This window comes from Pleurodeles waltl, chromosome 8, assembly GCF_031143425.1.
Source record: "Pleurodeles waltl isolate 20211129_DDA chromosome 8, aPleWal1.hap1.20221129, whole genome shotgun sequence".
NCBI lineage: Eukaryota > Metazoa > Chordata > Amphibia > Caudata > Salamandridae > Pleurodeles > Pleurodeles waltl.
This window is the reverse complement of record NC_090447.1, coordinates 55,064,948-55,137,036: the sequence shown is the minus strand read 5'-3', so window position 1 is coordinate 55,137,036 and position 72,089 is coordinate 55,064,948. Positions and strand designations below refer to the sequence as shown.

Below are 72,089 nucleotides of genomic sequence, written 5' to 3'. Positions count from 1 at the left end.
TCCTGGCGGTGGCGTACCCGGAGTTGGATGGGCACTTGAGGGCATCACAGCAGCCACAAGGGGGTGAGTACACTCTCATCCTGCCGAATTTGCGTGCAGTGGAGGTGTCTGGGTGGGGGAGGTGGGCTGTGGGTTTCACTAGGCCAGGGCGAGTTTAGTAGGAAAGGTCCCTCCGTAAGGCAGGCCATGTGGCACCCCACCCCACCTCTGTAGAGTGCCAAGTACACCTAGTCATGCCCCTGTGTCATCCATGTGTGCAGATGTCGTCCATAGCCTAGTAGGCCATTTCCCAGGGATTGAACAGTGGAGCCCAAGAGTGCGGCGTAGTGCAGGGGGATTCTGTGTCTGTTGTGTCCGCCAACAATAGCGTTAATGCATGCACTGAACATGTCTTTCTTCTGTCGTCCCCCACCTTTTTGTGGTCTCCCTGTTCTTGTGTGCATTGGCATCATCAGGCAGAGGAGCAGTGGCACCGGAGCATGAGGGAGCTGCATCGCACATGGCCCTGGAGGGCGACAGTACAGAGTCTGAATTCACCAGTGGGACGGAGGGTAAGGGGAGTTCCACGGCAGGGACAGGAGCTGAGACTAGCGACACGGACTAATCCTCTGATGGGAGCTCCCTTGTGGTGGCGGCAACATCTGTGCCCCCTGCATCTACAGGTACAGCTACTACCCCCGCTACCAGCACCGCCCTCCCAGCAGCCCCTCAGCCTTTGCCACATGCCCACTCACCCAGGAGGGTGGGCATCACCTTCACCCCAGGCACCTCATCCCCTGTCCCAGTCACCCCTGCTGCCTTCAGTGAGGAGCCATTGACCTCCTCAGGTCCCTCACTGTTGGGCAGTCTACCATTTTGAATGCCATGCAGGGTGTCGAAAGGCAGTTGCAACAAACCAATGCATTCCTGGAGGGCATTCATTCTGGTCAGGCGGCCCTTCAGCGAGCTTTTCAGACTCTGGCCTCAGCACTGATGGCAGCCATTGTCCCTATCTCTAGCCTCCCCCCTCCAACTTCCTCCACCCAGACCCAATCCCGTGTACCCCAGCCTATCCCAAGCACACCTTCAGACCAGCATGCACACACGTCAACACACAAGGGAAGCTCAGGCAAACATAAGCACCACACATCCCACAGGCACTCACGCAAGCATCACACACATGCAGACACACCAACATCCACTGCCTCCACTTTGTCCCCCTCCTCCTCGTCTCCCTCCTCCCTCCCAGTCTTGTCTACACTCACACCTGCATGCACTACATCTACAGCCACTACTGCCATCACCAGCACACCCACCACCACATCCCGATCACGTTCAGTTACCACACCCACTGCCATTCACACGTCCCCTGTGTCCTCTCCCAGTGTGTCTGTGACGCCACCTCCCAAGATACACAAACACAGGCACACACACACCCAACAGCCATCCACCTCATGACTCCAGCTAATGCACCTTCATCCAAAGTCACCAAACAAACACCTTCTACAACCACAACCTCCACTCCCAAACCCCCTCCAGCTACCTGTCCCAGTGTCTCCCAAAAACTTTTCCTGTCCAACCTTGACCTCTTTCCCACACCTCCCCCACCCTGTCCGTCTCCTAGGGCCCGACTCTCCAGGTCCCAACCTTGCACCTCTGCCACAACATCTCCGGGACTAGTGGTGCCTGTAGTCACCGGAATCTGGAGTGCACCAGCCACCAGGGCAGCCAGTGTGGAACGGAGCCACAGCACGGACAGTCCCCCACCTGTCAAGCATCAAGAGTTGGCCAGTGCCCGGCGGAAGAGGGAGCAGGCTCCAGCCACCAAAGCCGCTCCCAGGGGTCCCGGTGGGAGTGTGGAGTCAGCTGCGACACCTTCCAAGGTGGGAAAGGGCCACAAGAATCCCAGAAAGTCTGGGAAGAGCAGCACAGCGGAGGAGACCGCCATCATCCCCGCTGCCCAAGAGGCCACCGCCATCATCCCTGCTGCTCAGATCCATCTTCCCCGCTGCCCAGGAGGCCACCGCCAGCACCTGCCCTGCTGCCCAAGAGGCCACTGCCAGCACAAGCCCCGCTGGGCTAGAGAGGACTGCCAGCACAAGCCCCGCTGGGACAGAGAGGACCGCCAGCACAAGCCTCGCGGGGACAGAGAGGACTGCCAGCACAAGCCCCACTGGGACAGAGAGGACCGCCAGCAGCTGAGTCGCTGCAAAGGAGCCTCCTCAAGCACTGCTGAACAGGGCACCACCGCCTCATGCACCGCTGAACAGGGCACCACCGCCTCAAGCACCGCTGAACAGGGCACGCCGCTACAAGCACCGCTTGCACTCCCCAGGATTGAACAGTGGGCAAACCACCCACTGTATAGACTTGAGAGACTGTGGCTTTGCACTTCCCAGGATAGAAGAGTGGGCAACCCACCCACTGTATAGACTTGGGGGACTGTGACTTTGCACTCCCCACGATTGCACAGTGGGCAAACCACCCACTGTAGAGACTTGAGAGACTGTGGCTTTGCACTCCCCAGGATTGAACAGTGGGCAACCCACCCACTGTAGAGACTTGAGAGACTGTGGCTTTGCACTCCCCAGGATTGCACAGTGGGCAAACCACCCACTGTATAGACTTGAGAGACTGTGGCTTTACACTCCCCAGGATGGAACAGTGGGCATGTGGCCCCCTTGTGGATTTGGCGTTGTGCACTCAACCGGCTGAGGTGCCCCCCCTTTCCCTTCCCCTGAGGTGCCTGTTTTCTTGCTGTCTGATTTCCCTGCAGTGTTCTCTCAGTCATGGTCAGGGATCTTGTGTGGGCCTCGCCCATACCATGTGGCCCAGTGTTCCACAGACTTCATTGAAGCACTACCTGGACTACTAAGCTTGGTGTATATTTTGTTTATGGTGTATATATATATTTTTGCTTACTTGATTTGAATATATTACAATGGTTACACTCATTTCCTTTTGTCTTTGCATTCTTCCGGTGGGCTTCGGGGGTGTAACTATAATGTATAAATATGTATTAGTGTGTGTGTTGTAGTGGGTGAGGGTGAGGGTGGGGGTGGGGGTGGGGATGTTGCGTGTGTGTGTCCCTGTTTTTTCCCTCCCCCCTCCCCTATGTCGTAGGGGCAGTACTCACCATTGTCTTCGCTGCCGGCATTCGTGCTTCTGGTAGAGGAGCAAGAAGATGAGGGCTGGCAGGATGTGCAGCTCGGGTTCCATGGTGTCCGAATTCCTCGTGGGGTATTTAGAGGTGAGCGTTTTCCCTTCGAAGTCCTGTTTCTGCCATGTTTTTGTCTGCGGGGAATCCGCCCTGGAAAAGGTGGCGGATTGGTAGGTTGTGATACTGTGGGCGGTACTTTGTCTTCTGCCAGTTTGTTGGCGGTGACCGCTAAGCTGTTTTAAAGTGTTAAAGTGTCTGTCTTTGTTGGCGGTTTCCGCCACGGTCGTAATTCCAATTTTTTTTACCGCCGGCCTGTTGGCTGTCTTACCGCCGCTTTAACACCGTCCACCAGGGTTGTAATGACTTTGTGTGATACATTCGTAACATCCTTTCTAGGTAATTACAGTGATATGTATTTTAGTGTTCTTTCCATTCTACTTACATCTTCATTGAGCTATTAAACAACATATATTATTGGTGATGGGGCATTTTCTCTCCAGTTTTCTGTTTGCTTCATATAGATTTACATATCACAAATTGATAATCATATAAAATACCACCACAAGCTCTGTTTCATGGGAGTTTGTCAGATAGTTTATGGCAATATATGCTCTTACTTTCTAATTGATTGGAGACAGATGCCAATTATACATATATCTTTGCAGAGCTCACAAAATGTAGTATGGGCTCTTAACTGATGCAGAGAACACACTGCCAGTGCTCTACTGACTTTGATTCATGCTAATGACGTTGGTGTTTCTACCAACCCTCACGGCTACTGTGGGTTATCGGTTTAACTTTACATGATTATGGGGTCCGTCCCTGAAGCATACATCAGCATTCTTACTATACTGTTTTATCCAAATAAATACATTCATGATTTAGTAGTTGGTTCAAGTGGTTCTAAGTCCAGGTTTGCTACCTCTGTGTCAGTTTTCTCATTCTGAGCCAAGAAAGACAATATGCTGTAAAATGGGAGAGAGAGAGATATGCATCCATTGGCTGAATGTTAAACTTTGAAACTAGATAACCTGGATTCAGTACTGTCTACCTCACTTATACAATTTGTGTGATCCCAAATACATATTTTATTTCACAGTGTCCGTTTTCTTTATTATTATGAGAAATGAGTGCACTTCTAAATAGTTTAGTTCAGGATATACACTGTACATTCAGCTCTTCCATTTGATTTAATAAATTCTCATGTTATTCCATAGATAATTAAAACAATCTAGGCCAATTTTAGAGGTTTATATTATTTCTGCTGTGCCTCTTAATTTAATATTGATGTTGTCCTTGGGGGCGAGCCATGAATGTTTCCAGAAACTATCACTATTCATACATGTCTTTCTATGCAGTAATAAAATCTGATGTACTGAGAAGAAAGAGTTCAGCAAGTTAAAGAAATACACTTTTTTGTATGTTAAAATTACATTTTATTTTTATATTACATTTGTTGCATGATATGCATACCACAAATGTTCATAGCTTGGCTCAAGCACGAACTCTTAGAGCTAAGCCAAACCAATAGCTAGACTTTGGTTCTGCCAGCCCCAATTATTTGCTTGGGTTCTCTCCTGTATTTGAGACTCAGGCTTATTACATGGGGATGACAGTCAAACAATAAAATGGTTTGTAAAAGGCAAGGACTAGAAACATTTATTACTGCCAGCATAAACCAATTTAGCAACTCTACCATCTGGGGTTACTGTGCATGAGACAAGGAAGACTCCATGCAGTGAAAATACATTTAACTGAAGGGCAGGACTCCAGGCCATCAAATTGTATATGACCATAGTCATGAGTTCTCAGGAAGAAATAGCAAGCCCTGGCGGGACAGGCAGAAGTGTAGCTTCAGCAGGGATGTTTGGGTTGTGACACTCTTCAAATTAATGTTTGGTTTGATATTTGGGTCTGGGGGTCCTAAGTCAGTTCTGCTATGTCTGTATCGATTTCCCTCATCATTTTTTTTCACTAAGGGGTTTTAACTTGTTCATTATTTTGTAATGTGATCTTAAATATATATATTGATCGCTTTACCAAAAAAGTAGTAAATCTGGACCCATGGAAGTACTCCTTGATTGGGTGAAAATTTACTTGGAATTAACAAACATTTGGAGTACTAGGTTTAGGAAGCTGCATCAGTCTCAGATTTCCAAGCATACTACTGGCAATCAAACTCCCAAAAAGTGATGGAATTAATGCTTGCATTCAGTCAGTAGCAATTGGTGGGCTAACATTGTAATCCAAAAATTTTCACTAACTGTGCCACTCCATAGCGGGACCCATCTAATGCAAATCATAACTTATCCATTTGTTCATGGAAACAGTCATTCCCGAACCTTGGTCATCTCACTTCTCCATTCTGCAGCCCACTTTTTTTAGTTGAGAACTTGAAGATTCACTGACTAAGCTTTGCCCCTCCATATATTTCCATGCCAGGGTACCCCATTCTAGTTAATAAAGACAGCATGTACCTACCTGTCTGTAACTTCTAACTCAGTTTGTTTGAGAGAAATAGGCAGTAAGCTGCTGTGACTGATAATAATACAATGTGTTCCTTGCACTATGCCACTCGCTATCATCCATATTGGCTCAGTGTCATCATAAAGTTAAAGTTCCACAACTCTGATAATTAAATACCCAACAGTAAACCCCCACAATTTGTGGCAATTGAAACAAAGATAATTATGTTGAGCATCAATACATAGAAAGTGCTTTCTTCAGGAACAATAGCACATACATATTGGAAGAGAGCCTGGAATGAGTTGTATTAATATGTATTACCAACACATGGATAACACAGTGATCACTCTCCATGTGCCACATCACATATAAAGAGTGAATGACGGCCTAAAACGTAGGATTCATACATCATGTTAAAACATTTATTGTAGTACAGTGCCTACACCATATTTTATGGTGGAGTGGTTGTGTGACATCCCCCCGTGTCCTGACAGACAAGAATAAAAAAGTTTAGGTGAGCTAAATGATTGAGCACACCATGCCACAAGTGTCATTACTGTGACCACAGATGTGAGATGTTGTTATGGTAGCCAAGTATGTACATCTACGAGTCAGTGTGAGACAAATATGCCTACAGTGTTTGTGTGTTTTGTCTCATAGGAACCCTGGCCTTTCTCCAGCTTATTATATTTAAGGAGTTTTCTTAATTCCTTCACTGGATAAAGGTAACTTTGGAAGAGGTGTTCAAAAAGCATTTACCATACTGCAAAAGCCTGAGGATAAGTTGTGCACCAATTGATGGGCTGAAACATATCAACCTTATCATAATAGTGAGGAAGGTAGAATAATAATACAGTTTCTCCTTTTCCAATGCTAAGTTTTTGATCTTGCACACAATAGGTTTCTTACTAAATAAAACTGATGCTGAGCGTTTTTATCTGAATGCAATTATAACAGTTACTTTTGAGATCCATCAATTTGTCACACACATCTTCAATAAGTGATAGTATTTCAAAAGACCCCAAGAGTTAAGGATGACCAGATCTAGCACTCACAAATTGCTGATGAAAAAGAACCCCCAATGATGAAGTAGCAAAATGTCCTGGATTCGAGACTGCATCCATCTAGACTTTTGATTGGTCTATATAATGACCATTGTATAGCATATGCCATTATCCACACATAAACAAAGTCCTGGGCACACTACTAGTGATCCTCCTACCCACACAGAGCCATTGGTCTTGTTTTATGTTCAGGTAACCATGTAGGGTGGTGGTACTAGGTTAGATTCTTCAAATAAGTTGTTACCTCAATTTAGTGTTATAGGTATACTTCCATTGCCTGGCGGCCAAGAGAAATCTACTGGTTGAGAGTGAAACCCTTCATATCTTAGGTTATGTTATTTGGCATTTATAGTTCAAACTATCACCAGGGACCTCTAAGCTCAGTAATGGGAATAGAAAGAGTTAGGACATATAGATTCCAACTGTTATGCTAATCATTGGATTTCAAATGCTTGATGACAAAGGGGTTTCTAAAACTCTCAATTAATGTGGGAAAATGGATTATTGGTAAGAGCAGGTAAGTGCCTACACTTAGCAATAGGCCACTAACCTCCACTTAGGTCCAGTTACGTCTCAAAAAATTAAACCCAGCTCAACCCTTGGTAGCTTGGCAACGAGCGACAAGGCTTAACTTAGGACACAATTGTGTAAAGCATTTAAAAATCACAAAAAATAAATAAGTGAAACACAAAACACAAAAAGTTCCAACACCAATTTATAAAACATAGATTATATTTTTATCTTTAAAATTACACCAAAATGCTTAAAGTCGGATAGCAGGAACTGGAGATATGAACTTTTAAAGAATTAATGCTTTCTAGTGCTTAGGAGCAACTAGCGCTAAAAGTGTTAAAAAACGGTCACAGTGGAAATGAACACAGTCCAGTTCAGGCCACCCACGAGGTAACACTTTCACACTTACTTTCAGAAGTGTTTCTTGATTCAGGAAAGTGGCCACAGCACCAGCCAAGGGTTCAGAGGCTCTGCTTTGCCTCCTGGGGTCTGGAACTCCCACAATGCACCTCTTCAACTTATGGAGTTGCTCCAAACGTCTCCAAACTTCTGGATCTTCTTCTAGAGGTCCTTTTGGGGTTCTTGAAGTGTCCACAACGTGATCCAACGTTCCAGAAGCTCTGAGTTGCTCCTTGGGAGTTAGGACTACAATTTCCAGAATGCACCTGGTCAGAATCGTCAAATGGTCACTGGACGCTGATCAGCTGGGCTCTGCTTGCAGGACTTGATGCAGGGGTCTCTGGGCAGCTCCTTTGAACCTGTAGCAAACAAGGAGTTCCTTTTTGAAGCAGTAGAAGACAGGCAAAGTCCTTTTAGTGGTGAAGCCCAAGTGTGCAGCTGGTGCAGTCCTTCAGAGTGCAGTATCCAAGTGCAGGTCAGGGGTCCAGCAGGGCATTCCTTTTTCTTCTGATGTTTTACCTCACCAGGGCTTATAAAACTATTTTTATAAGGTATGTGCGTATAGTTACATGGCACCCAACCCTAGGGGCACATAGGGTACACCTAAGGGGGGACCTATATGTAAAAATAAGGTAGGTTAAGCCTTTGGAAGTCCTTCTAATTCCAAAGTCGAATTTGCATATAACTTTAATTTAAAAGCATCCACCAAGGCAGACCTGCCTTTAAAATGACACTGGGCACCTACGCAGTGCACCTTCGGGTGCACTACCTATGCTGTTGTCCCTAACCCTAAATGTCCTACCATATAATAGGGACTTATAGGTAGGATGACATAGCCAATTATAATTAGCCTAATTTGCATACTTATTTTATACAAAACAAAAGCCCTGGGACTGGTTCGCAGTACCCAGGGCACCATCAGAGTCAGGAAAACACCAGATAAAAGTGAAAGATGGTTGCAAAAAGTTAGGGGGCCTCTGCAATCAATCCTGTTTTCTCACACAATTGAAGAAATGTTGGTTATATCTAGGTACTAAGAAACCATGGTAATTATTGATTGTACAGTTAACTTCAGAAAAACCCCTTTCATGAAAGGGTACATCACCCCCATTTAATAGTTGTAAAAATCCCTAATGCTCCTCTGCACTGGCGAATTTTAGATCTCCCTAATCGTGGGATTTAAAGTTTTTTTTTGTATTTAAAGCAGTATAAAGGTTATAGAAAAAATGCAGCAAAGATTGTAGAGAGTTACCATTCCATGGGCAAGGACACAGAAAACCATCTTTATGATACCCCAGTGGTAAATAGTATTCTAAATCAAGGGTAAGCCCAATCTACGAAGTCAGGAACCTGGAACAAAGATTATATCAGACAATAATGGTTCTCTGTAGTCTTATTTTTTAATATAATTCTTCTTGTGGACACCAATGAGTACACAAATCACAAAAATAATGATAAAAAAAATATGATGGAATCAATCTTTGTTGGAATACCTCCCTTTTTAGCCTGTAGCTAACAAGGGTATTAGCAGAAAAATGACAGAAACAAATGTACTAGGTGGCAATTAACATACATACCTTTCGTGTTTAGTTATTTTGTGGCATTGCCTCTGTAAAGAAGGTGAATCTCTGTCATTGTTATGCCTTATTGTTGCTGTTACAAACAGAGTTAGCACCAGCCACACCAGTGTGTGACAAAAAGACTAAGGCCCTTTTATACTCCTTCGAAATGTTGAAGCTTCTCTTTCTGGTAAAATGCCCATATATGAATTTTAGGATCATTGACACAATATAATGGTAAACAATATCGTTAACAAAACTATTGTGTAAAAATATTGTTTACCATAATATTGTGATGATATACTTCTAATGGTAATTATAAAAAAATCAGAAAAAATATGGTAGATACTAATCTCATAAAAAATAGACAAATCATTGATTTCCTTAAAATAAATAGAGTTTAAAGTAGTGAATGTTAAATATTGTAATATATAATTTTAATATAATGCGCAATATATACTACACTAATACTTAATACTATATATAACTACATACTTATATAAACACACAAGCACACATGCAAACATATAAAATGCATATTTATAGTAATACTAATAAATGTCAATATTAGGACTATTCTAATGTAAAATAAATCCAAAGGAGTTGACAAAGGTGTGAGTGCCGAAACGCGTTCTGGTGTTTCCATGCATTCAATAAAAATAATTCACTAGTACACTGACTGCCGGAGGTTCCTTTGGAGAGAAGCGAGAAGTAGCATATGTGGAGGCGCTTGTGGCCCAGCACCATCCCGGCACCGTTGGTGCTTAGGAAGCGGACCGGCAATGCTGTAATTTAGAAGAAGGAGATATATATACATATATATACATATTTATATATTCACTGACAAAAACAAAGGTTACAGGGATGTTGTAGTGAGGAAATAGAATTTTTAAAAACATAGAAATTCACTTAAAAAAACAAAGGTTAAAGAGGCATTATAGTTAGGCTCCCATTTTAAATGCACCAAACCATAGAAGTTGACATGGTATTGTTAGAGTTAACTCAAGTAACTATAACTCGTGCACTAAGGTAATTATAACTTGCTCCCTTGCCATGCACAGTTTTCTCAACAATAATGTTACTGCAAATGTTACAGTGATATTATCAATAATGTCCTGAATGCTGTAATTTATGGGGTAATTAGCTGTGCATGGCTAGGGCATGAGTTATAGTTACCTTAGTGCACAAGTTACAGTTACTTGAGATAACGTTAACTATACCAGGTGAATTTCTATGATTAGTATGTTTAAAATGAAAGCCTAACTATAGTGTTCCTGTAACCTTTGGCTTTTTCAGTAGATTTCTAATTTCTTAATTCTTTTTCCTAATTATAACATCCCAGTAACCTTTGTTTTTTCAATGAATTTCGATATTGTTTTACACAGAGTAATTTTCATTACTATGGCCCTCATTTTGACTTTGGCGGGCGGCGGTTGCCGCCCGCCACAATCTGGCTGCCGAATGACCGCTCCGCGGTCAAAAGACCGCTTCGGCCATTCCAACTTTCCCGCTGGGCCAGCGGGCGCCCTCCAAAAGAGCGCCCGCCGGCCCAGCGGGAAAGCCCCTGCAACATTGAAGCCTGCTCTGAATGGAGCCGGCGGTGTTGCAGGGGTGCGACGGGTGGCCCCATGACACCCGTTCCCGCCATCCTGTTCCTGGCGGGTTTTACCGCCAGGAACAGGATGGCGGGAAGCGGGTCAGAATCTCCATGGTGGCGCTGCTTGCAGCGCCACCATGGAGATTCAGCCCATGCAGGGGAAATCCGGTGGGAAACCGCCGGATTCCCTTTTCTGACCGCGGCTTTAACGCCACGGTCAGAATGGGCTGGGAAGCACCGCCAGCCTGTTGGCGGTGCTTCCGTGGTCCCCGGCCGCCAGGGTCGGAATGAGGCCCTATATGTTAATCCAACTACCATGGTGTACAGCCTTCAGTGGTGAGTGGCAGCGATTGGCACGCAGGGCCTGGCCTGTGGCCACACCCTGCGGCCAACTCCCCTAACCTCCCAACCATGAGAGAGAGAGAAGAAAAGTGAGAGATTGAGAGAGAGAAGGCATTTAGGCTTTGATGAATGATATACTTAGAATGAGATGTTTCCGGACAAATTGAAAATAAAAATGTTTTTGTCAAATAAAAAGAGTGAGATCACTTTTCAGTATGAACCTTAAACTTTTAAAGTTTAAAAGAAATTAAAGAAGGAAAATGACCATGAACATGCCTGGAGTAGAACACTCAACTTTCAGGCTGAGGTTCTGTGACCTTAACCTTTGGGGTATAGGTGACTTATTACTGTGATGCTTCCAGATATACCTGACAGTCAACTGGCGCATGTGATTGGAAGGAAACATGAATGTTCAATTATTAGGAAGTTTTAACAGTCAAAACACTAGTAAATGAACAAACACACTGCCAAGCAATACTAGGATTTGACCCTTCAGCTTACTGAGTGATAGCACAAGACTATGACCATTAGCCCAGAAGTGACTCTGTTCCACTCTGCATCCAAATGTTGCTATAACATCCGTACCACAAATCTTGTTAGTCTGACTCTGAAAGTCATTACATGGAGATCCCATTCCAATAACAATCTCTCTCTCTCGCTCTCTCTTCCATCCCAGTGGCAGGACCAAGGGGAAGCCTCAAGGTTCCTGCGATTGTAGCCATACTCACCATATCCTGCAGGAACTGGCAATGCTCCCGCACACCGGGAGCTGCTTTAAATTTAAATAGTAGCTCCCCACATGTGGGAGCAATGTTTTCATCTGTTTTCCTCCAAGCATATTTGTGTGCAGGGAAACAGATGAAAACTTCACTTTCTGCAAGTGAGAGATGTTTGACAGCGGGAGCTGTCCTGGGGGCTGGTGGTCCCCAGGGCCATTATTGGCTCCACGAGGAGGCTGCATGGCCTCCTCCAATGCAATCTAGCCCCGGAGAGGTGGTAGTCCTTGGGGCTTGAGCAAACCCCCTTCACGCTTTCATTGTATCCCCGGGTAGATTGTGGCCTTGAGGTCTCTGGGGTGCTGGGTCACCCTCCCAATCAATTACTTAGATGTCCCAGGGAGGTGCTGGTCCCCAGGGCTGCGAGGGGGCCATGTGGACACCTGTATTATATTTTTTTTAAGGCCCCAGGAAGGTGGTGGTCCATGGAGATGCGGGGACAAGGTGGCCCTTGCATTCATTTACTTAGATGCCCTGAAGAGGTGCCAGTCCCCAGGGCTGTGGGGTGGCCGTGTGGTCCCTGCATCCATTTTCTTTAAAGTCTCGGGGAGGTGGCAGGTCCCGGGGCTGTGTGGGGGCAGGGTGGCCCCCCTTCATTATATTTGTTTAAAGCCATGGGGAGGTGGTGGTCTCTGGGACTCTAGGGGAGATGGGTGGCACCCCTCACTCATTTACTTAGATGCCCCAGAGAGGTGATGGCCCCTGGTGATGCGAGGAGTTTGTGGCCTCCTATATCCATTTTCTTTAAAGCCCAGGGGAGATGTTGGTCTCTGGGGCTGTGGGTGGGGGCGGGAAGCCCCCCTCATTCATTTACTTAGATTCCCAGTGGAGGTGGTAGTCCTTGGGGCTGTGTGGTGGCTCTGCAGCCTCCCCGAATCTCTTTGGTTCTCGGGAGGTGGCAGTATTCCCCCCCCCAAATTCAGTGTCATTGAAGCCCGGTAGAGGTGGTCCAAAAGTTGAGCTTCCCATATTATTTATCAAATGACCTTTGAACACGACTACAGTCTGAACCACTGGAAGGAATGACACCAAATGTGGCAGAAAGGTATCTTTCAGTATGCAGATTGTGCTTTCACTTATTTATTGTAAATCTGTTCAGTAGTTTTTGAGAAATTAAAGGGAACATAAATTTGTATATCTGAAGTTGTGAACTCCTAGCAATGACTTTGTGGAGAAGAAGAGCTCATGCACAGAGCTGCACAGCTCTGATTGGCCTCCAACACTTCAAATCAAGAAGTGTTGGTAGCCATCTTGGGACTCAGCTTCAGCCGAGTCCCAGGAAATAGTAAAAAAAGAAGAAAAGGGGCCAGGGTAGAGACACCATGGCCCCTTAGCTCTTGTGCTGGAGTCTGTTAGAAATGTGGTCCTTGGTTGGCACAGGTTGCCCCGTGTCCAAGAAAGGACCCTCACTCTAGTGAGGGTAAAGTAGAATCAAACCCAGTTAACCCCCACTCACCCCCTTGTTAGCTTGGCATGAGCAGGTATGCTTAACTCAAAGACAATGAGTTAAATATTTGTACCAACACACACAGTAATAGAGTAAACCACTACAAAAGGACACAACACAGGTATAGAAAACTAGTAAATATTTTATCTAAATAAACAAGACCAAATATGATAAGAGTCCACAATACATCATTAAAAATATGATTTTAGCACTTAAAAACACAAAAATAGTACCTAGAAGCACAAATGCTGTAATTTGATGTTAAGCGGCATCATGACAGAGTCGTCTACAATGCAACCCCTCTGGTGCCGTTTACGGAGTCGTAGGACCCCCAGGTATAGTACCTTTGTAAACCAAGTAGAAAACAGGCCGGTGCATGAAGTCGGGTATTTTGGGACAGAGGAGCAGAGGCATCACGCAGAGGCATTGGTTCGCATTGGTTCCTTTCTGCAGAGCGGTGGAGGTGAGGCGGCGTCGGTTGCGAGGTATCGGTCCCTTGGTTCTGGTAGATACGCAGTCTGGCAAAGTCCTGATGCTGCAGGGGGACCTCACAGGGTCGGGATGACATCACAGGGCCGCAGGCACTGTAATGGCATCGTGTGTCACGGACACCAGACTTATTACACTCCGATCTCTGCAAATTAGTTCAGGGTCACAGGCTGCAGCGACACGAAGCCTGCAAAGTCGTTGGGGTCATTGCGCTTCTGCAAGTTCAACGGCTTCGGGGCAGGTGGTGTCGCGGTTTCCATGCAGTGGCGTCATTAGCGAAGTCACATTGCGTTGTCTGGCATCATTAGACAGTTTTACTCCAGAAATTCACTTCCAGGGTCCCAGGACCTGGAATGGCACCATCTGGCAAGCTAGACTCCGCAGCATACAGACTCAGAACTGGATGGTGAAGCCTTTGCTGTCAAACCAGGAGGAGCTCTACTCCAAGCCCTTGGAGATACCTCTCAAGCAGGAGTGAACAACAGCGTCCAGTTTCTGTCTCTTGGACAGGTAGAAGCAGCAACTGCAGGATAGCCCAACAAAGCACAGTCACAGACAGGGAAGCACTTCTCCTCAGCTCTTCAGCTCCTCTACAGGCAGAGGTTCCTCTTGAATCTTTGAATTAATCTAAAGTCTGGGCTTTTGGTCCAATACTTATACCCCTGTCTGACTTTGAAGCTCCCCAACATGAAAGAAAAAGCCTCTTTTGTACACAAGATCCTGCCTTGCCCAGGCCAGGCATCAGACACCCACCAGGGGGTTGGAGACTGCATTGTGTGAGGGCAGCCACAGCCCTTTCAGGTGTGAGTGACCACTCCTCCCTCCACTCTAGCACAGAAGGCGCATCAGGAAATGCAAGCTACACCCCAGCACCCTTTATGTCGCTTTCTAAAGGAGATGCACAAACAGCTCAATTGTCAAACTGACCCAGAAAGTGAATCCACAAACTGGAAGTCACAGACTGGTTTAAGCAAGAAAATGTCCCCTTTCAAAAAGTAGCATTTTAAACCTAACAATCAAAAAAACGTCTTCACTAAAAGATGTATTTTTTAATTGTAAGTTCAGAGACCCCAAATTCCATATTCCTATCTGTTCTCAAAGGGAATCTGCACTTTGATAATATTTAAAAGCAAACCCCATGTTAACCTATGAGAAAGATAGGCCTTGCACTGTGAAAAACAAATTTGGCAGTATTTCAGTGTTAGGACATGTAACACACATCAGTACATGCCCCACCTTTAACACCCTGCCCTTGGGGCTACATAGGCCCTACCTTAGGGGTGCCGTACATGTATAACAAGGGAAGGTTTAGGCCTGGCAAGCAGGTACACTTGCCATGTTGAACTGGCAGTTTAAAATTGCACACACAGATACTGCAATGAAATATCTGAGACATGTGGGTGGCACAGCCAGTGCTGCAGGCCCACTGTAGCATTTGATTTACAGGCCCTGGGCCCCTCTAATGCGCGTTACTAGGGACTTACTAGTAAATCAAATATGCCAATCATGGATAAACCAATCACCAATACAATTTCAAATAGGGAGCTCTGGCACTTTAGTATTGGTCAGCATTGGTAAAGTGCCCAGAGTAACAAAAACAGCAAAAACAGAGCCCAGCACACAGAAACAACCTCAGAAGTAGAGGCAAAAAGTTAGGGGAGGCCATGCCAAAGATGCCAAGTCTAACAGGGTCCCAGATGGAACCCCCCGCCCCCTGAGTAAAAAAAAAAAAAAAATTGGCATGGAATCATGGAAATACCGTGTCGCCGCAAATTTGTGGCAACAGTTTAAAAAATAAAAAAAAGCTCATTTCTCCTCTATTCGTTTTTTTAAAGCCCCTGTGTGGACCAGTTCCTGGGTGCATAAAGAAAATCAGGGGGTGCACGGGGTCTGTCACCACCACAGGCTTATTATTTCTAATATGCTGGGGGGCCACCCTCACCATGCCCTGTTTATTACCCCAGATATTATAGCAGTCATGAAAACTCCTATAATGTCCTTAAAGGTATAATTGAAGTATTAGCAGTCACATTTATTAAGAAAAAGCCGTGCATGGTTGTGCATGTGCATGGTGGGGGTGCAAGTTATGATGCCTTAGGGTGCGAGTTATAGTTATGTGAAAAACTCTAACTATAACTGCAGAATTTCTATGGTTTTGTACGACTAAATTCAGAACCTAACGAAAACTTCCCTGTAACCTTTGTTTTTTTAGTAAATTCCTAAGGGTTTTTAAATTCTATTTCCTAACTATAGCATCTATGTAATCTTTGGATTTTTCAGTGAATAGATGGATAGATAGATAGATAGATAGATAGATAGATAGATAGATAGATAGATAGATAGATAGATAGATAGATAGATAGATAGATAGATAGATAGATCAATGGCTAGATTATAAAAAACTGAAAAGTCAAAAAAACAAATTCATAAAAAACATTTAAACACATTTAAAAGTAAAATAAATAATTTAAACTATAAAAAATAAAACTACTAATGCTATAAACTACATTTAACCAGCATTATGAAAACTGTTGAACTAACTATTCCCACTGCAAACAGTGCAACAGTAGAGGAAGTATTGGACGTTGGATCACAAGCATTTAAACACCTATTCATGACACTCAAACACTCAGGGGGTCATTCTGACCCCGGCGGTCAAAGACCGCCGGGGCCAGGGTCGGCGGGAGCACCGCCGACAGGCCGGCGGTGCCCCGCAGGGCATTCTGACCGCGGCGGTTCGGCCGCGGTCAGAAGTGGAAAACCGGCGGTCTCCCGCCGGTTTTCCGCTGCCCTTTTGAATGCGCCATGGCGGCGCAGCGCGCTGCGCCACCATGTGGATTCTGACAGCCCATACCGCCATCCTGTTCCTGGCGGGTCGCCCGCCAGGAACAGGATGGCGGTATGTGTTGTCGTGGGGCCCCTGGGGGCCCCTGCAGTGCCCATGCCAATGGCATGGGCACTGCAGGGCCCCCGTAAGAGGGCCCCACTTTGTATTTCAGTGTCTGCTTTGCAGACACTGAAATACGCGACGGGTGCCACTGCACCCGTCGCAACTTCCCACACCGCCGGCTCAATTCTGAGCCGGCGTCCTCGTGGGAAGGGTGTTTTGCACTGGGCTGGCGGGCGGCCTTTTGGCGGTCACCCGCCAGCCCAGTGCAAAACCCAAAATACCCTCAGCGGTCTTTCGACCGCAGAGCGGTATTTTGGAGGGGGGAACTCTGGCGGGCGCCTCCGCCGCCCGCCAGAGTTAGAATCAGGGCCTCAGTGCTTTCATATCTGCAAAACTATTTTATTTTGAATGAAACATTCTAAACCACTTGTGAGTAGACTTCAAACATGCCCCTTCATTTGCTGGAGCAGAAACATATAATGTGGCAAACTTGTTTTTCCCACATTGTAAATGAGGTAAACTATTGATGCTGTCACATTATGGGCCCGATTTACAAAGGGAGCTATGTCCCACAAAAACAAGGTGCAGTAGCTAATAATGTGTAGCAGACTGGTTCTAACATTTTTATAAATTCTACAGAAGTGCAACAAATAAACATGTTTCCATAATAAGCTCTGTTATCCTTGTCACTATACACTCAAAAAAGAGAGCAGAAGAAATAAAAGCAACATTTTGTTTTGCTCCTTATACAGCTGCTTTAAATTTGCTCCGTGACCTGACCTGCCTTTCTCCTCAGCTGCTGGCTCTGGAAGCAGACATTGTGATTTCAGAACTCATGAGTAATAAGTTATTAGTAGGCAACGGGGTGCATCACAAGTCGTCTATAATAAAGATAATCTATCATATAGAGATGTATAGAGAGGTAACAGTGAATTATAGGCAGTGAACAACTGCAGTGAAGTTTGAGTTTTCTATGATGACCCTATGATGACACTTTGAACCCCGAGGCGAAAAACATCCCCATAATTCACATTTTTCCCATCTATAATTTTATGTTATGTATTGACCGCAAAATCACATGCCCATGCTTTTGGCTGCCACGGTAAAAGAGTAATGTGAGAGTCCTACATAGTCATACATAGCACTGTTTCTGTTATTTAGCTCTGTCCCAAAAGTAAAAAAAAACCTTACTTGACATCCTTGACCACACTGACTCTAGAACTTTCTCTGCCTTCCTTTTCCCCTACTACAACTGTGCTTTCTGCTGTCTGTAAAGGCAGACTGGCAGTGCTGGGCAGACAGGTTCTCAGAGGGCTCTATCAACATGGCAGAGAAGGCCATTATGACATAGCAACAGTGGTTAACAAGTTTTGGGATCAAATGTTGCTACATCATACAGTGGGCTATGAGATTTAGAAACTGAAATAATCAATAAAGGCTCTGTATGAATAAAAGCAGAAAGCACAGCTGTGGGGAGTGGAGGAAGGCAAGGAAAGTCATTGAGGTTGGTTAAGGATTGCAGGTAAGGTTTACTTTTAAATTCAGGACAGGGAGGCAAGGCTGTGTTATGTATGGCTCTCCCATTAATCGTTTGCTGCTGGTTAGCAGTTGAAACCAGGGGGAAATGATTTTGAGAGCATACATAACATGACATTAGCAATTATGACATGTAAACATTTACTCCAATAGACGGAACTAACCAGGAAAATCCTGAGACACAGTGGGCCTGATTCACAAAGCTAAACTTAGACTTTTGGTCTAAGTTTAGACCAAAAGTCTAAGTTTACAACTTCTTGGTATTCACAAAGGTAAGTTGCCAGTAGTATCTTTACATCCACACTCGGGCGGAATCTCCACACTCAGGGCGCAAACTTTTCACTCGGGCAGAGATCTGCACCAAGGGCTGAGATTCTACCCCAGGTGCAGAGAGTACACTCCAGGTGCGGAGATTACACTCTGGGTATGGAGTGGAATCTCCGCTCTCGTACCGGAGATGACCCCCACCACCCGAGTGCAGACATTCCTCTTCGAGGACAGACCTATAGTTACTACTTGTAACTTACCTGTGTGAATACCAAAAGGTCTCAAACTTGGACTTTTGGTCTAAACTTAGACCCAAAGACTAAATTTACCTTTGTGAATCGGGCCCAGCGATTTCTGTAGCAGTGAATCTAAGGTTTGGGAGAGAGCTTTTCTTTTTCAAGGAAGTGTTAGGGATTAGGGACCTTGGTAAAGGTGCCTTCCATTATTTTCAATTGCCCTTCTACACATACAAATGTTCTTAGTGTGAATTAATGTTTTGCTATGAATACATTCACCAGGTTTGAGTTAATTGTACCAATTAATATTTCTACCACGTCACCCACATAGAATCTGAAAGGTTGTATGGAATGGGAACAAACATGAAATTCTACAAGTTCTATATATTTTCAGTTTTAATCTTGGAGATTTTAATCAGTCTGTAAAAAGATAGAAAATGTATTGAAATTTATGGAGAAAAATTCTGCTTGTTACATTTAGCATTGCTAATATGCTGCAAGTAGTCGAAACCCCAGAGACATGTATGCCATCACTGGGTCATGTTGAACCCATTTGTAACTAGAATTCCCCACTAGCTATGTTACAAATAGGTGGAAGGTAAGCTGTAACTATACCCACTGGTTATACACCTTGCAAAAATGTGATGTTTGCCCTTTGGAACAATTGCATTGCACCACGTTGAATCTCCTTCATTTTCACCCCATAGATCAAGGGATTTATAATAGGAGGGATGAGGTGGTAAATGTTGACTATAAGAATGTGAACATAAAGAGGTATGTTATGCTGGAACCTGTGCATGAGAAGGGAACATAGAATAGGAAGATAGAATACAGTCATGACACAGATGTGGGCACCACACATGCTGAAGGCTTTGATACGGTCTTTGTGCAACAGATGTAGAACAGCCCTGAAGATCAAAACATAACTAAAGGCAATACAGACGATATCCACTGCCCCAGTTAAAAGCAAAGTAGCCAAACCATATAGATTGTTGACAGTGATGTCATCGCAGGAGAGCTTGGCCACAGCTATGTGCTCACAGAAGGTATGGGCGATGTACCTTTTACAGAATGGCAGCCTCATTGCCAACAGTGGCAATGGAATCAGCAGGGCTATGGCTCGAGACAGTGAAGCCACAACCAGTTTAACAATAAGTGAATTAGTTACAAGAGAGGAATATCTCAGGGGGTTGCAGATAGCAACGTAGCGATCGAAGGCCATGGATGCAAGAATTGCAGACTCCATTGATGCAAAGATATGGATCAGTAACATCTGAATGAGGCAAGAAAAGAAATTGATCTCACCGCTTTTGGTCCAAAAAATGCTCAGCAGTTTTGGAAGAATGCTAGAAGATAGACACAGGTCCGAGCAGGATAGAAAAGCAATTAATAAATACATAGGCTTGTGCAGGCTCAGAACTGTGAGGATAATCAGTAGAAGAGTCAGGTTTCCGAGAAGGGTGGTGGTGTACATGCCACATAATGGAGCAACAAACCAGATGTGGAAATCCTCCAGCCCAGGGAGACCCATCAGGATGAATGTCAGAGGTCTGCATCTGGTACAGTTTGTAGATGCCAGGGTGGTCCCTTCCTTGTGATCTGACAAGTTTCTTCACTCCTGTAAAAGGAAGAACTATATCTGTGGTTACAGTTTGCTGTTATTCTTTTGGCTATGTTCATGACATCACGCAAGATGTGATCTGCACACAAGAAAAGTCATATATTGAGGTGAGCAATCGTTCCCTGATACAAACAGATTTGGTTATGTTATGCAAATATATAGCATATATTAAAACGTTTGTACTTGAATAATTAATGTTTTCCCTGAAAAGCACTTCACAGCTTGAGGTGCTCTTGACCCACAGGTAGCCGAAACAAACTGGAGTGAGTTTAAGGGCAATCTGTCTGAATCTCAAAACAATTTTTCACAAGGACTAAACAAACACTAGTTTTGATTATGCCCTTGTGTTTGCATATACTTATCTACCTATTGACTGTCCTACTTAAAACAATGTGCACTCTTACTGTATATGTGTCCTGATGTATAAATACGTACCTTCTTTTTTTTAAATCACTTTTTTGAATTTTAATAACAAGATATAAAGGGATTTTAACAAAAACACATTTTCATACTGACAGCACTACATACATGGTCTGTGTTCTACAACTACATAATTTTCACCTTTTCAAGCTGATGCATGTAAGTATTTTCCAATAAGGAATACATCATTAACTTCACAGTAAAATGGAAATAATAAAATAGCCTGAGGACCATGGTCTGTCACTTGGAAATGATGATTTTTGTAAATGTGATGTATATTATAATAGCAAAAAACAAAGTAACACAACTATGCATCATGGAAAAGGTTAATGCAAAACACTTCAGCAGGCATATTTCTATTGATTAAGCTGTATTACGAGTAAGGGAGAAGGAGTATAGGAGTTGAAGGGTTGTATCCATACACATTATTTGGGGAGAGTATGAATGGATGAAGTACAAATCAGGGAATATTGTGATCCCAAGGGTAGGTTCAGTGGCAAGGGTTGGTAGTCCTGTATACAAGTCTGATTTGCTAGGAAAGGAGGCAATCATCTTTGTTAGGGTGTTGTAGCTGAAAAAACATAGCATCCCACTTATAGCTGTGGTATTTTGTAAGTTTCTCTAGCTCATTCCTTTTTCAGTGCCTTGCTCTTTGCCTCTTGCCAATTAGCTAATGGGCAATTGTAGGGAAAATTATGTTTGCCATTTAAGGGTGATTGCACACTTAGCTAGTCAAAGCCAGATTTATAAAACAGACAGCCACCTTGTTTGACATAGTGGGGGTCATTACGAGTCTGGCAGTCGCTTAACCGCCAGACTCGCGCTGGCGGTAGACCGCCACCATTGTGGTGGTCCGAGTGCCACATTATGACTGCGGCAGTCATGCCACATTGGACCACCAGCACTGCCAGAATCAGAGATCCTTGCAGTCTGGCAGTTGTGGCCGTCCTAATCCGCCATGGCAGGACTGCCCTGGAGATTATGACCTCGTTCTTCACCAGCGATTTCATGGCGGTAACACCGCCATGAAAAGGCTGGTGGAGAACGGGTGCAGGAGGTAGCAGGGGGGGCCCCTGCACTGCTCATGCACTTAGCATCGGCAGTGTAGGGTTCACCCTGGCCAGTACCACCACAATGTTCACTGTCTGCTTTGAACACTGTGTCGGTACTGGTGCACCCTGCATCCTACAACATTGCAGTTGGCTCAATTACGAGCCAGAGACAATGCTGTAGGGTGTTTCCCGCTAGGCCAGCAGGTGGAAACTCAGGTTTCTGCCCGCCAACCTAGCGGGAAACTCTTGATGGGCCCAGTAGGGAGGTAGCCACTATGGTGGCAACCCAACTGTTGGAAGATCGGCGGATGGCCTAAACCATCCGCCGATCTCATAATGATGTCCAATGTGGCTAAGGAGCACCCGTGTGCATTGCTTACAGATGTTGGGGTATGTTAGACCTGTTAAACTTAGGGTGATCTTCCCCCAAGCTTGTTTGTAATTTTCCCTTCATTTTTGTTTGGCCTTAGGACTCTTAGCACCTTACCACATGCTTGTGCTCACTATTCTAAATATGTTAAAATTGGCTTAGAAATAATTGGCATATTTACTTCACTTTTAATTCCCTTGTATATTTGCATCCAATATTCTCAGGGCCTGTAAATTAAATGCTCCTAGTGGGTCTGCAGTACTTATTGTGCTCCCCACTTAAGTAGCCTCTTAAAACATGTCCCAGGTCTACAATTGGAGTCTGATGCAGTTTTAAACTGACAATACAACTTGTCAATATAACCCTTTGCAAAGCCTTAAGCTCACTTTTTATTGCATATAAGTGATCCCTAAGGGAAGCCGTAGGTAGTCAATAGGTGAGGGTCCATTATAATTAAAAGGTTGACCATATACTTAAATGTTTTATATCTGCTGGTGGAGAAAAAAATCCTCAATCTGTTTTTCACTACTGTGAGGCATGCCTGTGCCACAGGATAGCATTGGTGTGCTTTATTACATTTAATAAATGCTAACACTTGATTGAGAACAGATACCAGTTTCATGAAGGGTATCTTTGAAATGGTAATTAAACATCTTCTTTAATGGTAAATTCGGATTTTGAATTAAAATTTTGAAAATGACACTTTTAGAAAGTTGCCATTTTTCCTGCCCTTTGTTATTTGGTTCCTGCAGCCTGTCATACATCCCATGACTGGGTGTAGTTGGCAGTCAGGCTTTGTGAGTCTCTCCCAGACATTCACACAATAAAGGGATTTGGTGTGCCTGAATGGGGCACCTGCTGGCAGGATGGGGGTGGAGCTTCACATAGCCCCACTTGCAACTGAATACACTCTGTCCTGTCTTCACACAAAGGACTTGTCACCAATGTATTGTCCCTGCAGCCAGCTTGGAACCGTGGTAGGGGAGTCAGGAATTGCCAAAGGCTTCAAACAGAAACCTCTAGAAACTTCTCCTTCCTCAAAGAAGGCATCAAGTATTAAACTAGTGCCCTCAGACCCCCTCTCCAGTTCACTTTCTGGACCTGCCTAAGGACCTTCAGAGGACTGCTTGCTACTGCGGCCTGCTCTGTACTCCACAAGACTGCTTTGCTGCATGTGGAAGAACTGCTTTACTGCTTGGACTCTGCCTTGAAACCTCAGAGGCCTGCCCTGTTGCCTAACCCCTGCTTAATCACTTGAAGCCGGGACTACTAGAGTGCCTACAAGGGCTTGTTTGCTGGCCTCCTGTTCAGACCCACAGGGACATAATAGGCTTTCCCCATCTTGAACCTTTACCTGGATCCAGCTGGAGTGAGGCCTGAACCTCCAGGTGGTGCCCCCCCAGTCCTGGACTCTTAGTTGCAGTAGTAAATCTTCACTGCTTCTTTGCCCAGTTGCTTCCGGACGACAATGGTCCCTCCTTGCCCTGTTGAAATTTACCTTTTTAGTACATGTTCCTTCAATATATCCCTTAAGTCCAAAGGTAAGCGGTGAATGGACCCAATCCATTTCTTGTATTGGACCTCCACCCTATTGTGATTGGCCATATTCTTTTACTTTGACCTGGTCTTGTGTGACCAGGTACCATGGCTGGTGTTTGGATCTTTTAAGAGTAAGGTTTTACCTTGAATTAAAAAAATTCATAACTCTGTTAGTGTTGGGATTTTCGTTGTTTTGGTGAGAAATAATTCACTATTTTTCTAAATTGGTGTGTAGTTTACTTTGTGTTTGTGTTTTCACCTAATTGCTGATCATGTGCTGCTTAAATAATTTACACACTGCATCTAAGTTTTTTGCAACGCTACGAAGGGTAATGCACAGATAATGTAGTGATAGGTTCACCCTGACAGGGATTGTGGCTGTTGTTTGACAATGGGTAATACCCAAGTCAACCAACAACCCAACTTCCCACAGGATAAGTATATAGGACTGTTGCATTGAGGTTGTCTCAGATTTATCCTCAGTATTGCTTCAACGAGGGGCAGCTCCAGAGCATGTGATGTGAGTCAGCCTGTGATTTGTTACAGCAGGGACAACAAAGGTCTGCAGTGGAGAAGATGTGATTAAACCATTCTGCTGTAGGATAGGCCCTATGTAAGACTGAGTATTTTACATATTTCATGGGAGCATTCTGAGAAATAGTATGGGTCGTGTAATGCTCTGACTAGGTCAAACTCCCAAATATCCTGATGTCCTTATAGTGAGACCTGTGTGCTTGTGAAACATCATACAGCCATGAGATTAAACACAGCTGAGTGCCCATTGTCAGTTGCACCTATAGTATGCATGTGTCTTTCTTTCTAAGCCATGATATTTCAGTGTGTGCAGCAGGCAATGCTTATCCATGTATAAGCAAGGAATTGGTATTTATTGATTCAGAAGAACGCAATGAGTTCTTCAGAGCTGAAAAGGCATCCATCTTGGAAAAGATCCACCAGAGTAAAAATGCTTGCCTCACTCAAATAACCCGGTTCGGCAACTCTGAGTTACCCTTGGTGCTTCAGTAAGCCTATAAGTGGTACAGCTAGTGCATACCAGGTGACATGTGTCGTCAGTATTAAACTCTTGCCTAAACAGCTGTATGTTTCTTTCATCAAGTGGGGCATTGTGTTTTTAGGTTTGACCTTAGGTAATAGTAGTTGCAGTACCTCTTCAGCCTTACTCCCACTTGGTTTCAGCCAAGAATCTGTAAGCTGTCCAATCCTGTAACCACTAGAGCTCTTCGAAAGATGTGCTACCATTCAGATCTTCCCCATGGGTAGTTAGAGTTTTGCCAAAACAATTATATGGTGGCCACTGCCCCATACTGGTTCGGTAACCAGAGCATCTAGATCTTGAAAGAATGTATTTTTGAGCACTGCAGGGATATTTGTGAAATAGTTGAATAGCCACGGAAGCATGTTCATTATAGATAAGGTTATACGGTCGTAGTTTGTTGGTGGTAGTCCCTTCCAGAAGGCAATCTGGAATGCAGTGCTATCATTACTATAATAATTATCCCCTCAAATGTGTCAGTGAAAGCATAATAAATTTGAACCCCAAGTAACAGAAAGTCGAGGCTCCCACATGAGGGGGGTCATCTCCCAAATCAATGTTTATTATCAGCTCACCCAGGCAAAAAGGGAAAAGACAGAATTTGGCCCAATTTACCATGAGTTCTGCTGATGCACCAGATCTGTGTAAGATATCACCTATATTGTTGTGTCTAGCTTGTACATCCTTAAATATATGAGCATGTCATCTACATATTTTGATATCACATGTGTTATATCACATAGGGTGACTCCCTACTGCACAGCAGTCACACAACCTGGGGTTCTATAGCAAATACAAATAACAAAAGAGACAAGGGTCAACCTTTCCTTTGTCGCCTTGCAGACTGTGCATGGTTCAGAAAAGACCCTGCCTAAATGGATTCAACAAAGGTGATGCTACATAGCATGAAAAGCTGCAGAGGCCGGACTGGGACACAATAACAGAGTGGCAGGAGGAGCCCTGACTGACGGGCTCTAGAAGTAGCTGGGTCCCCCAGGTGGCGGCTGAGAAGGTCACCCGGTTGAGGCCCAAGATGGAGTGTAGAGTAACATACCATGAGAGGGTCTGACTCCAATGGAGGCGGTAGGGGAGTGGCTTTCATGGGAGCATGGAATTGGAGGCCCGGCTCTAGAGGGTGTGCGGACAGTTTAGTGGCCTGTGGAGGTAGGGCCAGTGACTTCTTCCCCCAAGTGGCCTATAGATGCAGTCTGGTGGTGTGGAAAAGCCCCTAGTAATGAGAGGAAGCATGGTCTGGTTGGGGACTGCATGACAGTCACTAGACTGTGTGGTTTGGCAGTCCCAGGAATCCCATGGTCAGTACCGCAGCACTGAGATGCCCCTGAACTCAGTACCCCTGTGGGCTGAGAACTGAAAGCCCGTTGACTGAGAACTGAGATCCTGTGCCCCTCTGGTTGCCTATAGCCAGTTGGGGTGTTCCTGCGAGGTGTGATGGGCATAAACAAGACAGTCGCCCCTGTCTAGGGGGAAAATGTACAGAGGGGCACCCGTCCATCGTGTTTATTGTGGACATGATTTGTTTGTGGACTCTGCCGGAATTCGCTATCAGGTTGTTTTGAGGTGAAGCATGCACATAGGTCCCTGACCACCAGTGTGCTGCTGGGGACCCCCAATACTCATTATAGCCCGGCTCCTTACCTTTGTGGACAGGGAAGCAATACTCAGGGAGGCCCAGAAGTGAGGTGAGCTGTTCTCTGGTGGGGCCATGGTTATGCTCTTCCCTGACTACACTTTGAAGAGTCAACAGCAGCGATTCACCTTCCAGGCTATCAAGGAGAAGCTTCAGACCAGGCAGATCATGTACATGGTGCAATTCCCAGCAGGCCTCAAAGTCATCCGTAGTGACCACACAATGTTTTAAGATACTACAGCGAGTGCCTGGGCCTGCATTCAGGAGCGCCTGGTCCCCCGGTCTTGGGAACATGAGACACCCTTCGCTCCCCGTAAAGGCTCAGCTGTCACTCCCTGGAGGCAGTTGCCTTGGTATAGCAGGAGGAAAAGATGGTGGCATACATTGCAGGAAGCGATGCCGTACTGCCTGAGGCACCTGAGATCAGCGTATTTGGAGATCTCCCTCATACATAGAGAGGAGAGAGAGCAATGGCCGATCTGAAATTTGCTGGGCCCTTTGCACCTCCACAGTATGTTGAACAGTTGTAACTGATCAGGGACCATGGAAGGCCTAACCCTGGTGTTGTTATGTTTGTTTAGAGAATTTTAGTTATGTGTTCAATTGGGCAACAGCTTCCTCCTCTGGTTGCCATCCTCCAAGTGGGTTGTTGTTCAAATTTCATGAATCTTACTTCCTTTTTACACAATTGGGGTATGTAGCCTCACTCAGGTCTCTCTTACATGTTCCTTCTTGCTTTGTCAACTTCAATGGTTTGGAAAACAGTGGCAGGTCTCTTAGGGGAATACACCATAGTCACATAGTCACCTGGAATGTGAATTGCCTTAATGGCAAGATTTAGAGGGGGCAGTCATGGCTTATGCTAAGAGGCCTGTCCCTCATGCTCCAAGAAACAAATCGTCAGGCACCAACTGTTCCTTTCTGGGTTACACAAAGGGGTTCAGGTGAGTGGAACTTTTTCTAAAAAAGACATTACCACCAGTGGTTAGGGAGGTACACATTGACTCTCAGGGGCAGTTTATGGTTAAACTTCAGACACTTGAGGGTCTAGCATGGAAGCTGGAGAGTGTGTATGTTTCCTCTCAGATGCTGGGCACGACTCTGGAGGTGGTGGCAGGACATTTGATTGTGGATGCACCTGCGTTCACGTTGCTGGGTGAGGATTTCCTTGAGGAGATAAGGCTGAAGACAGACACAACCTCTGCTCTCGCGGTCACTCAGTCCACACACCTTTGATGCTGGGCTGATGCACTGGGGTTAGTACGTGCCTGGTGGCTGCAATACCACATCAAGTGGCAGTTCACATATTATTCCCTTCCCCACGGCACCTCCGCCTGCCTGGATTATTTTTTACTTCCCTGCTCAGAGATTTAATTAGTTATACAGCCCTGTACCCTTACCCGGAGACTCTCAGATTATTCCCCAGTATTTCTGACAGTCTAGGGTAGACGTTGTGGTAAGGGGGTCTAGTGTGGTTAAACACATGCTGGTTTCAAGATAGTGACTTTGAAGAGAAAATGAGGGACACCCTCAACAAATACTTTGAATTCAATAAAGACACTGCCTCCTCCTCCCCCACTACTCTCTTGCAGGTGTTCAAAATGGTTTCTCATCAGTGGTCGGGTCCAATAGGCGTAGGAAGGGAGAGCTGCTTAGTCTAGTGGATGACACTACAGGCCTTGAGCAATTGGTTCAGGCTTCCCATTCACAATCAGTGTTAAGTAGGCTTAGCCAGGCTTGTCTGGACCCCTCCCCCCCAAGTTGGCCTGGCTTCATTCCCAGGGTCGGGTGTATAAGATGGGGAAACAAGGTGGGTAAGTTGATATACTGGCAGACAATGGCACCAGTGCAATCTGGTGGCGGAGCTGCGAATAGCGGCAGGTGGGACACTGAGGAGTCGGACCTCTTGGTGCGGGAATTTGCCTGGTATTTCCAGGCCCTTGATCCCAACAGGGAACTTGCTTGCCTAGAACACAACAGGTCCATTATTTATGGAAAGCGGAGACCACGATTGCCACTTACTGCTGAGGAGCTACAGAAAGTGATTTTCAAGGTGCCTTCCGGGAGCACCCTGGGTCCTAATGGGTTTCCACTAGAACTAGAGATATTTATCCCTATTAATTCCACATTTTCTGGTGCTGTATGAGGATGCCTATATCTCTGGGATTTCAAGGGAGTGACTATCATGGTCATTCTTAATCACGACATACCCCCAGAAGAATGCCGGTCATAGCGCTTTACCTTCTTAATCAACTTAGAGGTGAAAAAGGTGTTGTCTACGCGCCTGGCCACGGTGATAAAATGAGTAGTGCATGCTGTCCAGAATGGCTTTATGCTGGGCAGGAGCACTAGACATTGCCTGCACCACCTACATTTGGCACTTGCTCACTCTGATGATCTGTTGGCCAACACTTCACTCCTCCTGGTCGATCTAGAATGGGTCTTCAATGTGATGCCTTACCTCTTACCAGTCCTCACAAAAATCCGCTTTGGACCCTGATTCAACCCATGGGTATCGTTACTGTGTACAAATCTGTGGGTCCAGATCCAAGTCAACTGAGCCCTCTCACATATGTTCAGTATAGAAAGAGGCACTTAGCAGTGTGGCCCCATTTTTTACCCGTTATTCACCCTGGTGAAGGATCCTCTGCCTGAGAACATTCAGACTGATGCTAGACTTATTGGCTTTGAGTGGAAGGATGGAGCAGAGGATCATGTTTCACTGTATGCAGGCAATGTGCTTCTTTTCTTTCAGAGACCTTGCAAAACTATTACATTGCTCATGGAGATCCTACAGATCCTCCCTTGTTTTTTTTTTATATGTTCCCTTATATGTTCTATGGCATTACCCCCACCAACCAGAGTGTCTTTTGAGAAGTGTCAGTTATCTTTGTTCAAGGCAGGGTTAGAGGGGGAGGGTATCAGAATACACTATTAGGCCTTGTAGTTAGTCAATATCAATGACTGGTTCTGAGTGGAGAGAGGGGACCCCGCTCACCAGCTGGATCTGGAATTGCTGCACCTTTATGGATGAATTCCTTTGCTGTACAGCAGGGCACACCCTCACCACAGCCACCTGTCACACAGGTTCCTATTAGCTGCTCATTTGGGGATGTTTGCCACATGAAATGGCATGATAGGCTTATGGGGACGACTCCCATTTGACATGGGATGTTCTTGGCTGAGACGGCAGGCCTTGAAGCGTTTTGATTTTGGGACCTTATTGGTGTCTCCACATTGGATATGTCTGGAGGGAAAGGCGCATGCAGTAATTCCAAGAGCTGGTGGCTGAGTTCCACTTACACTTCTCTCAGTCCTATAGCTACCTTCAGTTGTGCCATTCTCTGGAGGGCTTCAAAGGAAGAATGGATACTCTCCCAGAGTTTAACCCATTAGAATGTAAATTAGTAATTGATGGGCTGTGTGGGGTGGGGGAATTTTATGTTTATATTAATCACTGGTTGGTAACACACCAGACCACCTGAAGGCCTTTAGGACAAGGTAGGAAGAGTATGTAGGGGCCCCTAATGATGAGGAGCGGGCCAAGCCAAAAATGGCCTCAAAGAAGCTGGCTATCTCTATGCACTTCTGCTTAATCCAGTTTACATACTTCATTGGATTTACCACTTCCCAGCACATATATGGCACATGGAGCATGCCCAAGGCCCTGAATGTGTACAATGTTGTCATTCTCCAGACTACTTTTATCATGTACTGTGAGACTACCCAGTGGTACATGAGAATTGGAACAAGGTTAACAGCCGGATCGGGTGAGTGATGGGACTGCTATTGGCTTTGGCCCCTAAATTGGTTCTGCTGGGGATACTGGACTCGTTGGAGGAGCCATGAGCGCCCTTGTTGTCATGGCTTATTTGGTGGCCAAGATAGATCTGGTCAGTCGCTGAAGAGAAGTACAGACCCTGTCACTGCACAAAGGGGTTAGGGGCATGGACAACTGTGCAGGTATGGAAGAAGTAGTGTTTAAGACACAAGGGTTCTGCAGAATAGGAGCAAATTTTGGCCCCGCGGACACGATTGAAGGGTCCTGTGAACTGATTGTGCAATCAGGTGCATGGGTGGCTTGCTCCTTCTGTTCGTATGGGAAATCACCTGTCACTGGACCAGAGATAGTATTTTGTGTTTGTAGTACATATGGCTTTCCTATGTAACACCTTTCATTTGAATGTATACCCTATAGGCCTGAGTTTTGTGTGTTATTGTTTCAATTTAAATATGAAAACAATAAAATGTATTATTAAAAAAAGAGTGTTGAAAGCTTTCCCAGTTCAACAAAAAATGGGCCGAGTGGAGGAGTCCTTTCAATTAGATGAAAGAGTATTCTGATACAAAGCAAATTATTTTTCCTGGAGTAAAACCCATTCTGGTCTTGGTGTATAAGGTCCAGAAGCATCTGCATGTATCTGTCTGCTAGACTGTTGCTTAAAATGTTAGTCATTTTCCAGGATCACTATGCGTTGGTGGAAGAGATTAGGCTACTGGTTGGGGGGAGGGGTGAATCCCTACTCAAGCAGGAGCCACAATTCTTTTTAGGGTGAAGTCACGAGCAAACCCTACATTAACCTTTCCTCAACCCTTGGGTATCTTAGCACATAGCAGTCAGGTTTAACTTAGAGGCAACGTGCAAAGTAATTGTACAGCAATTCAAGCAGTAACACAGTAAAAACCACAAAGGATCCCACACCAGAGTAGAAAAATAGAGTGATGTTAAAAAAAAAATGTTAATATGTTAATTAAAAAAAACAAGGCCAAACGACAAAAATCTAGTTGGTAGAAACGGAGACATGCGGAAACAGTTGAGCGACAATTGAGGCAAGATGTCGAACGCTAAGTGCTGTTTGTTTGCCGACGCCCCCCTATCCCGGGCTCTGTACTATGACATGGTGAAGCAGTGCAGTAGTGGCTCAAGGAAGGGAAAGTGAAGAGGCATTCCAATGCTCTCTCTGGGCCACTGGGAGATGTGAGGCATGGAGCTGTGCGCTGGTGAGAACAATTAACTCCCTGGGAGGCCAGTGTGGATAAAGTTCTCAGGTGTCGTCTATGTTGTTTTGGTGCAGATCAGCACACGCTGTTCTTCCTGCAGAGCCTGCCGGACTGTGTATCGGCTCTGCAATGAATTACACCAACGTCACCAAGGCGTCTGAGGATATTATGGTGCCAAAACTTACTTGTGGGGCTTGAGAGAAGACAAATGGTGTGGTGCCTGGAGGACGGTCAGTGCTTGGGGTCGGGATCCAAAAACAGGAGCGGACTAGTGGGGCCCCTGCAGGTAGGCGGGCTGAAGTAGGCTCTTCCAAACCTAATAAACTTGTTGATGTAGCTTCTAAGACCTTACATAGTATTGACTGCATTACACATGCAATGTGAGGGGTCGAAGCTAACTATCACATACTTTTTTCATGCTGAGGAGTAGACTAGCACGCGCAGGGTGTCGAACTCCCACCTTATGGGAATGCAAGAAGGAGCTGCAAACTGTGAGAAAGAAATAGTGGTCCCCTCGGCACGTAGGAAAAGTGAGGACTGTAACACTGTGGGGATGTGACACTGAATTGGCACATTCAATTTACTTGTAAGCCCCTAGTAAAGTGGTACTACATGTACCTGGGGCATTTAAATTACATGCTATCAGTAGGGCTGCAGTAACCATTGTGCCACACACTAGGGTAGCCTTTTAAATATGTTTCAGGCCTGTCATTTCAGACCTAAACCTTCTTTTTTAATGCATGTAAGTCACCCATAGGGTAAGCCTTAAAAGGGCCAAATGGCAGGGTGCAGGCAATGTAACTAAAACATCTTTAGGTTTTACATGGCCTAGTCATGAAAAACTCCTAAATTCATTTTTCCCTAATATAAGGCCAATTGTCCCCATTGGATAACATTGGGTTACGTTATTACCTTTAATAAGTGTTAATATTTGATTAGGAAAAGACAGGGATGTCAAGTTTGAACTCAAACGATTTGTAATTTTAAATCATCTTTCATGGTAAAGTCAATTTTCAAGAAACAGTTCTGAAAATTCCACTTTTTGAAAGTTGGCATTTTCATGTCCAAACAATTCGGACCCCTGCTGTCAGTGTTCTGTATCACAATATCTATGAATGGCTTAGCTGTTAGGTTTTGCATATTCCTTTGAGACAGTGAGACAAAGGGGTCCTAGGTGTTGGCAGGATGGGCCAGGATAGCTGGAGGTGGAGCTGTTACCTTCCCTAATTATACTTCAAATAATTGACACCAGCGACTCTTCAAAGGAACCTGACACTAGACTTTTTTCACCCTAGACTTCTTAGCAGGGACAGAAGGACCTTTCCAGTTGGAAGGGTAGACTAGGGTGTTCCCCCACTTCAAATCCTGGCACCAGGTACAAATATCGAACCCAGTCGGATCCCCACAGAATTGTGGTTTAAGGCAGAGCCTCACTGAGGTTTTAATGGCACTGGGTGCTCCGGTGCACACTTTCCAAATCCTCCAACCAGCAACATGCTATGCAAGCACTCCATCTGCAGTTTTAGATCAGTGTGCATTTGGTGACTTAACTGAGTCACACCAGCCATATTCAAGTGCCTATCGCTGATCAAAGTAGGCTCTCAGGCTCTGATGGAGAAGTCCCCTCACACAGGCCACTGATGTCAATAGATGGCTGACTGTAAAAAAATCAGGGCTTGAAGCCTCCAGGCTCAGAGCCACAATAAGACACAGTTAACATGTTTGGTGCCCCAGAGATATCACTTCCCGATCCCCTGAAGGTAAGCACCTTCTACTGAGGTACAGAATGCTTATTTAAATTGTAGAAAGACAATATCCCTAATGTAATACATTGCAAAATGGGATGAAATCAACAAATAATCCTTATTTGCTTGTTTTCATGAACATTATTTACAATCATTACCCATCTTCTAGTCACTAGCAAACATCTTACTCACTGTCATCAGGAGCACTTAATCTGCTGAACATTTTAGACCCATTAATATTGCGTTTTGAACAGCATGGTATTGTGTCAACTTATTTTACAAGCATTGCTTCTTTATTGTTAAACTGTGTTGCTATTCTACTTATTTAGCAGATTTTGTACAATGTATTGTGCTATATTTTTATGTATCATTTCTGTAAAATAATACAAATAATAATACAAAAAGACAAAACGTATGTATAAATTGAGATATCCAGAATTGCAGACTCCTGGAATTCTTTGTGAATTCAAGAAAATCAGCTTGAAATCTGAAGAGTATATTCTGATGTATAAATTTTCCCCTAGATTTCTTACATTGAGAGTATCTTTCCAAGCATCAGGTTGGTCAAGAAAATGTTCCCAGTTCTCTCGAGCTGGCATGTGATGCCATGTGACTTTAGCTGAAACCCTGCCTCCTGGAAATTAGGTTCTGTAGTACAACATGTACCAAATGGAATGCGTGCTTCAGTTCCTGTTTTTCATGTCTTATTGACAGAGGTCCAAAATGGGGTTGCACAAAATAAGCAGATCCAAAACTGAGAGAAATCTGTCATTGCTGCATCTGCCTGACCCTGATTAGGAAAAAGGATGAAAGCAGGTAAAATGGCCTGAGAAAACTAGGAATTTCCAATTCCATGCTTTATGGAACATGCAGAACGAGGAATAATGTGCTACCCAATAATGTCGAGGGACTGACAATGTAAATACTGAAATGGTAAATACATTATAATTATTACAATGACTGATCTAATGACAGTACTCGTCCAGGCATATTTCCCACCAGAAGAATGTGCGTGCAGCACTTCCCTGGTGGGGCACCGGAGGAACGTGTAGGCAGATGTGGCACACTGACTTATCTGCTGGAGAAATTGCATTTATGTTGATTGTCAGAGGTTGAGGCAATGTACTTATATGCAGTTAGCATTAAGTTCAACACATGTCCTTCAAGATGGGAATTTTGCCCAGAGCAGAGTTCTTTCCAGGTGTTCCACTGACAAACATTACTCAGTTTTCAAAAAACAGTTAGCTTCAAACCATTTCATGGATACTGCAAAGACATGCTTGTCAGACCTACATACTATCTGCATGTAGTACCAGGGATCATACCACCACTCTCAGCCTGGTAACTCATAGTTGGAAATTGGGTTATTGGTTGGGGGGGTTGAACCCCTACTCAAGCAGGAACCACAATCTCTGTCAGGGTGAAACACAAGCATACCCCAATGTAACCTGTACTTAACCCTCTGGTATCTGGTCAAACAGCAGTTAGGCTTAACTTTAAGCAATATGTTAAGTATTTATACATCACTTCAAACAGTAATAAAGTGAAAACACACCACAAGAAAAATCCCACCCCAATTTACAAAGTAAGCTTAAAATGTAATAAATTACATGAGACCAAAATGACAAACATCCAATCAGTAGGACCAGAGAAATGCTATTGGAACATTTTAGGTATAGTGTCGAAAAGCACAAAGTGAAAACTGTGATTATCTGGAAATGTAGTACTGGGACCACATCATAATTTCAGAGCAACCATAGTGGAGCATGGGCCAGATACAAGGCTACGTTATCCCAGCCGAACAATAGTACCCTAAATCCTGGTTGCGGAGTGTTGAGAGATTCTGCATCAAGGATGCGTCATGCAACAGCATTTTTGAATAGCTGGGAGGATGTGATGTGTTGTGTTGCATTGTCAAGAATGGCATTGATGCGTGTCTTGTGATGTGAAGTCCTGCATCGAAGATGTGTTGTGCACCGGGTGATCCATAGAAGCTGCAATGCTGCAATGGGGAGGAAACCTGCATCATCATCGAGGTTGAAGTCAGAAAGGGGCTTGCCATGTGAAGCCCTGCATCAAGGATGCACCATGCAGCAGCAGGTTCAGGGAGGCTGCGATGTGAAGTCATGTTTGAGGATGCATCGTGCAGCGGCAGTTCCTAAGTGGAACTGCAGAGAGATGCGTTGTGCTTTGCTGTTTCTGCCAACAGGTTCACAACTGGACTGGCAGAGAAACTTCAGGCCCACTTTGCAGAGTCAATGACTGGGATGGCACCATTTGTGGAGTCAAGACTCATAGCAGATAGTGTCCAGTTGCTGGGTTCAAAGTGGTTGGAGCCTTTTCTGTCGCTGAGACTTCTGATTTAAAGGCCAGCCAACTAGCCCTTGAGGACACTCTGGTGGCCCTGAGTTCAAGATGAAAGTTCAGTTCTTTCACTCAGGCTGCAGGGCAGAAGAGTAACAGTTCAAAGGAGTACTGAAGAGTTGAGACTTAGGGCCCAATATTTATACTTAGTGCCAACTTTGAAGTAGGAGATGTAGGATGTGCCAACACCCAAAGGTATTTGGTATTCTCTCTCCCTGCCCTGGCCCAGGCTTTTTTCGGGTCACAAAAAACTAGTGCCCAGGAAGAGCCTTTGTGATGTGCAAGTGTTGTAGGTGGCACCTCCTCCCCTAATCACTTCAGAGGTGGCCCATCCTGCCAACGCCTATTGATCTTTGTATCTCTGTCTGAGAATTTAGTAATGCTATCCTTTTGTGCCCTGACTGCCCCCATGTGTGACTGCTACTGGTGATTACTGATTCTAAAAGTGCCCTGGGCTGCACTTAGCAGGCCCAGGGCCAGTGCTCTGTCTTCTAAAGGAATATGGTAATTTGTGCAATAATAATTGACCAAAACAACTTACCTGTAAGACCATAGTATATGGTAGGGGATGTTTGTTTAGGGACTCCAGTGGACTTAATGCATTTTAGTGTGCACTGCTGCAGTGTCTGGTGTCATTTTAAAGCCAGGTCTGCCTTACAGGTTGATTTAGAAATATAACTGCCCGAATTAAAAGTACTTCTAAAGTCCAAAAATACCTTCTTGTAACTTATAAGTCACTCCTGCAGTCTGTTGTAGGTGCCCCAAGGGTAGGGTGCATTGTTGAAGAACACAGGGACGACCTAAAAGATATTATATATCCCCTTGTAGGGAAAAACAGCCACAGGTTTTTTTCCTCCACTGCAGTGCTGCTAGCCCCACAGGCCAACATGGTAAGGCAATATAAACTTTAATAACGTCTAACTTTTGATTGGAGTTAGCCAGCAACATGAGTCAAAGCATTAAAATATGAATTACAATAACACCAACAACTTGCTGAGGTCAGATCTATTATAACTATTGATGGAAAGTAGACTTGTACCTTACTATCCTGACATTACCTAAATCAGCAATACAGCAGCCTCTTCTGATTGATCAGACATTTTCAGCCTGGCCATGCTGCTCCCTGAGTAGGGGTCTGGTCCTAAAACAAAACAGCCATTTGGTGGGAAGATATCTGTGTCCTGGGGAGTTTCTCCATTTTGGTTTTTGAAGAATAGTGCATTCTGGATCAAAAATATGCCACACTTTGCAGGAAGTGGTCATAGCAGAGGGAGGTAACTCTACCCATATTGGTTTGATGTTACACCTACTCTTGCCTGCCCAGAATGGAGGATAAATAAGGCAGAGTGCAAGCAGCTCATCAGAACACAGACTGGAACAAAAGAATGAGTACTGCCCTGCTGGATCCTTGAACTGCATTACAGAAGGCTTGCACTCAGAAGGATTGCACCTGCTGCACTGTCAAGGCTCCACCAACGAAGGACCATGCCTGTCTTAAAGGAAGAGAAATAAACTTCCTGAGCAACCACAGGTAGGAAAATGCTGGATGGAATCACCTGCAAATCCAAAGAGAGGATCATCTCAGTTGACAAGTAGTAACTGGATTTAGCCTGGACTGTGCAGATGCATTGTGGGAGATTAAGTCCTTGAACCCCAGAGGCAATCCAGAGCTTTTGAACCCTTGTACGGTGCTGCTTGACACTGTTCAAACCAAAAGAAGTTACTCAGAAGAAGTTCTGAAAGTTTAGGACATTTTGGTAAAGTTTTGTTCAAAAACTCCAGAGGAAGACCAGCATTGACGACGACAGTCAAGCCAGCAACAGTGAACCGCGACTTGGCCTGACTACGCTGGTTTGTCCCACTGAAAGATCCAGAGCTCCTTGCCGTCTATGCCGAGAAGAAAGACTTCAAGGGCTCACAGAGGCATTGTGCGGCAGCAGGCGGCCATCACCGACGTGAACTCCAGGTTCGAGGACCTGATCACTCATTGTCAAGAAGGAAAGCTTCAAAAAAGTGATTATGTGTGAAGGTAAAATCTTGATCGGGAACTAGCACTCACCCTATCCAACCCACCCTCCATCAAAGTCAGCCTAAAATGTTGACTTTGTCCTGGTCCAACACAACCAGATAGATGCACGAAAGGCACTTCATGCTTTTTAGTGCCAGAATGCACTTTATTTCATCATTAAAATGTATATCTCCGCTTCCCTACATTGGATGTTTGTTGTTTTGGTGTAATTTTAAAGATACATTTTCTCTCTTTTTATAAATTGATATTGGATTTTTATTGGGTGGTGTCTTGTGCTTATTTTCGGTTTATCTGCTATTAAATGCTTTACATTTACCTGTTCCTTAAGTTAAGCCTGACTGATTGTTGCCAACTTACCAAGGGTTGAGCAAGGATTCATTTAATGAGATTTTACTGAATCTAACTAGTGATTGTACACAAACAACAAGATGATGGATGGAATGCTTGCATTCATCTCAGCCACTGGCAATTGCTCAGGCCACACCCCAATCCATTGTTTTTTTGCCCACCATGCCACCTCAGCTTGGACCTAGCATTTGTCACCCTACATGGGAAGGTTATGCCCAAATGCATGTCCCATGCTCACTATGCCATCGGATTCAAGCTTACCTGGCTGATGAGGTGTGATACCCTAAAATAGGACTCATGATGCTTGTTTCCAGCCCAGGGAGGACCTGGCCTGGCAGTTCAGTCTGGACTGTTCCCATGAGGACCAGGGTCAAGGCTGATTTGCATATGGCTGGGTCCAAACTGTAATTTCATGGTGAGAAAAAAAATGGTGGATTTAGGCTCAGATTCATGATGGGGTGAATTACTTTGTTCACCACTCTGTTCATCATCTGTTCTTTTTGCACTTATTAGTGATTGTGGCATTATTACTAGCTAAGGTGCGTACTTCCATCTACTAACAATCAACTTTCCTATAGGAAGCTATACACAAAGATCAAATGGCAGCTACACCTAGTTATGTGGTCCAAGATACAGGTTTGGCCAAGTAAGTGCCAACTGTGTAAAAGTAATACCTAATACGGGCTAGACCTATCTAGGGCAATGAGGGTGGGAACACCTAATAATTATGCAGAAAGAAAGAATACCCTCATTCACCATGGATTAATGAATATTAGAACATTGGAATGTTGGCATGTCCATTGAAGACAATGGACTGCTGCGGGCTTTTACAGGCCGGTAAAAGCCCGCAGCGCCAACATTCCAATGTTCGCTTTGTTCACAGCAACAGCTGTGAACAAAGCCTCACGGAGCCCGAGGGGATTTAAATCCCCTCGGGCTCCGTGAACATTTTTTTTTTTGTAATAGAACATTCTGCCCTTTGTGGCAGAATGTTCTAATAGCCTTAGAACCCGCCGTAGTGGGCTCTACCGGCTATTAAAGTCCCTCTCCCTTGTTAAATGCCCTCGCCTTCGGCTCGGGCATTTAACACGGGGAGCGGGCCTTTAATAGCCGGCAGAGCCCGCTACGGCGGGTTCTAAGGCTATATTCCAAAACAGACATGACATGCAGACCTATTTCACCATGTCACAGCTAAATTGCTTCAAAAGATCATTTAACAATTTCAAAAGAACAAATTAACATTCCACATCAAAAATACTATTAAACACATATCAAATTCTTTTATGAACAGTCATATTTTATATTTTCTAATATTTAGAATACAACTTCTTTGTCATTTGGTAGTTAGGAGAGTATATCCATGTATCATAACTTAGCTGGAATTTCCCACATGATCTACCAACCCACACAAATTGAGGCTGTGAGTTTGGCTATGTGACACTTATTTAGGACTAATCCAGCACCCTTTATCACTCCACAAGCATGGATCTGACCTTTCAGGCTTCGTGATCCTAGACACTGTCTGAATTTGAACCCTGCACACCATACCTATAAAAACTCACAGCCAAATTGGGCACTTTCCTGTTAACTGATACTCTCCCTGATGACACCTAGTAGACAAGCTTGATACTACACCAAATGCATTTACCTTCTCCTTCTGCAATCCACTCCTGTCCTCGCTATATGCCCTTCCTCCTTCCAGTATCATCTCACTTCCCACCTTCCTAAACTGTATCTCCCCTATATTTTTCTCACCTATTCAGGCCTCCCACCTCACAGTCCCTTCTGCCACATTATTACGTCCACTTCTCAAATGGCTCACTCTCTGTCCCCTTCAGAACTTCGACATCATGGTCTAGCTTCACAACTGTAGAATCTTTTCCAAACACCTCTCAAAGATCCAGTGAATCAGAACTCACCATGACCAGCCTGTCTTCTCAATGTTTCGCTGAGCCTCAACATCTTATTTCTCCCATTTTTTTACCACAAGTGAATACTGGCCCAACTTCTCATCATGCATTCTGGCAGCTTCACACTGGATGCTTTACATTGCCAGATAACAAAGGGGTAATGATTCTGAAATCCTCCAATTAAGGCTAGTCATGGTGTGCATAGAGATATAGTAATGTGCACTCCCCATCAAATAACAGTTGTCTGTATGCCTGTAGCAATCCCAAGATCATTGCACAATACCCAAATCCTCTCACACAGGACAGCGACATTCATGTACCACTCCCCTGTCAATGTTGCTGCTTCATGCTCAGTAAGTACAAAAGAACACAATAATTCTGCAGTGTTACTCCAAACTGTAAGATAAAAACATGCATTTCCATCTGAAAAAAAATATGTCCATGCGCGCATCCTTGTGTACCTTCGTACAGTGATGCAAAGAGAAAAAGAAAATTAGAGTCCAAGTAAATTGAAAGATACTGGCATATTACCTGTAGGAAAGTTTTCCTTTTTGCCTGGTCATCTCCAAACTCTTTGGACAGATACTGGTGGTTACTGACTCTTGACTGTGTCCTGTGTACTGCTAACCAGTCCCAGGGCCAGTGCTCTATGTAAAACGGATATGCAAATTAGGCAAATTATAATTAGCTATGCCACCCTACCTACCATAGGTGCACTGCTGTGGTGCACAGTGGCATTTTTAAAAGCAGGCCTGCCTTGCTAGCTGCTTTTGAGTTAAAGTTAACCTCCAATTCGACTTTGGAATTAAAAGTACTTCCAAAATATTAAACAACCTTATTTTTACTTGTAAGTCACCCCTAAGGTGTGCCCTAAGTGCCCCTAGGGATGGGTGCTATGCAAGTAGAAGCAGGGACTCTATAAAGGATGTTTTATAAGCCCTGGTGATGGCAAAATAGCCAAATTTGTTTTTCCCTCTCTGTAGTGAATGTGCTCCATAGGCTAACATGGGGAGACTTTATTTTTATTTAATACAGTCTCAGAAGGAGTTAATATTTCATGTATGGTATCAAACATATTCTTATACTAAATCCTCTACTTGCCATTGTTGAATTTAATATTAAGAACGCAAAGAAAGAGTTTTAGAACTCTACCCGAAAATTGCCAACATCAGCCCTGTAGTGCCCTTTTTTGATTTACCAGCCTCTGGCAGCCAGGCAAAGCTGCCTTTATGAGGTGTGAAGTGGCCCTGGCTGAGGACAAAGGAAGTGCCTGGGGGAGAAGAATTGCCTCAGCAAATGGTAAAACAGGATGGGAGAGAGCAGCCAAATTGTACTTTAGAGGAGGGTATTGTTCCAGCAAGTGGACCTCTGCCATTTCCTGCAAAACCAGACAACCAGGTACCCCCTGATTAGATTAGGAGAGGGCTGGAAAGGCGTGTGTTAAGGGAAACATAGCCACAACAGTAGGTGAGCTCAGCCAGACCTAACCTCTGAGATTGAATTTCTGCCATTTTTGATTTTTGAGGAATGTTGCTCTCTGGGATTGATTGTTGCCAGACTTGTCAGGAAGTGGTAATCCAAGAGGGTGGTGGCCTGCCTGTGATTGGGCAGGGGCACCCCCTGCTTTCCAGCCCAGGAGCAAGGACAAATACAGTAGAGCGGCTCCCACACTTCAGAACCCTACAAGGAACACTTCAAATAAGAAGAATGACTGCCCTTCTGGACGAGGGTCCTGCACCCTGAAGGACTATACAAGCTGCACACTTGGGCTTCACCACTAAAAGGACTTTGCCTGTCTTCAACTGCTTCAAGAAGCGACTCCTTGTTTGCTACAGGCAGAAAATAGCTGACCAGAGTTCCCTGCATCAATCCCTAAAGAAACAGACCGGGTAACCAGTGGTAAGCCAGGTGCATTCTGGAAGTTGGAGTCCTAACCCTCAAGGAGCAACTCAAAGCTTTGGGAACCTTGGGTGAGTTGTGGACTCCTAAAGGACCTTCATAGAGCTTCTGGAAGAAGATCCAGAAGTTTAGAGAAGATTGGAGCACTTTTGGAAAAAAAGCTCAATAAGTGGACCAACCCGAAGTCGTGAATCAAGCCGAGTTACGTCGACTGCGACCTGGCCTGACTTGCAGGTTTGGTCTGCTGAAAAGCTTCGGAGCCCAGACTTCCAGGAATCCACCGGGGCTGGTGGAAAGGTAATCCCATGATGTGGATTCGAAATCGGCTTGTCTGAGTCCGAAGGTAGAATTCTTCACCAAGGTCTCCTGTGATGCGTATCTGAAGAGGGTTCCAGGGAGGTCGGATCCGACTTGTGACCAGTGAAGAAACTCGTCCTGAGAAAGAGACTAAGTCAGAAGGTAAAACTTTGACCGAGGCCTCCTTCTCCCTATAGCTGAGCAGGGCTTCATTGCGGTCAGATTAAAATTTTGACTTTTCCCCTTCTGCTGAATTCTTATACTTTTTCATTTCGTTCCTCACCTTTGGAAGTCAAGTTCCTCCTCCTGAATCGTTTGGGCTTTTGTAAGTCATTGCTCCGTGTGCAACAGACTACCCAGGCAAACAGATTTATTGGATCCAAATGCTCTTGCCAAGTTAGCATTATACTATCTTCTCTACGTTTCATCCTTGGATTCCCTCAGGATTCTGCGCTGTCTTCTGGTGCTAAAAAGGGTGACATTCAAATCCCTGTGTATGGTTCAATCCCTGCATATGGTTTACAAAGCAAGGTTTTTTCTCATGCAGGATTCTCACACAATATAGGAAGGCACAGATGGGTGGCTGTGCCTTCTCAGTGCAAGCAGCAGTGCTGCGGACCGCTGTTCCTCTAGTTCTTCATTTTATTTAAAAACTACTGTTGTTTACCAAAGTACTTAAAACTTTGCTCTATGCCTCTTAATATTTCTCGGTCAAACATATTTTCTTTGAGATGTTTAATTCTGCTCATATAGGTTCCATAAGTGCCACAGGCACACAAAGGGTGACAGGAGGATGTTTGCAGTAGTTTTACCACTGGCAGTTTCTTGGGGTAGCATTTCAACCCAACAACCTTTTGCCCATCATGCCATCTCAGATTAGACACAGCCATATGCAAACAGTACTGACCTTGCTCCAATAGGAACAACCCTGAACAAACTGACAGGATACCTGTGAAGGTAGCAATGCACTTTACAAGTGTAAATACGCTCCTTGCTGGCAGTGGGAAAGGACATGAAAACATCTCCCCGTGATTTCATTGAATTTAGATCTCAGTAGTTCATCACTTGGCTGTTGCTGGCAGTTGCATATTCTCATGTTTAATTTCTCCTCTCATTCTACTCCCTCTCCCTCTTTCCACTATATCTTGTCAACACCTTTTTGCTTCCGCTCACCTTGTGGTTTCTCTTTGTGTCAGCCTCTCTCCTCCTTGAGAATTCACAAACTTCTATTGGTGCTATCACTCTGCCATTTTTGGTAACAGACCAGTGATTCCCAACCCGTGGCCCGGGGACCCCTAAGGTCCTTTAAGCCTACTCAGGTGGCCTGTGATTGCTTACAATATTGAATAATGTTAACTGAATATTAAAGTGCATTTAAATAAAGAAGCGAAATGTACAATTTTAAATTTGAAACTGTTCTGTGAATGTGAAGAAATTTGAGTTCGGAGACTAAACATTAAGCTATTATCCTCAGATTTAGTTGTGAGAGCAGTGTAGGTGCATCATACAGAATAGAGTATGGATGATGAGTGGCCTCAATTAAATTTAAGAACGTTCCAACCCTCCTATTAAAATTACAATTTTGATTTTTGTTATATTTGATTGTGAATTACATAATCACCATTTGTGCACTTGTTTGATGAATACTTGTGTCTGCATTGTTTGTGAATCATTTAGGGTTTTAAATCATTGAAAATACTTAGACCAGGTTCACTGGCTTCCAGTGACAACTCAGTGGGGGTTCTCAATTCCCATAATAATTCAGTTGGGGTACCTGGTTTCCAGTAATGATTAGGAAGGGGTCCTCAAAAGTTAAAAGGTTGACAACCATTGGCATATATCATGTATTGGCAACATTGCCAGGATCCAGTCTACTTCACTTGGAAGCTGCTTTTACATCACAGCAATCTATGAGTCTTTCCTTCACTATTGGGCTCCAGGTCTGGTTCTTGGAACGAATGAGGATGGTGACAACTTTTCTCTGCTGCCTGAGAGATAAGTCACACACGCTAGTGGCATTAGATAAACTGTTGTAAGTCCCTTGGTATTTTAAAACAAAAGTTTTACATAGTATATTTTGTACTGCTTTCTCTGCATCGGAGCAGTGGTCCTCAGACTCCATCATGAACCAGAGACTCTGGTGTCTACCTCTTACTCCAGTTTTTTCTGGGTTCCTAACCTACATATTATTGGGTACCCACTGTTGGAACAAGTGAAATATTAAGATTGTCTACTGTATTTCTGTTAGGAATTAAACTGTTATCACTATAATGCCGAGAATTTCTGGTTCTCGCATTAAAAAAAAAAACTTTCCAAATTTCATTATGTGTAATGCTTTCCTACATGTGAGCTCTGCCTTGCACATCTGAGACAAAAAATTGTGCTACCTGGTCAAACAAGTGTCAGTGTGCTATATAAATCCCAATGATAATGACCTTAACAATAAAGCGGAGGTGGGTGATGGCCGCTGTGCAAGATAAGAGAGCAATGAGTGTGTCGTCAAAGTTTGATTCGCTGGGGTAGTGGTAGGTGCCTGGAACAGCTCTGTGCTACTGCGATGCCTCTGCTCTTAAATGTGGTGCCTTACTACATTACTGGAATGTTGGTAAGAATCCTAGGTAAACAGCTAATTTGTGATGTTGGCAATACCACACTTTGAAAGTAGCAAAAAGGGTCAAAATACAGGCATGTCTGGACAAAGTTCACACTGCCATGGTCAGAGAGGTGTTAAGGCATAGGCATAGTGGCCCCTGTCTCTGGGCCCCACCTTTCGGGGTGCCTCTTGATCAAGCCAGCTCTGTTCTGCAGAGAGTCTTGCTATGATGTCCTTGAATAATTCTTAACCCCTCGGGTGCCCAGAACGTAATGGTTAATGGTTACATCCTCGTTTGCACCACTCGGGTGCTGAGGATGTCACCACTACGTCCTGCTATGGGCCCTCGGGGGAGCGTGCTGGCCAAGCACCCTCCTCCCCTGGGCAGGGATGGAAGGAGAATCACTTCCCCTTTCGCCCCTGCCCCCCGGACATCTCTCTGGTGATGGGGTGCTCACCTTATCAGAGGCTGCCTTCAGCGTGGATCAGAGGAGAAATGCAAAGGCATTTCTCCTCCGATCACATGGAGGGGCGAGAGAGGCATCAATGGAAAGGAAAGGTCTTTCCTTTCCTTTGATGTCTCTCAATGCATTTCTGCTGCCCCATCGTGAAATGCCGACTAGACACTAGGGAGTTTTTTTTTTTTTTTTTATTTACACATTAGGGAAGCAGCCCTCTGGGCAAAGGCCGCTCCCCAGGGAGGCAAATTATTTTTAGGGCAGAAACCGCTAGACACCAGGGATAATTTTTTAAAAAATTGTTTACATGTAAGGAGCGACCTCTTAGGCGTGGGTCGGCAGCCTGGTGTGGACAAATTGTTTTTAGGCCATTTCTGCCCCCCCATGGGGGCAGATCGGCCTATTTTTATTAGGCCAATCTGACCCCACGGGGGACAGAAACCACTAGACCCCATTGATTTTTTGTTTTGCACCAATGTCACTCAAGGGGAGCGACCCCTTAGGCAAGGGTCGCTCTCCTGGGGGGCACATTTATTTTAGCCCATTTCTGCCCCCAAGCCCACTTTTATTTAGGCCAATCTGCCCCCAAGGTGGGCAGAAACCACTAAGCACCAGGGATTTTTTTTTTTTTTTTTTTTTACACATGGGGAGCAACCCTTTAGGCAAGGAACGCTCCCCTGGGGGCAATTTTATTTTAGGCCATTTCTGCCTCCCTTGGGGGCAGATCGTCCTATTTTTATTAGGCCAATTTGCCCCCAAGGGAGGCAGAAACCACTTAGACACCAGGGATTGGGGTGTGTGTGTATGTGTGTGTTTTATTTGGGGGGCAGCCCCTTGGGCAAGGGTCACTCCCCATGGGGGCACATTATTGTTTGCCAAATCGACCTATTTTTGAAAGGCCCATCTGCCCCCAAGGGGGGCAGAAAGCCTACCAGAGACCAGGAAAGATTTTTTTTTTTTAAAAGAGGGTGGGATATGGCCACCCCCCACCCCAAATCAATGGGGCCAAAGTTGTTCTGCCCACCAGTGGGCAGATGGGGCAATTAGCCCCGATTTACTCCCCGGGGTGGGAAATACCTACTAGATGCCAGGGATTAAAAAATAGTGGGGTGGTGGCTACCAATCAGCATGGGCATGCTTATGCCCCCAGCCCAACTGAAGGGGATAACAGTCTTTCAGCTCTCCCACCGCACACTAAAACATCTTATCCCATAGCAAGCAAGAGGACATTTGATTATTTTGTGTTTTGGTTTTACATTTGGGCCATGAGAGCTTGTATAACTCTCGAAATCGTCTAATTCGGAATGATGAGGGCTGCACTTTTTGGACTTTGGGACGCTGCCATGTAGAAAAATCCACAAGACATAGACACATCTGAAAACTAAACATCTGGGTGAGTCCAGGGTGGTGTGCTCCACAAACACCCCGTACCATTTTCTTACTCACAATGCCCTGCAAACCTCTAACTTTGCTGGAAATCACAAATTTTTTTCCACATTTTTGTGATGGACCCTTCCGGAATCTGAAGGAATCCACAAAATTCCTACCACCCAGCATTGTCTCATCTATACTGATAAAAATTCTGTCCCACTTGCCAGCCTAAAAGTGTTTTTTTTCAAACTGCCCTTTTGGACCCGCTTTGGTTCCCCCTCAATTTCGACTTGTTTTTGGCTCTTCCCTGTCACGGGGACTTGTCCCACCTACACAAGTGAGGTCTCATTTTTACTGGTAGACTGAGGGGAACGTTGTGAGGTAGAAAATGTGTCCCGGTGCGTTGATCCCACACCGAAATGTGGGAAAATGTTGATTTTTTTAGGTTGCCCTATATGGCTGCCGAGCCCAGGACCAAAAACGCAGGTGCCTGTGCCCTCTCAAAAACGGGTAGTTTTGTATTTGATCATTTTGATGTGTCCACATAGTGTTTTGGGGCATTTCTTTTCGTGGGCACTAGGCATACCCACACAAGTGAGGTACCATTTTTATCAGGACACTTGGGGAAGTACTGGGTTGAAGGAAATTTGTGGCTCCTCTCAGATTCCAGAATTTTCTATCACCAACATGTGAGGAAAAAGTTTTTTGGGGCCAAATTTTGGGGTTTGCGAAGGATTCTGGGTAACAGAACCTGGTCAAAGCCCATTCTAGATTCCCCTAGGTGTCTAATTTTGAAAAATGCACAGGTTTGGTAGGTTTCCCTAGGTGCCGGCTGAGCTAGGTGCCAAAATCCCCAGCTAGGCACTTTGAAAAAAACAACTCTGTTTTCTCTGGGAAAAGCTTATGTGTCCACCTTGTGTTTTGGGGCATTTCCTGTTGCGGGCACTAGGCCTACCCACACACGTGAGGTACCATTTGTATTAGGAGACTTGGAGGAACGCTGGGTGGAAGTAAATTTGTGGCTCCACTCAGATTCCAGAACTTTCTGTCACCAAAATGTGAGGGAAAAGTGTGTTTTTACCACATTGTGAGGTTTGCAAAGGATTCTGGGTAACAGAACCTAGTGAGAGCCCCACAAGTCACCCCATCCTGGATTCCCCTATGTATCTAGTTTTTGAAAATGCACAGGTTTGGTATGTTTCCTTAGGCACTTTCCAAAAACACGTCAGATTTCAATGTAAAAATGTGATGTGTCCATGTTGCGTTTCCTGTCGCAGGCATGAGGCCTATCCACGCAACTGAGGTACCATTTTTATTGGGAGACTTGGGGGAACACAGAATAGAAGAACAAGTGTTCTTGCCTCTTGACTTTCTCTACACTTTTTCATTCCAAATGTAAGACAGTGTGTAAAAAAGACATCTATTTGAGAAATACCCTGCAATTCACATGCTAGTACGGGGACCTGGAATACAGAGATATGCAAATAACCACTGCTTCTCAACTTCTTGTCTTTTGCCCATTTTGGAAATATAAAGGTTCCCATGGTACCTATTTTTCACTCTTTATATTTCACCAAATGAATTGCTGTATACCCGGTATACAACGAAAACCCACTGTAAGGTGCATCTCATTTATTGGCTCTGGCTACCTAAGGTTCTTGATGAACCTACAAGCCCTAGATATCCCTACAACCGGAGGAGTCCAGCAGACATAATGGTATATTGCTTTTGAAAATCTGTCATAGAGGAAAAAGATGGAGAAAAATGGCAATTTTTTCAGCTCAATTTCAATATTTTTTAATTTTACCTGTTATTTTCTGTAGGAAAACCTTGTCGGATCTACACAAATGACCCCTTGCTGAATGCAGAATTTTGTCTACTTTTCAGAAATGTTTAGCTGTCTGGGATCCAGCATTGGTTTCATATCCATTTCTGTCACTAACTGGAAGGAGACTAAGGGGGCCATTCTGACCCTGGCGGTCCAAGACCGCCAGGGCCGCAAATGACGGAAGCACCGCCAACAGGCTGGCGGTGCTTCCCTGCCCATTCTGACCGAAGCGGGAAAGCCGCGGTCAGAAAACCGGGTCCGGCAGTTTCCCGCCGGATTTCCCCCGGCTGGGCGAATCCGCCAGGGCAGAGCTGCAAGCAGCGCTGCCCAGGGGATTCTGACCCCCTTCCCGCCAGCCTGTTTCTGGCGATTTTCACCGCCAGGAACAGGCTGGCGGGAACGGGTGTCCTGGGGCCCCCTAACAGGGCCCCAGCCTGCTTTTTACTGTCTGCATAGCAGACAGTGAGAAGCGCGACGGGTGCAACTGTACCCGTCGCACACCTGCAACACCGCCGGCTCCATTCGGAGCCGGCTTCAGTGTTGCAGGCCCCTTTCCCGCTGGGCCGGCGGGCGCTACCTTGGGGAGAAGCGGTGGTCTTACCGCCAACAGGCTGGCGGTATAAAAAATTGAATCATGACCATGGCGGTTACAGCCATGGTCATCTGCCACTTCTCCGAACTGACCGTCAGGGCGGAGACGACCGCTGGGCTGGAGACAAGACCGCTGGCGGTATCATGACCCGGCTGACTGTCATGGATTTCATGGGGTTCGGAACCGCCATGAAATACATGGCGGTAAGCACTATCTGTGCCAGGGAATTCCTTGTCAACATAACACCGCCACGTCGAATCACGTAACGTGATTCGGTGGGCGGTGTTCTGTTGACGGGGCGGTGGAGGTGGAGCAACCTCCACTTCCTCGCCGACCGTCAGTATGGCTGCTGGCGGCTCTCCGTCAGAAAAGGACGGTGGGCTGCCAGCAGTCATAATTCGCTGAGCGGAAAACCACCAGCACTGGCGGCCTTCAACACAGCGGTCCCTCAGCGGTCTTGTGAAAAGACCGCTGAGGTTGAAATGACCCCCAAAGAGTTTTATCTCATCTAGCTAAGCTGGCTCCTGATATTGTATTATTACAAGAAACACATCTTGATGAAACAGAAGCCTTGAAATGTAAATGTACTTGGGTTGGTCATGTACTTGTATCCCTTGCTGACAATAAGAAAAATGGTACTATTATGTTATGTGATAAACACATTTTATTCAATTACCCATGGTTTACTCACTAGATTAGATCATATATTCCTATCCAAACCTATGACACAACATATAATTCAATCCTTTATTGGCCCTAAGGTACTTTCAGACCATGCCATGGTGGTTACGGATTTGGACTTGGCTCCCCCAAATATTAAATCTTGTAGATGGCGCTTTAATAACTCTTTACTAACTGATCTACAATTCTCTAAATCATTTCTTTCATTTATGTCTGAAATGTTTAAGATTATTGATGTCCCTAATTTGTCACCCTCTCTTATTTGGGACTTGTTTAAAGCAAATGCTAGGGACTTTATAATAGATTATTCTTCCAAAGAAAGAAAGCTTTGTGTTAAAGACTATCAAACATTAGGAATTTGGAAGCGTAATACTTTACATCTAAATCACATACTGATTTAAATAATTTTCTTAAAGCTAAGTTCCAGTTTAATACTCTTTCTACTGAAGAAGCCTCTTCTATTTTGTTAAAAAGCAATGCATGCTGTTATGGAGGTAGAAATAAAGTTGGCAAATTGTTAGCTAATTATCTTAAAGTTAGAAAACAGCGATTTTAAATTGATTTGATAACTTAGTCAGATGGTACTATACCGAAGAAACATGATGATTTTTTTGACATTTGTTAATTTTTATAAGGCATTATATACTTCAGAAACTTAGACACATCATTCTCAAATTGATGAATATTTAGTGCACACTCCTACTTCTAATTCTTCTAATCTAGGTGTTGCCTCTTTAGAAACAGATAGCTCAGATACCGAAATTTTACAAGCTGTAAATACATTAAAAAAAGGCAAAACACATAGCCTAGATTGTTTTACTGTGGGATTTTATTTACATTTTTCACATATCCTCATTCCTCATTTATTCTTTTTATGTAGTTATTTTATCACATCTGGGTAAACTTCAGGCACTTTTCAAAAAGCTACAATATGTTTAATACCTAAAGACGAGAAGGACTCTACACTGTGTAAGAACAATGTAACTATTTCCTTGATTAATGTTGATTATAACATTTTTGCAAACTACTAGCAAGAAGATTAGAATCTGTTCTTCCACAACTTGTTGGAAAGGAACAGTCGTGTTTTATAAAAAGTTGGTTAGCATCTGATAATAGCAGATAATTCCTTAATGTTCTCAAGAAAGACTCTTTTCTTAACAAATCAATAGCTGCATAACTATTGATGTAGAAAAATCATTTGATAGAATTAACTGGGATTTAATGACTAAAACTTTATCCTGGCATGACTTGGTCCTAAAATTATTTCTCTTATGGCTCTTTTATATAATTCTCCACAAGCTTCAGTGCTGGTTAATGGTACAGTTTCTTCCTACTTTTCTCTTCAACACGGTGTTCAACAAAGTTGTCCTCTTTTGCCTTTATTATTTTTGATATCTCTTGACCCCTTCTTCATTCATATTCATCTTAATTGTAATCTTTCTGGTTTTCCATATGGCCATAAACAGTTAAAACTTGTGGCATGTGCAGAGGACATTGTTCTTTTTATTTCATTTCTTCCCCTGAAAAATCTTGTCCTGCTTTATTAAATGAAATAGATCTCTTTTCCCAGGTCTCTGGTTATAAAATGAATAGAGGTAAAACAGAAGTCCTTCCACTCAATAAATTTACTTTTAAACATTCTTTTATTGATTCTGCTTTTCAGTGTGCTTTCTTATTTAAGATTAAGGGTGTCATTTTGAATTTGGAGGATGTAAAAGGCCATCCACCAAACTCCTGCAGTCAGGTTTCCCCCAGTGCGGCCACATTCCCTTGGGCCCCATCAAGAGTCCCCGCTGGGTCAGCAGGTTGAAACTGTGTTTCCGCCTACAGGCCCAGCGGGGAACAGCCTACAACATTGTCGCCGGCTCATAATTGAGCTGGTGGCAAAGTTGTGGTGCATAGCGTGCACCAGCACCCGTTGCGCTGTTCACTGTCTGTAAGGCAGACAGTGAATTGCGTGATGGGGCTGGCCATGGAGGCCCCTGCACTGTCCATGCCAAGTGCCCCCTACACCCTATCCCCACCAGCCTTTACATGGCAGTGCTACCTCCCTGTAAATGCTAGTGGAGAGGAGGGTCATAATCCCCAGGGCGGCGCTGCTTCAAGTGCAGCCCTGGTGGATTAGGACTGCCAGCACTGCCAGCCCTTCCTGTGGAGGAAAACTGGTGGTGCTGGTGGTCCAACCATGGCGCAACTGCCTTGGTCATAATGTGGCTGTCAGACCGCAGCCAAAGTGGTCGAACCCCTAAGTATTTAGGCATTTGGTTTACTTCTACTGATAAAGTAACAACTGCAATTAATTTTAAAGAACTTTGTCACAAAATTGAGCTCCCAGAATACTTTTTATTTATCTTGGTGGGGGTGTTTGGATTCTATTAAAATGATGATATCCTTTATTTTACATACTATTTTTATGCTACCGGTATCTATTATGAATATTATTTTTAAACAAATTAATTCTATATTGCCCAAATATTTATGGAAAAATAAAAAAGCAAGAATGTCTCTTGCTTGTTTGCACAAATTGAAAGCTGTTAGTGGGGTGAATTATGATAAATATCATACTGCTTTTGGGATATATCATGCTTCTTTTTGGTTTCTGAATCTGTTCACTCCTTTTCTCCGTTATGGCTCCGAATTGAGTCAACCTTGTTGAACCTCTTTAAGACGAAAGAGACTCTGGGCCTCATTATGACTTTGGCGGTCTTTTCAGAGAACCGCCGTAGTGGCGGCCGCCAAAAGACCAGCAGGTTGGTGGTCATCCATTAAGAGACACACACTGAAGACCGCCACTAAACAGCCACAAATCTGACACCATCAGGACACAGGTGGCGGGCAAGAGGCGGTTCCACCACCCGCACCACCAGCCCGACAACTTACCACCCACCAGAATATGACCCACAAATCAGCACAGTGGTACCACTGTGGTGGAAATCCTTTGGCCGTGCTACACGCCACAAACTCAATTTCACCTCAGACAGAATTCACAATTCAAAGGCGATGACTTGAGGGTCATGGTCGATGAAATTGTCAGAGTAGAGCCCCAACTGTTTGGAGCACAGGTCTAGCAAACATCCATTGCCAGAAAAATGTAGTTGTAGTAGGGAATTGTCGACAGGGTCAACTCAATAGGCAGCAATCCCTGCACAAGGGCAGGCATCAGGAAGAGGTGGAACGACCCTACGGGGGAAGGTGCATATCATGACATAACACCACCAGATTGTCATGCAGAAGACTGGCGGTTGACCCTGCCTCCTCCCCCAGAGTTCACATCATGGGAGGAGAAGGTCTTGGACATCCTGCACCCAGAGGGCCTGACTGGAATACCCAGAGGACTGGACTCTGGTAAGTAACTAACACTCCCCTGGCACACATTCATCCTGTCCAGCATGCTTCCACACCACCCAAACACTCCCCAATTCATTCAATCTCCCACTACACCTCCCACCTAATCACCCAGTGGCCCTCTCCTGCATGCCACACCATGACCCAGCCCCAATGCCCACACAGTCCCAGGCAATTGCTCGTTCAGCAGTGCCAATAACAATCATTATGACTCCCACAATGCACTAGCCCATCTACATTCAAAACCCGCTATGTCCATTCCACAGCACATCTTTTGTATGTATGACTATTGCACTAGCTACACCAACTGGATGCTCTGATGAGGACCACTACATGGCAATGACAGCTATGCAAAGTCAGTACACAATGTCAAACAAGACCAAACACAGCCACAGCACTGTCACCAAACCTAATGGCCACTTATTCAGATCTGTGTGGTCTGGGAGCAGAGTTGTCTTCAATGTCATGGATATGTTATAGAGAGCATGGTCTGGTCATGTGTTGTTACAGTAGTGGCCACAAGTATTTCGTTCAGTCAGCTGGACATCCAATGGGTGATAGGGGCATAGAGAGGTATGATGTGTATTCAGGCATACAATTGATACTGCACCTAGGGCATGCTGTGGCAGAAGAAATAGCTTTGGTAGTCATCATGTGGGTGACTCCAGTTATGCTGTCCAACTTAGATGGTATAGGTGAGGGTTGCAATACAAGGGTGGGTAGTTGGGACATGTTGTGACATGATGTAGGTAATGTATATTGGCACCTGTGATGGCCTAGCCAGGATTATTATTGTCACAGATGTGCTTGTTAAACAGTGTGTATGAGAGCTATATGTTAACCCTTTTTCACCCTATCTCTCTCTGCCTCTCCCTCCCCCTCTCTCCATTTATGTACATCAGCATTGTTAGGTGAAGGAAAATGGGCACAGGCAAGTGGGGAAGCAGCAGCCCACAGGACCCAGAAACCTGGAACCAGCAAGAGCATGAGATAGAGGGTGAGAGGAGTGCCACGGAGGAGACCAGATCTAACACCTCTTCTTCAGAATCCTCTTCCAGTGCACACTCCCTTGCGGTGGCGAACCCATCTGGGACAACCCCAGCACCATCTTTGTCTGCCACTCCCCTTACTAGCAACGCCCTCCCTGTAGCTCCACACCCAGTTGCCCATGCCCAATCACCCATGAGGGTGGGCATCTCTGCTGCAGGCACCGCTGCCCCTGCCCCAGTCAGCCCTGCTTCCCTCAGTGAGGAGGCTATTGACTTCCTGAGGTGAATCTCTGTGGGTCAGTCCACCATTGTAAATGCCATCCAGGGACTGGCAGCTCAAGTCCAACAGAGCAATGTGTTCCTGGAGGGCATTGACTGTGCCCTGACTGGCCTCCAGAGATCCTTTCAGGCTCTGGCCTCCTCACTGATAGCAACCAGTCTCCCTTTGTCTACCCTCCCCCTCCACCTACCTCTTCCCAATCCCAAACCCCTTTCCCCAAACCCATCAAAAGCACACATACACACACATACATGTATTCACCTCACAGGCAATGATATAACTGACAAGCACAAGCACAACAAGACCCAGTACCATCATGCACACAAACAACACCCACCTGCAGACACAACATCCACTACCTACACAGACTCCCCCACCACCTCCTCCTTCATAGACATTACACCTGACACACCTGCAGCCACTACACTATCATTCACGGATCCATCCATAAAACCTGTCTTACTCACAGTCACCACAATATCAGACCTGTAGACATCGACCCCAGTCACCCCATCTGCACCCACCCCAAAGACAGACACCCCCACATGCAGCATATTTACCATACCTGTAGACATCACCCCAACAGACAGTCACCCATCCAGCATAGGATCTCCCTGCACCTCCTCCCCCCTCCTCCCAAGACACCTAAACGCCCACACTCACCCACCCAACAGACACCAAGCACCCACAAGCATTCCTCGCACGCACTTGCACCCAAGACATCCAAACCGACACATCTTACAACCACTCCCTCTCCCTCCACTCCCAAACCCTTTTGCCATGACTGTCCCCTGTGTCAAAAGAGCATTTCCACACAGAGTTTTCCTTGTTCCCTACTCCTCTCCCACCCCGTGATGCTCCTAAGCATTCTCCCTCCCTCCTCAAGTCTAGCACTTCCACCTCCAAGTCCTCCCCTGCCTCCCCCTTCTAGTCCCATGCTCCTTCCCTTCCCAAGCCAAGGCCCAAGGACCCACCTCCAAAACCCAAGCCCAAGCCCAAGGACCCCGTCTCAAACTCAAGCCAAAAACCCTCCCTCAACCCCTCTACTCCCTGAGGTGCCTGCATGCCCCCTTGATGCCCCTACCATGTGGAGGTCATTTTGCAAACAGGAGTCAAGTTGGGGCATTCTAAGGTGCGTTTGTGCCTTTGACACTTTGGACTTTGGACTGGCCGTTGGCCTTTTATTTGTACATAGTTTTCTTTTTATGTGTTTTAATTTATCAATACATCTGGACCAACATGTTGTTGGATTCAATGTTTACATACTTGTCTTGCCTTTCTTTCAACATGGCAGTTTGATGTTTGTGGTCTTTGGTTTGTGTGTGTGTGACATGTGTGTGTTTGTTGTGCCAGCTGTTGTGCCTGGGTTGCATTGGTGTGTGTGTGTGGGGCCCTTCCATTTGTCCCTCTGTCATTGCTTTGTAATGTGTGTAAGATATGATTGTGTTTGTTACATACATGTATGTAGCACAATTGTGTATTGCTTGTGTAGAGGTGTGTAATGGTGGTGTTGGGTGCCCTTCTGTGGTTGTTGTGTGGACGTCCATGTGTGTGGTGATGGCTATGTCATATGCATTGTGCGTGGTGTTAGCGTGTTGTGACATATGCTTCATTGTATGGCTGTGTGATTGTGTTTATTGGTTGTCTGGTGTTTTTATGTGTTGTTGTTAGTTGTGTTGTTGGTGTGAATCGGTGCTGTTGTGGATGGTTGTGTTAGACAGGGCTGGTGCTGTGTCTGCAGGTTGGTGTGTGTTTGGTGCGTGTGTGTTGGCTGTGGTGTGTCTAGTACAGGTGTGCAAGTGTGTAGTATGGGTGTGTGTGTGTACGTTCATACGGGTATGTGGTTACATGTGTGTGTCGCTGTCAAAAGCTGCCCCGAATGTGTATGTTATATGTGCGCGTGTAGTATGGGTATTCCCTACAGTGTCAGGCAGGTATGTGTACTCACAGTTGTTTTCTTCATCGTCGTCACTGGTTTTGGAGTTGTTGTGCAAGCAGGAGCAGTGGGAGGACTTCAAGTTCAGGTTCCATGGTGTCTCCAGTCATGTATGTGTCCCAGAAGGTGAATGTTCCCTTTTATAGATTTGGTTTCCGCCAGGGTTTTCATGGTAGTATGACCGCGTGGGAAACCTTGGTGGTGTGTAGCCTCGTAATATGTTCAGTGAGAACATGGTACCCTCGGCCTGAAAGTGCCTTCCGCCACGTGGCAGCATGTCCGCACTTGAGCTACTGGCAATAGTTTCCTTATTATGTTGGGATGACCACCATGGTCATATTTTGGTGGACTTCACCGCTGGCTCATTGGCGGTATGACCACCACCGCCAACATGGCAGTCCGGAGACCGGCAAACTCGTGATGACCTCCTCTACCTTTTACATTGAACTGTTCTCTTGTTTTTACTCAAGTATACGCATTCTTTATTGTCACTAAACATTTATTAACTCCTTCTATTTTCCTTTCTAAATCTCTATGGTATAATAATCTTGGAAAAATTAACAATAGGTCTATTTTTTTGCATGCTTGGAGGTCTAAAGGTATTATATGGATCAAACAACTTTTTGACTGGAATGTTCCTCTCTCTTTTCCTCAATTTCAACAGAAATGTAAATGCCCCTCTTCATTCCAAAATCGTTTCACTCAACTACTTCATGCAGTTTTGGACACTTTGTTTTAAATTCAAACTGATCTTACTACCATCTTCCATCCTTCTACATTAAGGGCTACATGTACGAAAGTTTTGTGAGTCACAAATTGGTCACAGCGCTATTTGCGACCGGGCAAAAAGCAAAATGGTATGTTCCAATGCCATTTCGGAGTTCCAAATAGTGATGCGACCAATTATCGACTCGCAAAATTTGCGACTTGAGATTGCGACTTGTAATAACGAAATCGCAATTTGAGACTCGCAAATTGAATGTACAAGGTAGTTGCAAATTGCAAATAGTCGCAAAAAGACAGTTTTGCACATCCAGATTAGCACTGATTACAAACAGGTGTTAACCAGAACCAAAGTATAAAATCAGACCCAGAAGGCATCTGGATTTCTCAAAATGTCTGCACTCTACGTGATTGCGTGGAGGAGGAGAGTCCAGGCTGACCAGCAGAAGAGGAGGAGGCAGAGACAGAAGAGGTTTACAGAACCAGGCAGTCTACATTTCAACAGACTGAGGAGGAAATATATGACAAATACAAACTGAACAGTGCAGTTATCTTAGAGATAATTGAACTGCTGAAACCGCAAATAGAACGCCAGACTTTGCGCAGCTGCTCCATCCCCACACATGTGCAAGTGCTCTGCTCACTGCACCTCTTGGCCTTGGGTAGCTATCAGTGGGTGATTGCTGTTGCTGGTGGGGTGTCCCAAAGTGCTCTGTCACGATTCTTTAGACGGTTATTAGATGCCATACTCGCACACAGGTCCACATACATATGCCTTCCCAGGAATGAGGAGGAAATTCACAACACAAAGTTGGACTTCTACAGAATTGCCAACTTTCCCCATGTAATACAGTGAGTGGACGGCACACATATACCCATTTGCCCACCTACAAATCTGGAATATGTGTTCCGCAATAGGAAATTTACTCACTCCCTCAACATCCAGGTGGTATGTGATGCCCATAATGTAATAACTGACATAGTGGCTAAATTTCCAGGGTGTACACATGATGCATACATATTCAGGCACAGTGGGATACACCAATGCCTAGAACGTGGGGAGTTTGGTGAAGGATATTTATTGTGTACTGTTCAGTACACACCGATGTCTTACATACATGTCACTGCAGAACCAAGTAAAGCCATGCTCATATCTGCTGTTTTGTTACACAGGTGACAGTGCATATGCTCCAAGGCGATGGATACTCACCCCATACCTAACACCTGCCAATCAGACTGAGAGGCGCTACAACATTGGACATCAGCGAACCAGAACGGTGATTGAGAGGACCTTTGGCACGTTGAAGTCATGTTTTAGATGACTGCACAAAAGTGGAGGGGCACTCCAGCATGCTCCAGAGACTGCATGCAAGATTGTGGCAACGTGTGCCATCCTACACAACATAGCAACCAGACGTGGGCTACATCTCACCCTAGATGACACAGATTTGGAAGATGAGGAGAAAGAGCCACCACAACGCCAGCCTGGGGATGGTAGCATCTCAATGGAGGACAGACAGAGACGGGACCACATTGCAACTCACTATTTTAGCAGGTACGTGGCAACCATTACGGCAGACACAAATGTAAGCCAGGTTGTGCAAGAACAAAAATTCCCTTTAATGCCAGGAGTGTAATGATGAACTGTTGACGTCTAAACAGCAATAGAAATGTAAAATGTTACAATGTCCACAACATTTACATCATGTGCCTCATGCAATTCCCAGATTAGGAAATTCACACCCTCCTGTGACTACGGCCACCATGTCCCAATCCTGGTTGGTCACCTGATGTTTGGTGGGCACTGCTACTCCGTAGGATGAGTGCATCTGAGGCAGAAACACTGCTAACACTGAAGATGCCATCACTATCGCCAATGCCCCTTGCTGCCTGGGTGGTCTGTATTAGGTCCACTTTATGACTGATGCGCCCTAGTCCCCTTGCTACATCACCGGCAAAATGCCCAAGTTCCACCTGTAGTGTTACAGTGCACCTGGACAGGCAGGTAGTAGTGGTTGCAAGGCGGCCAATCGACTGACTCAGCCTGTTCAAACGGGCAGCAGTGTTGCGCTCTCTGTGCTTTGCATGGGCCCTATCCGCCACCATTTCTCTGCACAGGTCATTGATGGCGGTGGTGAGGTTTGCCATGTTGTTGTTCATGGTGGTGAAATGTGAGTCCACATTGGCACATTGAGAGGGTCTGTTGCAGTCTGTAGAGGTTTCTGTTCATGACCGGCATCTGTTTATTTTGCAGGCAGTGACTGCTCAGTAAGGATGCCTCCAGTCCTAGCAACTGTTCCCCTGTGACATCCTCCTCACCTGTTGACTGTGCTTGATGTCCCCATCTCCGCCCAGACCCAGCTGGCCTATGTGGCTGACTTACACTCATCTGTGGCCCCGGTGTCAGGTTGTCTGTCTCAGTGTCCACATCAGTTTCCTCAGTGGTATCACGTGCATAGTGGACAAGTGGTGTTGTCATGCACTCCCCTGCTGATACGCTGGCTGCCTCATCTGCGGTGAAGGTGGCAGATTCATCTCCTTGCACAGTAGGGTCATCAGTGGGTACTTGTGGGAGACCTGTGGGACACAGGGGATACATTGTTATTGCCTCTCATATACGTGGTGTATCAAAAAAAATATTCCTCAAAAGTTGGACTACTCTTCTACATGGCCCATAATGCATTGTTACGTAGGTTGCAATATAGGCATGGAACAAATTTAGATTATGCATGCTTTTGTGTACTGTGGTTGTGTGCATGGTGCATTGAACGGTGTGAATAAGTAAGATTTGCTACTTTCTTTTGGATGTCCCCAGTGCAGAACTGTCCAGGTCCCCAATTCCAACAACAGCCTCCGGCTCCAGGGTGGTCTCCACAGTGCTCTCAATGGCTGTAGAAGATGGTACTGTGGATGGTCCTCCACCAGTTCAGTTTGCCTCCCCCATCCACTCTGCCACCTTTTCTTTGGTCCTGGACCTGAGGTCATACCACCTTTTGCGGACCTCATCGATTGTGCGATGGCTGACTCCAATCGCATTTATCTTGTTCTGAATGTCCAGCCAGATCTTTATTTTTCTGAGTGTCAGGGACACTCATCGCTGCCTTGCCAAATAGGACTTCATGGTGCAGGCAACACTCCTCAGTCAGGACCTCCAGCTCCTTATCAGAAAACTTCAGTTTCCTCTTCCTCCCTGCAGTGGGTGTCTCCTTGTTCTGGGCAGCCATGGCTGCAGTTGCTCATCTCACCTGGGTGTGCCTCTGTTGTGTGTGCCAGGTAGACTCCTCCCAGTTCCATGGGGGGTACTTCCTGGTAGTGATGTCATCACTCAGAACCAGGAAGTGTGTTTTCTTCTGTTTTATTTGGCACCCTCACGCAAATTGTGACACAGTCGCAATTTGCGAGTCCCGGCCACACCCTTCTGCAATTTGCAAAATCGCAATTTTTGATTTCGCAAATTGCGATTCGACTCCGCAGCGAATCGCAAACTGGAATAGAGAGACGTACTTGCATCCCGTTTTTGAGTCACTCTGACTCGCAATTTGCTTTACTTGTCTCTGGCCCTAAAGCTTCCAGTATTTATAACGCTTTATTATATCCTAATACATGAAGAGCCAAGTCTACATCTGAACTCTTATTGGAAAAGGATGTGGGAGTTAATTACGATGTTATCTTTTGGAATAAGATTCGAACACATATTTTAAAAATTTCTAGAGCAGTTAATATCACGCAAACTTTATTTTTTATTTATCATAGACTATACTTTACACCCCGTCAATGTTCGAAATTTTCACCCTCTAATTTACCTAAATGCTGGTCCAGTGACTTTTCACCAGCAGGTCTAATGCATTTGTTTTTTGGTGTCCTAAAACGCTATCTTTTTGGCACAAAATACGCTCACGACTTACTCAAATATTCCATATTTTTGGGTACTCTGTCTAATGAGTTATTTTACAATGTGTTAGGAAATTATTTGATATTTTCCTGGCTATTGCCTTTCAACAAATTCTGTATCACTGGAAATGTTTGTCTAAATTATAAATATTGCATGATGTGATAGTGTCTTGTCTCACCATAAACTAGATACTTTGTTTTTGCATCAATGTTCTAAAGATCAGGGTGCTCATATTTTATGGCTACCATTAACCAGTTTTTTCATAAGATAGATCATTTTGCAGCTGAGACTGACTGTATGTTGTCAGAGAATTCATTGTCATTTAGTTTGTAGTCATACTCACTGAATTGTTTGTTATCTTTTACTATATAGGTTCGATTTTGAAATCTCTTTTAATGCATTTTAAATATGAGCTCTCATTTGTATTTATAAGATTAGTGCTTCACTATCTTTCCTAACCTTCAATTCTCTGAATTTTCCCCACAAACATTTCTAAAGATTCAACTGTATTTTTCAGCGTTTTCATTTATGCTGTTTAATAAGAAGATAAAGATGTTAGGATTTTCTATGTTTTTCAATATAACTAAAAATAGTATTTTAAACTCTTCGTGGCGGGCCACGACCAGTGGCTGACGCCAAGGAGGGTTTTTTAAAAATCCTCCAGTGCTCATACCGGAGGATTTTTAAAAAATGTAATCCCCATCGGGAGACATGGAAGAGCTTCTGCATCTCCCGCTGTCCCCCACCCGCCTCTCTGTGACGTCAGCTTGCTGCGAGGTGCGCTAATGTTACAGTTTGTTTTACCCACCGGAGCAGAAAGCAGAGGTAAGGCAGCTTTCTGCTCCGGTGGGGAAAACAGCCTTTCAAATGAGACCATCCCGAAAGTATTTCCAGAGCATGAATCTGCCAGGGATGTCATCTGGGGGGGGTTGGCCCCTTTTAAAATGGGCTGATCCCCTCAAGTGGCATTCTTTAAAAATAAACTGTGTTTGCCCCTGAGGGGTGGGGGGCACAATCACCCCCCCAGGGGTTTATATATATATATTTATATATATATATTTATTTATTTTTTAAAGGATATTGACAATGAGCAAAACATGGGCCGCCCCCCAAAAAAACCTGGACAATATTTTTTTTTAAATATTGTTTTTACTCCTGGGGGTAATTCACGTCCCCCCAGGGGTTGAAAAAACTACAAAAAGAAAATTAAATTGACAGGGTTACCCAAAAGCAGAATTGACCGCCTGGGTTTTTTAATTTTTTTTTTATAGAAGTGTGGTTTCTCTGGGGGCTACGGACGTTCCCCAAGAAACCACCCAGCTATTCAAAAAATAAATATATATATATATATATATATATATATATATATATATATATATCTTGCACACACACAATATATATGTGTATATATGTGTATATATATATATATATATATATATATATATATATATATAGAGAGAGAGAGAGAGAGAGATATCACTTTTTTCATTGCATGTGTGGTTTCCCTGGGGGCTGTGATCCGCCCCCAGTAAAACCACACACACATATTACAGTGATCTCTTATATATACATATGGAGAGAGATACCCGCTCTTCCTATACATGTGTTTAGGTTAATTATATATAGGAGGTCATGGGAGGGGGAGCAGCAAAAAAGCTTGTCTCCCTGGGTGCCACCAGCGCTAAAGGCTTTGATGATGAGTGTGTGGCAAGGTGAATTAATAGTGTGTCTTTTTTGTTTTTTTCAGTGTCTTCAGAAACCTGCTGTTGGAGGGAAGAAGCGAAGGTAAGATGACTGACATTAACTGTTGCACACATCACACACAGACCCCACTAGCAATTTTGTCACCATATCTACCACCTACGTAGGCTAGTGTTTTAGAGGGACAGTTTAGCCAGTAGCAGAGATGGCATCCCATTGGATGACTGCTGCTGAAGCTGTAACTCAGGTTATGGCGGACAACTCTGAGGCAGGATCAGACTGAGACAGCAGATACCAAGACAGCATCTGAGAGAGAGGACAATGGAGTAGAATCTGGGAGTTATTTTTCAGTCAGCGGAGCCCCATCTGGCGACATCTCTTCCAGTTGTTCTGAGGGATAGGATGAGGACAGTCATGCTGTCCCTTCGCAAGCACAGTCTGTGCAGTGGGACAGCAGGGGGTTAGCCCAAACCAGAGATCAGGTCCATGTGACGGCAAGCACAGAGAGTGCTCTCTTGGCAGCCCCCCAATTTAGCCCTGCCCCAAATTCCACCTTTTACTGGTGACTCTGGATGTAAAGTGGATACAGCCAACGTTTTGCCAATTGAATATGTCCATCTCTCTTTGGATGTTGACTTTCTTCAGCAAATAGTGCAGCAAACAAATTTGCATTCCGAACAATTTCTAAGGGAGCAAGGAGGCACTCTAGGGCCCGGTTCTAGGGCAGACCAGTGGACTCCAACTTCACTGGTGGAGTTAGAGATAGTTTTGGGCCTCACGCTCAAAATGGGGTTAGTGAAGACCCCACCTTGCTGGATGACTCGCACGGGTTGGGTAACCCCTATCGGGCCATGACAGGAAAGACCCAAATCATATTTTAGAGACATCAAAATTATCTCTCACAAACATCTGGGTTTTGTAAGGGGGGCACCTGCGTTTTGGATCCTGGGCTCGGCGACCATACAGGGAAACCTACCAAACCAACACATTTCTGAAAACTAAACACCTGGGGAAGTCCACAGAGGTGTGGCTTGTGTGGAATCCCCAAAGTTTGCTTACCCAGAATACCCTGCAAAGGTGAAACATTGAATAAAAACACAATTTTCCTCACATTTCTGTCACACAAAATACAGGAATACGCAGGGATCCACAAAATTCCTACCACCTGGCCTTTTTACCACTTGTCCTGATAACAATGCTACCCCACTTGGGTACCTGTGCCTAGTGCCTGAATCGGTAGTGGATCACCCCAGGGTCAACAGTAATCCTATTGAAGGACAACCATTCACCGTTGTGTGATACTTTCCTGTCACGGGCAGTAAGCCCAGGCACACCAGTGGGGTGGAGTTTTTATTGGGGCAAGTTGGGGAACACTGGGTGGTAAGCAGTTTGTGGGACCCCGTATATTCCAGTAGTTTATGTCACAGAAATGCAGGGAAAAAATGTGTTTTTATTCAATGGTTTACCTCTGCAGGGCATTCTCGGGACATAAACTGGGAAATCCTCACAAGCGATACCTCCCTGACCTCCCCTTGATGTCGACTTTACAGAAATGTCTGGGTTTCATAGGTTTCCCTAAATGGTTCCCGATCCCAGGACTAATTAGTACACTCACCTTAGTTATCATTATTGCCACAATACATTTTGGGACCTTCCATGTCATGGGTACATGGCCTACCTGCACAAGTGAGGAAACATTTTTATCGGGGGGACTTGGGGAAAGTTTAGCCAAATTCTAAGGTTTGCAAAGGATTGTGGGTGACAGAACCTAGTGAGAACCTCACAAGTCACCCTATTCTGGATCCACCTAGGTGTCTAGTTTTAAAAAATATATAGGTTTGCTAGGTTTCCATAGGTGCCGGCTGAGCTAGAGGCCAAAGTCCACAGCTAGGCACTCTGCAAAAAACTCGTTTGTTTTCGTTTTCTTTGGGAAATTATGATGTGTCCACCTTGTGTTTTGGGCCATTTCTTGCTGCGGGCACTAGACCTACCCACACAAGTGAGGTACCATTTTTTATCGGGAGACTTGGTGGAATGCTGGGTGGAAGGAAGTTTGTTGCTCCCCTCAGATTCCAGAACTTTGCAGCACCTAAATGCGAGGAAAAGGTGTTTATCGGTCCAATTTTGAGGTTTTGAAAGGAGTCTGGGTGACAGAACCCAGTGAGAGCTCCACAAGTCATCCCATCCTGGATTCCCATAGGTTTCTAGTTTTAAAAAATGTACAGGTTTGGAAGGTTTCCTCTAATTGCCAGCTGAGCTACAACCCAAAATCCAGAGCTAGGCACTTTCCAAAAAACACGTCAGTTTTCAATGGAAAAATGTGATGTGTCCATGTTGTGTTTTGGGGCGTTACCTGTCGCGGGCACTAGGCATACCCACACAAATGAGGTACCATTTTTAAAAGGACACTTGGTGGAACACAGAATAGAAGAAAAAGTGTTATTGGCATTTCTCTTTCTCTACATTTTTGCCTTCCAAATGTAAGACAGTGTGTAAGAAAGAAATCATTTTTCGAAATACCCTGTAATTCACATGCTTGTATGGGGTACCCCGAATTCCGAGATGTGCAAATGACCACTGCATCTACACTCCATATTTTGTGTTCATTTCAGAAATACATAAGTTTCCTATTTTTCACTATTTATATTTTACCAAATGAATTGCTGTAAACTGGGTATACAATGAATATCCATTGCAAGGTGCAGTTCAATTATTGGCTCTGGGTACCTTGGGTTCTTGATGAACCTACAAGCCCTATTTATCCCCGTGAACCAGAAGAGTTATGCAGATGTATTGGTTTAAAAAATCTACCATAGTTGAAAAAAGTTACAGAAGAAAGCGTAGACAGAAATGGCAGTTTTTTTCAACTCAATTTCAATATTTATTTTCTTTCAAGTGTTACTTTCTATAAGAAAACCTTAAAGGATCTACACAAATGACCCCTTACTGAATTCAGAATTTTGTCTACTATCTGGAAATGTTCAGCTATCTAGGATCCACCATTGGTTTCACACCCATTTCTGTCACTAACTGGAAGGAGGCTGAAAGCACAAAATATAGTAAAAATGCGGTATGTCCCAGTAAAAGGCAAAAACGTTGTTGAAAAATGTGTTTTTCTGATTCAAGACTGTCTGTTCCCGGAACCTGGATAGATGGTGATTTTATTACCGCAAACCCTTCGTTGATCCCATTTGCAGGGAAAAACCAGGCGCCTCTTTCTTCTGCAGCACCTTTTTCCCCTTTTTTTCCCCAAAACACACATTTTAGCTGTATTTTGGCTAATGTCTCGGTCTCATCCTGGGGAGCCCACAAACTCTGGGTACCTTTAGAATTCCCAGGATGTTGGGAAAAAAAAGACATAAACTTGGTGTGGTTAACTTATGTGAACAAAAGGTCAGGGGGGCCTAAGCACGAACTGTCCCAAATAGCCAAAAAAGTGCTCAGCACGGGGGGGGGGGCTGGGGGGGAGAGCAGCTAAGGAGTTCAACACAGAAAAACAGAAGAATAAAGAATGTCCCAGACATGAACTGAAGGCCCTATACTTCTGTTCTATCATATTCTTATTGTTGCCAGTAGTAGTAATAGCAACCTTCAGGCGTTTGTACTTAAGTAATGCATTGTGATAATTTACGTAGTACCTGCGGGGAGAGAACTGAAGCCCAAGATTGATCGCAGGTACTGGTTTCAGGACTCAGTAATGGAGTTTGGAAGGTTATATTCCTGGAAGTAGTAATGATCATTAGAACTTGTGCGTACCAGGGAAGTATCAACAGTGTGTTAACGTCTTGAGGAATCAATTTACACCAAGAGTATCCTTTAATTGAACTCGATTCTGCTGCAGTCTTTTTTTTTTCTTCTTTTTTTTAAAGCTAGATCGATTGGATTTGCCAATGCTGATTTAATCGGTGTGTAACAATTGTCATTGTGAAGTTGCATTACACTTGCCACTGGACTCCAAATAGCACAAGGGTCATCTCCAAGGTGGGCGCAGATGGTAGATGATCAGTGCTTAATTTGTGCTGCTGGCTTCTTATTTTTGAGGGCCAGCACTTATTTTTCTGCCTCAAGCACTGACTGCGAGCGAAAGACGGAGGAAGAGAAAAATGGAAAAGCATCAGAATGGGAGAAAGGAGAAAGCTGCAAGAGTGAGCTGAAGGGGCAGGGAGTGGCCGTAAATGGATTAAAGTGGTCCGAGATGGCTTCAGGATTACGTTGCTTCAGTATTCTGTGTCAACACATTTAATTTCAACAGCTGCTTGTTTCAGAGGAGAGCGCTGGGCACCGGCACGTTTTTATTCACAAATTAAGCACTGGAGATGATCTACTGATTTTTCGTTGTAAACCAGCCTGCAGTCTTGTGTCGTCTCTCCCTTAATCACATTTTTAGATACTTAAAAAGAGGAGCTGCTCGCCACACCTGCCGCAAACGGAAAGGTATGCAGAGGTCCCTGCATTGTAATTTCGACCTATCCCTACACTAACTTCTTCCGAGCCTGTGTAGCAATAATTTGGGCCATTCAAATAACCAGCATTTTCATTTTCTTCAAGAGATTTTCTGGAAATAGCTTGACGTTTCTTAATAAAACTTCCCATTCCAGTTAATGAATAGCACGAACGAGGAACACTCCCCAGATATTACCGTGATAGACAGATATTACCGTGATAGACAGATATTGCCGTGATAGACAGATATTACCGCGATAGACAGATATTACCGCGATAGACAGATATTACCGCGATAGACAGATATTACCGTGACAAAAACAGTACAATGGCGATTATTTTCTCAAATCTAATTTCTTTTAGAGGAGGGTTAGCATCTACTGACAAAACATTATCTGCCCTAGCCATGCCCCAGATTACAGCCATGTAGACACAGGGCTCATGTAATAATCATGCACATCAACTTACCTGGAATAATCGATCGGATGCCACAGAAGAGCTGATGTGCGGATAAACCAGCTCTGAGGCTGAATCTCTGCCAGGATCTTACCTGTACAACAATTCTCTGCAAGTATTTATACTAGGGCATGGGATGAAAAGCTGCCAATTAGTACCTTCTCATTGCCCTCCAGACCTCAGGGAAAACGCTTCTTCACTTGTTCTTTGTGTATTGTTGGCATTTTGTGAGTTGAGATCAATTAATCCCCAGCTGTTTAAAATAGGCACCAAACAAATCCCATGTGCACAGGGGCTCATTGAGTGGACAGCCATACACATACACAGAGTAATGCTGAACACGATAAACATCCTCCGACAGCAACCGAGAAAACAACGCTGGCAACAAAGTACAGAGGAATGAATGGTTACAGCAGCACCACTGACTCAAGGCACCACTGTTTGTTGTACAAGTACATGCCCACAAACTCATCGCATTGCATCACCATTGCACCTACACACATGAATATGTCAAATACAAAAGCCACGACATCACGAAAACCTCCCGAATAGGAGAATGTTTCAAAAACTGTAGACAGAAGAATTGTTTTGACCTGAGAAAATAGCCAAGCCTCAAGAGCAACCTTAGGACAGTCACCTGTACAGATAATTGCTCTAGTGTACATGCTGTCATGCAAATGCTAGATGTCTATGACAATGCATGGAGCTCAGCATCAGGAGGTCATCAGCAGATCTAAAAACAGGACATCACATCACCTGAGGCCGCGACAGTCCTGAACTTCCAGCTTACTCACCATTCCTCCTCCCTCTACACTAGGTCAAGTCACCATGCAGAACACGGTCAGTGCCACATTCAATAGCAAGAATTAGCTCCTACACTCCCTAGCACCTCTAAGTCACTCCCCAAGCAACACTCTCACTTGTTCATAGGTATCTTGCTAAAGAGCAAAATAACGTAGGACAAGGGGGAAGTTAGAATTCCAAAGGCTTTCCATTGAAGCAAGATGCACATAGGTGGTAACTTCTATTGCATGCAGATGCTAGGGTTGTCCCTTCATTGTCTTTCTGAATTACAGAAGGATTGGGGCATTTCTGATGATGAAGGAATCCTTTTACAAATTATGGGAATACAGATGGCGATGGATTGTCCTCTGGTTGCTTTGGCTGAAGGCTATTCTTAGTGGGGGACTGGGTTGAATATGATAAAAAAAAGTTCATAACCTCACAGACAAAAACAACGTTTAAAGTGGTATTATATTTAGGTGTGATAATACAATCTATTGTTATATTAAATAAAACTGAAATTCACTGAGAAAACCATAGGTTAATGTGATGGTATAGGTAGGCATGGTATTAAGATCTTTCCTTACATTCAAAAATTCCCAGAAATGTACTGAACCATTCAAAGTTCACAGGGATGTAATAATGATGTGTTCAAATAAGTCAAAAACTAACATTTGAACACCAAAAAACACACAGAAATTCACATTATAGTTTGCTTAGCTATCTATAAACTGCAGCACCACAATGTACTACATTTGACTTCACATATTACATCACTCGTGACATCTTAAATGACATCATTGATAACACTACTGGTGATGTTTCAAATTACAATAATAAAGAACAAAATAACTCCCCTCCAATCATATGCTATATATACAGAGTCTCACCCAAATATTAAGAACACAACAATTGTTTTACATGTAGGATATTATGCCATCACTTGTCTTTATTTTTTAATTCATACCCAATGAGGTAAACTCAATGATTTACAGCAAAAGGGAACCGTCTCACTATCATCAACTAAAAAACATCACATTCACCAATTTCAGGCATACCACTCGAACCTTACACATCATGACATCACCAGTTAAAACTTTATTGTAAGATGTTACTCCAACCTACCAAAGCATAACTCAGGTGGAAAGAATATCACCTTATAGTACAATTTCTAACTCAAGGATAATCATCCTATACATTGAGAAACCGGTGGGCCTGGTATACATTTACATGTCCTTACAAAACAGATATTCCTGCAGATCCATGCGTCGAATCATTCATATCATCTCAACTAATTGTACTTCAATCCAGTGTCGAAGAGGCTGACGCACAGCTGCTGGCACGCGTTTCGGTGTACAGTGGCCAGCCAGCCACACACCTTCTTCAGGGAACTCAAAAATGGTTCAACAAAGAATAAAATACTAGAGGAGGGAGAGAAAGTTGGGCAGCTGCCCACATTTTCTCTGTTTTGAAAAATATTGTTTAAAACCCCACTGTCACAGATCAGGATTAGATCCAAAAGCATGACACAGGTCTCACCCAAAGTACTTTCTCTTGTCTCCTGTTAAGGCTTGTCCTCTTGCCTTAGTGAAAACATATTTACGTGTATTAACCCTGTGAATGAGATGGGACTCAGACTCTGTCAAACCAGTTAGGACCTTTTATTTGCCTTTTTGTCTGTTGGCACTTGGACTACTAACAAATACAACAAAGTACACTGTTCCAAAAATTCAACATTAGAAAGAGGAGGACCTTAATCCATAGAAGTCAGAGCCCTCAAGCATCACAATGGATGTCTGGTATCATCATCGGGACAGACTCCTCGCTAGGCCGGTGCTGCAATGCCTAACGGACTCCCCGTGGGGGGCTCTTAGCCGTATTGCCGGTGGAATTAAGTATAGGTACTTATGCAATAATGGAGAGAGAATAATAAAATTGGTTATCCATCTAGTTTATTATAATCATAAATTTTAATCAGTTATGCAAAGATGGAGACCAAGGTTAAAAACAAAGGGAGAGACCAAGGTGAGAAATAATGCTCACGTGCTCTCAATCTTTAAGACAAGAGGAACTAACTATTGTTGTCACTTACTTTAGTGCGTCTGTTTAAGTCAAAAAAGGTCGCCCTACAAATAGAATCAATCATAAAGAATATAAACATAAATAAAGATAATACATCAAACTTGGTGAATAAAGTGATATAGTGCACCACTCGTGTCAAGACAAATAAAAGAATTGAGCTTACCATCCCTAATTTTAGGAGAGAGCTCCTTAGGATCGCTAGTCAGAACCTGGAACTGACGTTCTAAACAGTGGTAGTCATAAATAGCAGAAATAATCAATTAGACATTAGTTGAGAAAACATGTCGATGACAGATTCACATGTAAGTATTAAATAAGTCCATCAACAGAGTGGATTCAACAACAAAAAGGCATTCATAATACAACTGTCGTAGGATGTTACATTGTATGTTCAAAGGACCATTGAATAAGTGGGAAGTATCCCTTAATTCAAAAACACGTTTAAAACGGCGAAATGGCCGAAAAAATCATTCAATTGATTAGTAGTGGTAAGGAATTGATAACCCCAAACGTCTAGCTCAATTTGCCAAGTAATGGAAATTGCCAGTGTGCGTTCGCTTATCTTTTCGGACAAATCATGTAAGAGCAATGTTATCTAAACGCTGCCCTATTCAGCCAAAATGGCTGCATCTAAGAGTCTTAGCAATGGTATAGCATAAAATCGGATCGTAAGTGAACTGTTATTAGTCTGATTCGTAAGCAATCACTAGGGGATATATTCCTGTGAACGGCTTTTACCGTTAAGTGGCGTCGTAGCCGCTCGTAATGTAAGGTGGAAGTAACAAGTTATGGTACAAAGAGACGAGCGGAAAAACGAGCGGAAAATGCTCGCGACAGGACCTACTCACGTGTGTGCGTCGTTATTAGGTATTAGTCCTACCCTTCTGACTGCGTCCTGGAAAACGGCATGTCCCGTCCGGGCAGCTCTTATCTAGCAGCGCGAGGCTATGCGCGTCTGGGAAGGGTAAAGGAAAGTGAGGAAGGACTAATCAGTGTTGCTAGTGTAAACACTGAAAACAGACTGAAAACAGACTTCACACCTATTTGTAGGGCGACCTTTTTTGACTTAAACAGACGCACTAAAGTAAGTGACTGTTCTATTATCCTTTTCCCGAGTAGGGTATATTAATTTTTGTTGGAGAAGTTTTTGTTACTTTTGGTCCTGAGGAAGCGTCAGTGGACCCTGTCGGGCCAACAGACGCGAAACATGTAGACCTTCTAACAAGTAGGACAACAATAGTTAGTTCCTCTTGTCTTAAAGATTGAGAGCACGTGAGCATTATTTCTCACCTTGGTCTCTCCCTTTGTTTTTAACCTTGGTCTCCATCTTTGCATAACTGATTAAAATTTATGATTATAATAAACTAGATGGATAACCAATTTTATTATTCTCTCTCCATTATTGCATAAGTACCTATACTTAATTCCACCGGCAATACGGCTAAGAGCCCCCCACGGGGAGCCCGTTAGGCATTGCAGCACCGGCCTAGCGAGGAGTCTGTCCCGATGATGATACCAGACATCCATTGTGATGCTTGAGGGCTCTGACTTCTATGGATTAAGGTCCTCCTCTTTCTAATGTTGAATTTTTGGAACAGTGTACTTTGTTGTATTTGTTAGACGTCATTGGGAGACAGTACACTGGACCATGAATCTCCCGGTCCCTCCTTTGTGATTTCCGGCACTTGGACTACCCCTATGTGATTGTTGGCAAATCACTTATTCTGTCTGCACTCAAAATAAAGGACATGTAATGTGTAATATGATTTGGTGCATTCCCTACTTGATGCACACAATCTTGTAAATGAGTTCCCAACCCCTCACAAAATGTACACCATTCTGTTACTTCATAACCAGGTTTGATCTGGATAAATACCATTGCATGCACATATACTCATTTTATAAATAGGGAAGGTCAT

The 72,089-nt window shown here is 44.3% G+C and overlaps 1 protein-coding gene across 1 annotated transcript; it reads right to left on the bottom strand.

The window, feature by feature from the left end:
- Positions 1-19,342: 19,342 nt before the first annotated feature.
- On the bottom strand, positions 19,343-60,037 carry LOC138249399 (olfactory receptor 52P1-like). Its single transcript, XM_069203359.1, has 4 exons — positions 59,839-60,037; positions 59,133-59,390; positions 41,927-42,155; positions 19,343-20,276 (listed from the first exon to the last, which is right to left on the bottom strand). Exons 1-4 carry the CDS (start codon positions 60,035-60,037, stop codon positions 19,343-19,345), a joined length of 1,620 nt encoding a protein of 539 aa, XP_069059460.1.
- Between the last annotated feature and the right edge of the window lie 12,052 nt (positions 60,038-72,089).

Excerpts from the sequence above, each read along its gene's own strand:
- LOC138249399 (XM_069203359.1), bottom strand. The coding sequence starts at position 60,037 with ATGGCTGCCCAGAACAAGGAGACACCCACTGCAGGGAGGAAGAGGAAA. Across the intron at positions 42,156-59,132 it reads ACATCAAGCACAGTCAACAG|GACGAGTTTCTTCACTGGTC; the intron begins GTGAGGAGGATG and ends TCTCTTTCTCAG. Across the intron at positions 20,277-41,926 it reads CAGGCCAGGTCGCAGTCGAC|ATGCAGACCTCTGACATTCA; the intron begins GTAACTCGGCTT and ends AAACTGTACCAG.